At 47.3% G+C, this 72,089-nt stretch overlaps 1 protein-coding gene across 1 annotated transcript; it reads right to left on the bottom strand.

Annotated features, from left to right (window-relative positions):
- Positions 1-50,129: 50,129 nt before the first annotated feature.
- Positions 50,130-57,287, bottom strand: trib2 (tribbles pseudokinase 2). Its single transcript, XM_056581501.1, has 3 exons — positions 55,816-57,287; positions 53,854-54,146; positions 50,130-51,050 (listed from the first exon to the last, which is right to left on the bottom strand). Exons 1-3 carry the CDS (start codon positions 56,083-56,085, stop codon positions 50,552-50,554), a joined length of 1,062 nt encoding a protein of 353 aa, XP_056437476.1. The 5' UTR covers positions 56,086-57,287; the 3' UTR covers positions 50,130-50,551.
- Between the last annotated feature and the right edge of the window lie 14,802 nt (positions 57,288-72,089).

The following is a 72,089-nucleotide window of genomic DNA, read 5'->3' as shown; positions in this document are numbered from 1 at the left end:
TAAAAATAAATCGTGCTGGGCGCTCTTATTTTGAAACCGCGCACCGCGATCTCAATACGAGGCTGGGGGTTGCAACGATAAACAGATAGCACTCCAGCCCACAGACCGCTCCAGCCCTCCCAAACTCGAGGCAGACAGTCCATCTCAGCAGCAGTCAAGGCCGATCTAGGGTCGTTTTAGACGCAGAGACGTAAGCACGTAATTTACGCAAGGGACTCGTTTTAGACAAGTTTTGATTTACGGTTCCTTTAAGGTTCCTTAAGGATTGCGCGTGTTGCAAGGGGATTCTCTGCCAAAACAGTAGGGGGAGCAACGAACGAATCTGTGGGCGTGGAAGTGGAAATCGCTGGCCTATATATATATTTATAATTATCATAATTCGTTCTTGTGTTTTCTTCTTCTCCTTCTTCAAAATTCTTCATTCGCTTCTGTCACAGCCTTTTAAAAATGGCGCTATTATGCTGTAAAACCGGAAATGTGAGACTCCTGAAAGGATGTGGTTAGCTGGCCAATCACAGTCTTTGCGAGCTGCGTAGGGCCGTAGTGTTTTAGTCGCATAGTCAGGAATTTTGGCCGACGCACTTAAGCACGTAAGGGGGGATATTTTACCGCGCAAGGGGGGGTTATGTATCTTACGTGCTTACGCGTTACGTCTAAAACAGAGCATATATCGGCCTCAGTCACACGCATACCGACCGGCCCCTTGAGTCACTGAAAAAAAATGTGTGGCCCCTCATCATTTCTACTTGAGTACGCCTAGACTCTCCATAGCCTCCCCTCTTCCACCCCTCTTAACCCCCCACATCCCTCTTATGTGCTTATTGTATGTCGTACGTCCTGGCACTTAATGTATTGTTATATATGTTGTACGTGCTTCCTCCTAAAAAATAGTACTTTGCATTGTGTAGCATCTTATCCTAGCTAGCTTTGTTGTATACAGGGAAGGGGATGACCTTGCAATTGTTAGTGCTTGGCACTTTGTTCTATGAGCATCCTTACTGTTCCGACAGGGATATGTTCTTTCTCTGTCTTCTGAAAATGTACTTTCTGTCTGCTAAATGCCTTAAAGTAAACATTAATGCATGTATGTATGTATGTATGTATGTATGTATGTATGTATGTATGTATGTATGTATGTATGTATGTATTGTGGCAACCCGGCACGGTGAGCGAACCACCTCCTCCCAAACAGGACACCATTTCGCGGAAAAAAAACAAAAAGGCGTGTTTTATTCCAAATTCAAACATAAAGTCTCTTGCTGAAGAAACACAAAAGAACGTAAAAACCTTGGAGTATCAACGGTCGCATCCTTCGTGGGTGGAATCCCTTCACCCACGAGGACCGGTCTCTCCGTGCAGGAGCTCCAGGGCTGGGAGAGCCCTGAATGAGTGGAGAAGCGGGCTATTTAAGCCCTGCTTCTCCACCTGTTCCTCATATGAATGAACCAGTTACAAATCATAACAAGTAGAGCTTTAGCACGGCCAAAGTCTGTTCAGAAATAAACATGTTGTTCTTGTGAATCCATTACCGCATTTTACATAAAACAAAAATGGATGCCCATTCTCTTTAGACTGAAGGAACATAAGGCCATAAACTATTTATGGTGTTTTTTTAATGTTTCCCCATAAAAGGCCTTTTTTATGGATTCCGATTTTTTTTTTATGTCAATTGAGCTGGTGGCATTAAAATGTTATGGTTCGAATGACCTTCTGATCAATAGTAACAACATTGATCCAGCCCTTAGTACCTCTAATAATCAATACCTCTCCCGGAGAAAGACCTTGTCTGCTTGTGTCTGTCCAGGGTACTCTAGACCTCCACCCTTCTTCACACTGCCCATCCCAGCACCACCCGAAGGCTTCTTGGGCACTGGACATATAACATTCAGACGGCCAAATCAGTGAAGTGATGAATGAATTCAATACGCTTGTGGACTCAGCAAATGTTAAATATTCTCATTAGCCGCTTGAGGGATCACACACTCCCCAGCCCTGCATCCGCCCGCACCCATACAAGCCTAGAGCCGCATCAGACCTTCATCACACACACATACACACCCAGACATATAATTATGTCCGTTCTCGCAAACACACACACACACACACACACACACACACACACACACACACACACACACACACACACACACACACACACACACACACACACACACACACACACACACACACACACACACACACACATATATAGACTTATGGATGAACACACACACCCACACACTTATGGACGTACCTGCACACACACACACTTATCGATGTACACACACACACACACACACACACACACACACACACACACACACACACACGTATCCTGTCGCGCAAACGCTGGCACACACACAAACACCCCATCTCATCACACACACACACATCCCCTGTGACTTCCTCTCTGCCACCCCTCATCAGCCGTCTCCTGTTCTCAGGTGCGTCCATCGGCAATCAGATGTGTGCAGTGAGGGGGTTGGGGGGGGGGGGGGGGTAGAGGGCCCTAGGGAGCTGACACACACACACAAACACACACACACACAAAAATGTACACGTCGCTCGGAGCAGATGCGGCTGGGCAGCCGACCACAGGCAGACACCTGAGTCCCGTGTGTTAGCATTAGTGCTAGCGTCGGTAGCATGGGCAGCTCTGGCGGCAGCACTAACGGCGGGGGGGGTGGGGGGGGGGGGATGGAGGATCAGTGGAGCCAGCTGCCTCTCCCCTCTGAAAGCCGGCGCCAAACCCACCTGCCGCCGCCGCTCAGTGGGGCCAGCGCTCACTTAATAATCAGATAATTCAAAAGCAAAAACGAAAGCGAAAGTGAAAGTGAAAGTGAAAGTGAGAGCAAGAAGTGGCTTCGGCGGCTGGCAAGCTTTCATTTCTCATCCCCGGCTTTGGATGGCCTCTGCTTATTACCGCACCGAGGTTCCCCCGCTCTTAAAGAGGCCGCCGGTCTGGCGTTCCGGCTGAGATTGAGATGGACCGAGGGAAATAGGTGGAGATAGAGAAATAGAAAGAGAGACAACCTTAGATAGAGACGCAGTGAGACAGACCGATGAAGACATAGTAAGACAGACACGGAAAGAGGCGGACTGAGATAGAGCCATAGAAACAGGGGCAGACAGATAGAGACACGGCGAGACAGACCGATAAAGACGCACACAGAAAAGAGACTAAGATAGAGCCATAGAGAGAGGGACACACAAATAGAGACATAGAGAGAGACAGAAAAGAGGGAAGGAGGAGGAGGAGGAGGCGAGGGCCAGGCTTTGGGGCCGTCCATCTCTGGTTTCGTGATGCGGAGTGCTGACAGGTCTGTGTCCCCTGACCCGGGCCCCTTGGGTGTTACCATGGATACCCAGACAAACCGAGAGCCGTCACTCACGGCCCGCTCCCGGCTACACAGATAGGAGACGTGGAATCAGCCCAGACACACAAGCCCCCACACACACAAACACCGCGCTTGTTTATTTTTGCATGCTGTGTGTGTGTGTGTGTGTGCGTGCGCAGGCGGGACACGCAGATGGGGACAAAGGGGGAGGCTGGGGACGCACATGACTGTGGAGCCCGAACCAAAACTTCAGGCTACTAAGATTCGCTGTTGATATTTTTCTATCCACTTGTGTTCCACACACACACAAACAGACAGACACGCATACATAAACACACACACATACACAAACCGACAGAAACACACACACACACCCACTGACATAAAAAAAACACACACACACAGACATAAACACAAACACACACACCCACACACACACACACACACAGAGACTCTCACATAAACACGAAGACACACACACACAAACACTCTGACATACACACAGAAAAGGACACAAGAATTCCAGATACGGAAGAGAAAAATAAATCACAGTGCATACCGACATTGCAATAATGGCACGATACCACTTCACACATCGGGGAGTCGGAATCCCCTTGACATTTTTAAACAAGTGGCGAGTGCCCGTGACTTAAGGCGAGCTCCGGCGCCGTGCTCCGCGCGGCCGGCAGAGCATGAAGGGAAGTGTGCCTCGGAGCGCGGGGAGAGAGAGGCGAGATCTGGTTAATACGGGGGAGTGATTGTCTTGAGTTCAGCGTCAGGCCAGGGCGCCGCCATACAAATGGAAAGGGAAATGGAATTCCATACGGGGGGGCCGGCGTCACAAACGACCCAGTGGAACAAACCGGAACCGAGCGACTTGAACTTTGGATGGAGGGGAAGGCAGGGGGGGGGGGGGGGGGGGGGGGGGGGGCGAGTCGTGTGTGTGTGTGTGCGTTCCTTGATCGCCCTCCCTCCTCGGGCTCTCGTTCGTTTTCTCATCCCCTCGGAGGAACGAATGTAAGACAGACTAAACAAAATATTCAATATGGAAGGCTTCTGGTGAAGCTCTGGAGCACGTGCACGTGTGCGTGTGCGCGTGTGCCGAGATTGCCGTGTTACGTACACAACCGCCCCGACAATATGTAACGACGGCTCAACGCCGACTCAACCAATAAACAACTCGGTTGACCTTACTTTGCAAATCCAAGTATTATTCCACTCCAGATGTGTCAAACGGAGGAGTAACTGAATCCACGGCGTGCCTCTGCAGCCAGGACTGAACGACCGCCGGCGGTGTGCTCATATTGTTCGTATTGAGCGGTAAAATATCCACCAGGGCTAGCATAACAGATAAATTATTCACACCTCTACCTTGGATACCTCCTCGGTGCACGCGCGTGTGTGCGTGCGCGCGTGTGTGCGTGCGCGCGTGCGTGCGTGCGCGCGTGCGTGCGTGCGTAAGGGGAAGTGGGGGGTCTGCGTTCTACTCCTCAATGACAGTGATTTCTCAGAGTAGTGAGGAGGAGGCCTGGGGTTAGCTTCGCACCACGCAGATAAGAAGACCTGGGATTCCATTATTTCCCTTTTTTTAACAAAGCCATGATGTAACTCGGTTATGATCGTGCTGAATAATTCACTACTGAAGAGGTAAGTGTGCATGTGAGTTTTTTGTGTGCACACGCACACATATGTCTGTGTGCGCATGTCTGTATGCGCATTTGTGTGTGCGCGCGCGTGTGTGCGCATATGTGTGTGTGCGCGTGTGCAGGTGTGTACCCGTGTGTGTGTGTGTGAGTGTGTTCCTGTAAGTATGTGTTTTCATACTTATGAAATGTGCTTTCGGACACAATACAGCCCCCCCCATCCCCCTCCCCCCTCCCCCCCTCTCCTCCCCCTCCTCAGTCAGCAGTGAAACAACAACAACAACAACGACAGCATCAATAGCAGCAGCTAACGCCACAACGTAGGCTAACGTATGAACTGGCTGGGCGGCATGGGGCGCGGAAAATCAAGCCCCCCGAACGGATTCCCGGCCGCAGATCCTATCCAGAGACCCCCGTAATGTGATAATGTGTCCGCGACGCGTCGCGTTGTCTTCCAAGGCGCCTGGACCTGGCTGATGCTAGCTGCTTTTCAATTTGGCCACCCCGTGACCATCCAATTTCACACCGGGCCCTTGATGAGCACCAGCCACCGTGGGCGCCGGGAGCGGGATCGGTGAGATGGCCGTGCTCGGGTTTGTAGGATACCTGTGTGTACCTGCTGTGGACACACTGTGTGTGTGTGTGTGCGCGCGCGCGTGCGCGTGTGCGTGTGCGTGTGTGTGTGTGTGTGTTTGTGTGTGTGTGTTTGTAGTTGTGTGTGTGTGTCTGTGTGTATGTGCGTGTGTGTGTGTCTGTGTACCTGCTGTTGACAACACTGTGTGTACCTGCTGTTGACAAAGTGTGTTGGTGTGTGTGTGTCTGTGTCTGCATCTGTACGTGTTTGTGAATGCGTGCATGCGTGCGCATGTGTGTCCTCAGGGGTTTTGCAGCTCTGAGTGTTTTGTCACATGTCAATCTCACACAGAGCCTAATGACTTTCACAGACGTGTGTCTGATGGTTAGTGCATGGGAGTGCCTTCGACTGTGAAACAGGGAAGAAATGCTTGCATGTGTGTGTGTGTGGGGGGGGGAGTCTGTGTGTGTGAAGTGTGTCCCAGGTGTGTGACGGTCTGCCTGTGTGCTCTGTGTATGTTTGTGTGTGTGTGCACGTGTGACTCTGTGCATGGTTGCCTGCATATGTATGTCCTTGTGTCAGAGGTGCGTGCGTGTGTGCGTGCGTGCGCTTGCCCTCTACGTGCGTTATGATGCTAATGCCTAAACGTTCCTCCACCATCATCCCCCATGCCCCCTAGCTCCCCATCTCTCTCTCTCTCTCTCTCTCTCTCTCTCTCTCTCTCTCTCTCTCTCTCTCTCTCTCTCTCTCTCTCTCTCTCTCTCTCTCTCTCTCTCTCTCTCTCTCTCTCTCTCTCTCTCTCTCTCTCTCTCTCTCTCTCTCTCTCTCTCTCTCTCTCTCACCCCCTCCCCCCAATACCCAGCAGTGCTTCGGGGGGATTTATGGAACACAGGGCAGATTGGCCTGAGCAGCTTGGGAACATTTCCACCTAACAAACAGGGGCAAATCAATATGGTCTTGGTCCGGGGAGTCCCTCTCCACGGCAGAATAGTGCAGCCGATGACTCAGCAGTCCCGCCGCAGCAGGGGGAGTAGTAGAGGGCGACGACAACAACAACACAACCGCCACGACGACGACGACAACAACAACAAAGGGAGGGGGGGGGGGGGGGGGGGGAAGAGAAATGACTTGCTTCAGAAGCGGGGGTACTCGCGGCCATGTTGTCCCCCCTCCTTCCTCCCCCGCTTCTGTGGACAGCGCAATACACTCACTCAACTCACACACACATACAAACACAGCAATGCGCGGACACAACACACACACGCTTCTGTGCACACCTCAAAGTCGTGCACACAACACATACTGATGTGGACACCCGAACGCACAAACACAACTCACACACACACTTCCGTGGACACCTCAATACGCTCACATAACACACACACACACACACACACACACACTTCTGTGGACGCCACAGCGCGCGCCCGGTCCCTCACTCTGGTTCTGGAGGTACCTTTGCTCCCTCCAATTGGTTCCATCCTAATCTCTCCCCCTCTCCCTCTCCCTCTCTCTCTCCCTCATCAATGTACTCCGGAACACCCCAGCCTCCCGACAGCCTGCCGTAATGTAGGCCTGAATAAGTCAATCACGGCTCTCAGCGTTCACCAACCCGCTCCCCACGCCCCGCGATGGTCCATCAATACCCAATTTGCATCTCAGCAGTCTCTTAGCTGTTCCAGGGTAGCATTGTGATAATCACCCAAGGTTACAGTGGGCGGGGGGGGGGGGGGGGGGGGGGGGCAGGGTAGAGCGTGGTGGTGAAGAGGGGGGCCTGTTCTCGACGCCTGTCAGCCACAGTGGGGTGGGCCGGGGCGGGGGGGGGAGCCGGGGACTGTACCTTCGCTCATTAGGAACGAGGTGAGGAGGATAGATCCTCTCGCCGACCTATCGTGTGGCTCGTCATCATCATCATCATCATCATCATCATCATCATCATCATCGTCGCTTCCCATTTGTTTCGACCAATCGTGTCACCGGAGGCCGGGATCTGCAAGCGTTTAATTGCCTGGCGGAACGCAAACGTGGTCAGCACTCTGTAAAGACTTCCGAGTCACCCTGGGAATTAAGTTATTAAAAACTCCAGAAAGTGTCCGGTCACGTGAACACTTTTCTTTTTCGGTGGTATATCTCTGTAACGGAACCGGAAACGAGTCCACCCTCCTCACACTCTCACAGACGAGCATGAGTAGATGTTAGGCTGTGTAAATCTGTGTGTGTGTGTGTGTGTGTGTGTGTGTGTGTGTGTGTGTGTGTGTGTGTGTGTGTGTGTGTGTGTGTGTGTGTGTGTGTGTGTGTGTGTGTGTGTGTGTGTGTGTGTGTGTGGCCATCAAATCGGCCTGACCACATGAAACGTTTACATATCACATGAAACGTCAACAATCAAAAAGATGTTTGCGCCGGAAAACATCGGTTGAAAAGCGTCGGTTGGGCATCGAACCTTCTGCACGAACGGTGGCAACGGTGAGCAAACAGCCTGCGCTTGTTGCCGTGTCGGGGGGTGCGGCAGCGTGCCTAGCCAGGCAAGATCTGTGTTATTATTCCATTTTGTTTAGAAGAAGGAATGTTTTTGTGACTCGCTGCCGCGAGTGACGGCGCATCATATAAACGCGGTATTCCTGTCCATCGATTGGATAACGCAGGCACGCACGCCGCGCGCATGTTGAGCGAAATGACACAAGGTAATATCCAACTGACGTGTCTGCCACACATAAACCTGCGTGGCTTAGAGTTCGTTCTCTCTCTCTCTCTCTCTCTCTCTCTCTCTCTCTCTCTCTCTCTCTCTCTCTCTCTCTCTCTCTCTCTCTCTCTCTCTCTCTCTCTCTCTCTCTCTCTCTCTCTCTCTCTCTCTCTCTCTCTGGGAGATACAAAATAAGGGGGAAAGTAAGAAACTACAGGGGTGACAGGGGGTCAAAAAGCATCCCATAATACATTTCAGATAACAAATGATAAAATGATGTAGCTCCCGGTCGGGGTGGCAGGCAGCGGCTGTAAATAAACAATGCTCCCGTAACTCCGCCGCCACCTTGGACAACTCCATCCACCTCCACCAACCAACACCCATCTACACACACACACTCGGTGAGATCCGCCGCCGCAGTCACTCTGAGGCCGCTGACAGCGGGAACCATTACGCCGGTGATACTCGCTTTTTTTTATATTCGACGCCGTCGCACACCGTCCCGCTAATGGCTAAAATAAGCCGAAGATGGAGGTGTATATATTAGGGCGGACGCTCTGCTAGGCAATTTTGAGCGACTGTTGAATGTAAGAGGAGACAGGGCTTTTTCGGGGGAAAGGCGACGTGGAAAAGCACGGTGACACCTTCCGTGACACCGACGGCCCCGCCATCAGGAAGTGTGGCGCGGTGATGACGCGTCCGTCAAATGAAGTCTCCCCGCTGGAGGGAAAATAAAGGAAACAGAATCGATAAAGCCCAAATGAGAGGACCTGACGGCAGGGAGTGGATTTAAGAGTGGCAGGTTTTTGAAAGGATGAAAGACCACATTAAAAAGACACGCAATGAGGGAGAGAGAGAGACAGAGAAAGAGACAGAGAAAGAGAAAGAGAAAGAGAAAGAGAAAGAGAGAGAGAGAGAGAGAGAGAACGTTAGAAGAACAAAAGCAAACGGCACCCTTTGGTTCCGACATCATTCATATTAGTTTATTCCTCCCTCTAAACTAATCACAGATAATGTTGGCGGAGGAATCTTAGCGCTTCATTAGCATAAGCAAACATCAGAGTACGAGCGGTGCGATGAGGCAGGCAACCCCTCACGGGCTGGACGTCGTGCCCCCCCCCCCCCCCCCACCCCCTCCACGCCCCCCTTAGAGCTCAGAGCGCACTCTCTCTAGATCTAGAAGCCTTGTTTTTTATTTTTATCTCTCTCCCTAGTCCCTCTCAGCCTCGCTCTATCTCTCTCTCTCCCTCTATCTCACTCCCTCCCTCTATCTCTCTCACCCACTCCCTCTCCCTCCATCTCACTCCCTCCCACTATCTCCCTCCCTCCCTCTATCTCCCTCCCTCCCTCTAACTCTCTCTCTCCCTCTCTCTCCATCTCCAGTGAATATGGCGCAGTCAAGGTCATCCCAGTGGAGGCCGCTACTCTATTCATTCTGCTTTTAGTCGTTTCTATCATCAAAAGGGGAGATCAACCACTATTTTTATCCCAAACGATAAAAGTTCGGACCGCCATCATATATTTTATATATATATATATATATATATATATATATATATATATATATATATATATATATATATATAACTATATCTCATAGCAACAGCACAAAGTACCTCAGGAGATACTGTGACGGAGCCCGTGGATGAAAAGTCAAGGTCAAAGGTCGCAGAGGGGAATCGCGCGCATAAAAACATCAGCCTGCCGTCGTTTTATTGGGTTTCACGAAGCGGTTGCAAGGGAGGTAGACGGAGGAGCAGTTCGCTGATAAGTTACGCATCGTATCTCCCTCGATGTGGGACCCTTCATCGGAAATCCTCCCGCCGCAACTGGACAGGAGCTAAATTCCCATCACCCGCTATTGATTTTTGGGCTATTCTTTTATCTGCTGCATTAAAGTGTTAAGGAAATCTCTGCGCTGCACGTTTTGAGTGCAGGAAGGAAGGGAACTCCAAATATAGCACCGGAGTTGTCTTCAACCCACTTAAATCCACCTTAATTAACCTACATACCGTACGTGCCACATGTCAGCCGTCGTGTCATTCCGTTTAAAAAAGCGGTGCTAATATTTCGTTTCCTGAAACGACTTACACACGTGTATCCATTTTGGGATGTACAAACCAATTAAACACAGGTCGCTACCGCTAGTCAATGCTGGCAAGCTTGACACGAGCGATAACGATCAATACGAGGTAGAGACGGCGTCTTGTGTTGCGTCTCTCTGTCAGTGTGTGGGCTGGGTGTTTTTGATGCATTCGTCAAAAGCGGGAAAAATGTGTCTTTGAAGCCGCCACCAATAAGCGAGGCAACAAAAGACCAGAGAGAGTGAGTGAGAGCGCAAGACAGAAACTATTTCCAGCAATTGCTCGGCATCGAATACACAAGCCCTTGCGAGATCCTGGAAAATGTGCGTGTGCGTGTGCGTGTGCGTGTGTGTGTGTGTGTGCGTGTGTGTGGGGGAGGGGGGGAGGCGGGGGGGGGGGAGAGAGTATGTAGCATAGCAACTCCAGGCAAGGGCGCTCAGAGACGTCTTCGTCTTAAGGGGAATCTCGGGAGTAGATCAGAAAATACGCTTGACGCATGGTTACGGGCGAGCGAGGGGCGAGCGAGGGGCGAGCGAGGAGGCTGAGGGGGGCTGGGGGAGAGGGAGGGCGGAGTCGTGGGCGGAGGCGCAGACCGACCACAACGCTACATCATCCGGGGTCAGATGTAAGGCGAGGCGGGGTCGAAGGAGACCACCGGCTCTGACCTTTGGGCGGTGGAAAGGAGGGGACGGCGGCGGTGGGCCGAGGACAGGCGCCGGCTTATTGATCCTGGTCGGTCCATCAGGATCACAGACACACACACAAGCAGAAACGCGCACACAAACACACACACACACACCACACAGAAGCACACGCCACACACGCAGATGCGCACACACACAAGTAAATCCGCACACACACACAAACACACACACACACACACAGACACAAACACATGGCGTAAAGCACTTTAACCTGTCAGGATTAGCACTTCAAAAATCAATCCGACAGATACATGAGCAGCATAGAGTTAACAGGCGAACGGGGCGCTCTCACGTGCACACGCACAGGGGCGGGCGTCTGATGAAGGCCAAATTGCCGTCGCGTTCCACCACATGGATACAGATGACAGGCGAGATCAGAGCCAATGAAAAGCCCTGAGTGTTTGTACGCACGCACACGGTCAATACTATTAACATGTCCTCTGCATGTCTATCTTTGGGTAGCACCGGCGGCATGTTTCATAGCGATGGCGCTGCACGCGCTCAATGTAGATTTAATTCCCATTTTATAGACGTAGTCATTAATTACGGAAAATTTTCCAAGGCTATTGTTGGATTTTTCTGGCCGCCAATTTGTAACCCATTCTCACTCACAATATAAGCAAGGCATTTTATATTGATTACTTTGTTATTACTTCCACTGCGCCACTACATTATTCATCGACTCTGGGAATATAACTGTGGTGTGTGAGTGTGTGTTTATGTCAGAGAGTGAGCGTGCGTGCGTGCGTGCGTGCGTGCGTGCGTGCGTGCGTGCGTGCGTGCGTGTGTGTGTGTGTGTGTGTGTGTGTGCGTGTGTGTGTGTGCGCGCGCGCGCGGGGTACACAACCCCATCCATCAAAGTCAACAGCACCCTTTGCACATTTACCACATGAACCAGGGGTGAGCCAAGCAGGCGTCAGAGCATTCGCATCCGCCGGGCTCCAAAGCAACAATCTGGCCTCCCTCATCTCCGCTGCCCGCTCTCCGCCTCCTGAAAGGTTAGAAAACGGCGCCCGGGCCGAGTTCATGAAAGAATTAATGGACTGATGCGATTAAAAGACAAGACCGAGAGGAGCAAGGGGAGTTCGGCCCCTCCTTTCCCCCCCCCCCCACCAGCCCCGAGGCCAGTTAGCCCTGACGACCGTCATCAGACCTCCTCAATCTTTCAGTGGAAATTGGGTCCGGACCCCTCTCTGCGCTTGTTCTTCGCGGCTCGGGGTTCATCAAAGAACCTCCGACGATTAGCCCACGGTAGAGCAGAGTGGGGCAGCGGCAGCGCATCCTTACCAGCCGACAAGAAGACCCTGAGTCGGTCGTCACCGGTGATTCATGGACATTGGTTAATCTAATCAGGGACCGGGCCGGCCACAGCAGTAATAAACCCGAGATTGTCGAGTGAATCTCATATTACATCCGCACCATGGGAGACATGAACAGGGTTTCCTTGAAGCAGGCCGAGCGCCGAGTTTACTCAATTGTACCGGTGGCACTTTCACGTGCCCGTACTTTGAAAGTCGGTTGGTGGGCGAAGAAGTTTGGACCTCGGGTTGATGGTGACGTACGTGGCGACAGGGGAAAATGTTGGCGACATAAAAAAAAAAAAAAAAATGATATATATATTTTTTTGTATTTAAAAAAAATAAACTGCTAAAAAACTAATACCATCTCGAGGCTAGCTTGACTTTCATCAAGCCTGTATGATGTCATCGATAGGACATCTATGGGAATTGATATCTGGGGGAATGCAAGCCAAAAAACCGACAAGAGAGAGAGAGAGGAGAAGAGGCACCCTGAAGTAAACAATGCTTTTCATTCGGTTTCGCTTAATCACGTGACACAGGTGACGACCCTGAGACTAGCCACGAGCCGGTTAATGCAATAGCTGGGTCCTTCGGAGCTGCTCTTGTTGAAGCCCGGCGAGAGCTCGGAAAAGGCTAACCCAATCAGGGGGATGTTGTTGTGTCTGCCGGGCACTGAGGGAATCAGGTTAGGGCGAAAGTCTGGAGTTATGAGGGAAGCTCCATGTCCTTCTACCACATGACTCACTGTTTCTTCGGGGGGGGGGGAAAAGAAAAAATGAAAATGACTGAGTTACTGCAGTCATAAAAAGGAGGATTTAAGCAACTTGCTACTCCAATTAGCCGAGTCGTAAAAAAATATCCTTTGGGGGGGCTGGCGCAGTACGTTTGGCAGCAAAGCCTTCTCAAACGCTGCCCCACGACGGTGGAATATCTTACAGGTGTACATCAGGGACAGGGGTAGTGGGGATATTTTTAAAAATCTACTCCAGACACATCCGATTTTCAGCCTTGCTACTTCACCCCAACCATGATGCATGAGTTGCATCCAACAATATTTTTCATATTTTTCTCTTATAATAATTGAGTCGTACTTTTAACAGTTGAATAAAGTGAGCGCCCAGCTTAAACCATTATTCGTACTTTGTAAAGAAAGAAATTATATGAATTTCGCTGAAAAAAAGTTAAAGTCCCGAGAGCATGTTGCAATAGAAGCCCCATGGCTGAGATGCAGAAGATGTTCTAGAAAAAACAGCTACTGCCATGGGTTCAGGGCATCGAATATATATTTTGGAAAAAAAACTGAATTTCTGAATTATACAAAATCAAAATGTTTCCAAACCTTGGATCTCAGCAGAAGTTGAAATGCTGAAGTGCAGTATATTCACATCGAACATACTGTACACAGTGTACATAAAACCAAATCACAAAGAATCCCACATAGAAGTTAGGCCTGAAATAAATAAAACAGCGAAGAGAAATAATCTACCGGTATAACCTCAAAGATGTCACTCAAGGATTTCGGCCGTCTCTGAAGTAAGAAGTTCTCATTAAATAATATTGACATTTGAACTTATGCTAATAAAAAGTAAAGTACCTTTCTGGTTTACATTGCACCACCGAATGTGCTGGATATTATTCTACCGCATGTTGAAACAATGAATATTTATCCAAATGCTTACGAAAGATGCCTTCAAAAACCATGCAACTACATTGCGTCAAAACAAAGGAAAATCTCAACCGCCAGTGAAAATTCAATAAAGATTCAATGTGATAATACAAAAGGGGGTGGTGGGGAAACCGAGGGCTCAAAACAATCGCAAGCATCTTCCGTCCCGTGACACGCATAACAACCTGATCACATATCAATTGTGCAGCCGGCAGCCTCATTTTATCTGCGGTGATCGGCATGAATCTGCGCTCCGGACATTTGTTGGCACTGGGTTTCCCCCGGGCTGTGGTTCCATAAAACGCTGGAAATCTTTTAAAGCGGGTTGGATCACGGTTGTAATTCCGTCAGCGAAAAACAGTTCCCCAATCGGAGCATGATTCAGCCCGGGGACATGGAGTCGTCCACCTCGGGCACTCGTGTTTTTGTGTTTCGAATTATTCAGAAATAATGTTTGCTTTCTAGAAGGGTGTGGTTACAACCGCTGAGAGTCACCCCTGCCAGCATTACAATGACCCAGAGTTCTCTACCGCCTTTAACAAAATAACAAAAGATCACAAGAACAGAGTCTAAGCGGGCGTCTTCCAGCCTTCCAGCGTTCTGCACACCGTTTGTGTACAATCCTCGTGTATATTGTATATCGACAACTAAAGCAGTTCTCCTATGATCTTAGGATCTCTGGTGTTTCCCCTTTGCCGGTACAACGTTTAGCCTGATTATGATTAAAGTAGAAGGAAATGGCTTGAGCACAGGGCTTCGCTAGGCTTTGTCAGGGTTTTTTTTTGTTGGCTGCGAGTTTAGCATGCCTCTGCCGTCTCCCCTGCTTATAGACTGAGTGACTCCTCCTGTCTCGCAGAGTGATGACAGTGGATTGGCAATGTCAAACCCAACGCATGTCGACGCAGGGGCAAATTGGCCCTTACATTTACAAATATACTTGAAATCCAACACGCCAACAGTGAAGTGAATATAGATGAACGCATTTGAAAAAGTAATGCAAAAAGAAATTGCCCCTAATAGAAGCTTGTCATCATTTCCCATAATGCCATTTGATGGCTTTTTCTCCATTTCCTGGTATAAAAAATAAATAAGGGGGGGGAAGTGCGGTGGGAAAGAATTAGAAGAAGGAGAGGCAGACACTTGACATGCTCATCTCCCCGAAATCTGTTTACCCGGCTTGGGTGGTTGGGGGGTTGCGAGAGGGGAGAAATTTGACTAACAAATTCCACCTAGGAGCGCCCGTGTCAATGTCTCCCAATCTGGCTGCTATTGGCATTCACATCTGAATGGGATTTGGAGTGCGCCGCAAACACCGAGGTAGCTGAGGAGCAAATGAAGTCCCAGCGCCCAAGTGGCAAAAAAAACAAAAACACAAGCAGCCAGCCAGCCAGCGAGAGAGCGCGATAGAGTGAGCGAGGGCGCCTTCGACGCAGCATCATGAAAGACGGGCATCGGCTTGTGTTATTGCGCGCCGTGTATGTCCTGTGGGTAGACAGGGAAATGAGACATTGCTGCAGAAGCACCTGCGGAAATTTCTGGCGTCTTATTTGATTGCGATTGCCAGACAGCGGAATGCGGAAGAAGAGAAATATGCGGGAGATTAGGCGAGAAAAATGTCAAGTTGTTATCAGAGCTAACTGAGATGCATGCTGACAAATTTGTTTTCTTTTTTTTCTTTGATGGGGGGGGGGGGACGGAGACCAAAGCTCATTAGTACGAACACTGAATTAAGTTATGATAGCGACCACAGAAAAACTGTGAAATCCGGGCAGAGTTCCCATGAATAGTAATTCCACAACAACAGCACTCCCGTACAGCCCAAAGGCCCCGAATCTGTTCAGCTCCAGAGACCGGCCAATCAAAACAGACTTCTGGTGACAGCTGGACTTTCACTCTTTACCCGTGAACAGAAGCTCCGCTTGGATTGTCCTTGGAATTTGAAATGTTGGGCCAAAAGACACAGAAGTGAGGCCTGCCAAGGCGATGGGTGGATGTTCACAACCACACACACCCACACACACACACACAAACGCACACACACACAGGGAAAAAAAAAAAGCTGCTGCCTGGCCTCGCTGGGCTGGCTTACAGCAGTGTTAAAGCCAAGGCTCGTAAATTTAACGTCAAACCCACGCCTTGGGGCGGGTATTCAACATATAGACGGGGGTGAAGCCGGTCTCGGTGTCGGTCATTTCCGGGCTTCACACAACGCACAGAATCCGCAAAAACTCAAGAGAGGACACAGGGTTTTCTGCTCTTTTTTCCCCCATGTGAAACATCTACTGGACGGGCAGCATGTTCTCGTGTGACGGAAGGAAGGGAGTGGGGTTTCGGACGAGCGAGAGAGCGGCCCATTGGACGCTGGAAGGTCCACCTCTGCTCCACCAAGGGTTCACGGGCACAACGTCCTCTCCAGCTGGCCCACTTCGGGCCCCTTTATGGCCCCACCACAGCCCTCCCACAGACGGAACACGAGCGCGGTTACGAGCGGAGGCCTGGGCTGGGAACAGGACGGCCTGTCGTGGCCGGTCTGAGCGTGCTCCGCGACACTGGAAAGACGCGGTGGTGGTGGGGGTGGTGGGGGTGGTGGTCGTAGGGTTTCTGTCTCAGGGCGTTGTGCCGCCCCTCTCCCACCGCCAACACCCTTATCTACGGTCGCTGCTACGTGGTTTTAAACGGTGACCCGGAGCAACTGCTGTGGAAACAAACTGCAGCCTCAAGTGCATGCAGGCCACTGAATCCTGCAGCAACCAAAGGGAGGCTCCTTCATGGATCCAGCATGTCCTGGTTCCCCCACATGGGATCCATACATCCTCCGATAGATATATATATTTATATCTATATATGATGGCATTAGACATTGCATCGCTATGTTTTATATCGGTAAGATAGGACTTGTGTCGTATTAGCTGTCTGCGAGTGTTCGTTTACAAGGCCTGTATAAAAGGGATGATATGTGGCGTGCGGTATATTAAAGCAGACATGGCGTAGGCACTGGGTGAATGGAAAGTCTTATGTTAAAAGTGGTTTGCGTCTCAACCTTGCCCATAACCCAGTGCCTATGGTTCCCTTACTTGGCAGAGAAAAACGACACATCTGCCAGTTTTTCTCCTACATTCTGATAAAAAAAGAAATCGGCTTGTTACTTGTAAATGTGTTGCTATTCAAAAGAGTGATGGTCAGAAGACAAATCGCATTCATCCGCAGCGGAATAATACCCCGCTTTGGTTGAAAAAAATGACAGGGGAAGTCTAACTTCTCCTGACTTCGTTATAAAACTTTTCCAGACCTATTTTGGTTTTACAGGCGATGCTAGTTAAATCGATCTCTGCCACTCACAGGGATTTTTACGGTCAGGCCTGGTCTGGCCGTTAAGTGTTGTGCTTTGATTAGCCCCCTCGCCAGGTATTCAGATTAAATTGCTTTTTACAAGGTTCGGAGAAAACAAATGTGGAGGACAAATGCAATCCTAGCTTTCTTTCCACAAACATTCGCTGTGGGTTAAGTGATATCATTATGTGACTTGAAAAATGTTGTTAAAAGTTAAAGAACTAGAGGACAAATTGTATAATTAATACAAATATATAATATTAATTAAAATCAAAAAATGCCCAAGGGAGGATAATATCAGTAATAAAAAGATAGCCCAACGTTTTTGTTTTTTTTCCAAAAGGGTACGAAAATTTGTATAAAGAAATCCTCAGATTCCCGAGACTTGAAGAGTTTTAAAACATCCCAGAAATGTGTCTCACTTGAGTGGAGTTATTCAAGCCCAAGCCCCCTTGCTGTATCCAAAATAAATCAATGTCTCGTCCATTTCTCAACAGCTAGCAAGTAAAGGAGGAGGAGACGTCGTCGAAGAAATGGAGAGATCAGGGAGCAGGACGGCCCTCAGCCGTCCCCCTGTCGGCCCCCAGTCGTCACGGCGATGGGGGCCTGACTGACCTAGATGGGGGCTGGGTGTGGATGATATTAGCAAAGCAATTAAGTGAGATGACAGCCATCAGCCCGGGTCGAACTGACAGGGGTAGCAGTTTCTTCATCTGCCTCTCTCTCTCTCTCTCTCTCTCTCTCTCTCTCTCTCTCTCTCTCTCTCTCTCTCTCTCTCTCTCTCTCTCTCTCTCTCTCTCTCTCTCTCTCTCTCTCTCTCTCTCTCTCTCTCTCTCTCTCTCTCTCTCTCTCTCTCTCTCTCTCTCTCTCTCTCTCTCTCTCTCTCTCTCATGTAATGGCTATTGATTTTTTTTCCACAAGCAAAACACAAGAGTCTTTCAGGCCAGGAGTGGCGGAAGAATTGGTAAGAAATAAAAAAGGCAAATAAGAAGAGAAAGAAGGACTTTGTAAAGGAGGGAGGGAGGAGGTGAAGGGTGACGAGCAAGGTGTGAACAGTGTGGGTAGAGTGTCAGAAGAGTTGAAATATGCATGGGCATGGGTATAAGTGAAGCTGTCAGCAGAACAGAGAATCTGATTTTTTCTTTTTCCCTTTTTGACATTTCCACAGAAAGTTGAACCCAACAAAGCAGAACTGATAGGAGTGCTGGTTCTTTCCCCCAGTACAAAAGCAATTCTCCCCTTTTCCCACCGCACGATAGCGTTTGAGATAGGATACGCTTTATATTATCTATTAAAATAGATTATGCCGTGTGGTGCAACGGTACAAAGCGACGCATTGAAGGAAGTATGATATGCTAAGATGTGGAGATTTCAAATTTGTGTTTCAACGCATTTTGAATCCTTAACTTGATTTAATTGAATTACAAAAAAAAAAGTAATCCCTCAAGTTTGACAAAATATGTCAAATCTGAGTAAAAGAGAAAGTTATCCTCGGCAAAGAAGCATGTAGGAATGCAATTCTGATCTGAAACGATGGGGCAGGGAAAATGACTGATGTGCACCGGAAAGCCAAGCACAAACAAGATTATCTGAAATCTCATAAAAACGTATTACAGTATGTCGGTGTTAAAATAGCCCATGAGCCATACATCGGAATCAGATTATCAGGGGGGGGGGAGACCGATTCGCTTAAACTAACCGGGCCCCAAGTCAGCTGTCGCCGCACAGGGCATGTGTCTCTCCGTCCCAGCATGCATTGCTCAGGGCGTGCAATTCTCCAGCAGTTTCTCGGCTGCGTCCCCCTTAATCTGATCTCATTGGGTGGCCGTGAGATTGACACAAAATGAAAGGGAGGAAAACGTAACGAATTCTAGGGGCTAACGTGCTGCTGGGAAGAATCTCTTTGAGAGACGTGACGCGCGCTTTGAAGAAGATGGCTGGCATGCGGCTGGAAAAGTTTTACAGAGCAGGTAGTTAAAAAATATATGTTTTTTTGGGACAAAGTAGTTTCGGTTTTGGTTTTTTTTTTGGTTTTTTTTTTTGGTTTTTTTTCGGCCCCTCCACCCTCCGCCCACACAGAGGTCACGGCGCAGCATAAAAGCAGCTGAAATGGTTTTTTGTTCAAGTTTTCTTTAAAACCAGTAGCACCTGGCCATCTGAAAGCTGAAGAATACTTCAGGGAACGCTGCGTGCCTCGCGCCACACTCACGAGAATATTGCTTTGCTTTGGTACGCCGAGATTCGAAATGCTGCCGTCCTGTTCTTTTTTGGGATCAGCAAGCGAGATTCTACTCTCAATCTCTGCGTCAATTTCACGAGCAGCCCTGTTTTCTCTTCTTTCAATCTGGTAGAAAAAGATGGGTGCGTGTTGTAGCTGTGAGAAGATTGGGATTGTATTTTTTGGGATTTGTGTTTTATCTTTTTCTCAGGACAAAAAGGGAGAAAAGTAGTTTAGACTGGTATGTTAACACGTCTGAAGGGACATTACACTCTTTTTGAACTGCATATGGCGAAGGCATGCGCTTTGACTTTTATGTGATTTCCCCCTATGGAATCACTTTGACATCTGCACTACACATGGGATCCAGCCATTAAAAAAAATACAAGCATTACACAGGCAACGTTGTATTCATGTGATGCTACGTTTGAAGTAAAAGAGGATAAACCTGGATATCAAAAAGAGAGCGTTAATAAAAAAAAAAGGAGAGAAGGCGAAAAAAGAGCAGCAAACTGTCTTGGAATGTCTTAGAAGGTATAAGGACCTTTCAAGGCACCTGTAAACGTGTGAGTAATGGGATTCTTCGCAAGAGAGTAATCGCCGAGTTGCCAATGCCATCACTTCTTATTGAGTTGATCTTCAGGGGAAAACGTATATACCTTTTCATGATCATAAGTTGAAACCAGCAGTAAGTGTCTCGAAATAAGGCTGTGGAATTTTCCGGTCGGCTAAAGCCAGATGTATACATGGTGACCCTCACTATTGTCATCACAAAGCTTTCCGTCTTTGACCTCACCGCTGCGACTGCATTCGCTCTTCAACGTCAGTATAGGACCTCTTGTCCTCCCCTTCCTTTTTTGCTGCCTTTGGAAAACAGGAAAACATTATGATTGATGACACGGGGGCCTCATGGAGTCTGTGTTTTGAAGAATGCAGCTTGTTCCACCCACTGGCAACACCGCCGCGAAAACACGAGCCAAACAAGGTGCTCCGGTCACGCTGGTGAACAGCAAATAGGAACTACCGGGGAGACATACCGTGTGGAGAGGCAAGGATCACAGACCCTACTGTGGTCTGACTATCAGTATGAGGGAGAACATTAGAGAAAAAGACAAAAGAAACTAAAACAAATCAGACTGTCGCCGCTCGTCTGCGTTATCGTTGTCTTTGACGTAGAAAATGTGTTGATTTATGTTTTGTACATGTGCAAATGGACAAAACGTTAATGTGCTAATATATATTTATTAATACGGCATCAGTGGAGATTAACCTTGCATTTCTCTCTGTGCCCAAAATAATTAGTCCGGAAAGAACAATGTTCTTTTGTACTGTTGTCTTTGACTTCCAGTATGAGAGAGAACATTAGAGAGGCGGCCAAAAAACAAAGAAAAACACTAAAACAAACGGGACGATCGCCCTTCGTTTGCGTTATCGATCACTTAGACGCTGAAAATGTGAGCATTTCGATATCCTTATTTGACGCATGTTTTATAAATGTATTTAACATTTTGATTTCTAAAACACAATACGTTCAATTCAATGCGTTATAACAAACCTGTTACCTTTTACCGTAACCTTTTGGCCCCAGGCATTGGTTGGCCAGTGAACACCTACAGATTTGTTTTTAAACGTCGCAGCTGCAGCAGAGCCTGCTGGCGTGTAAAGGTCTCCCCAGACCCCAAGTCTCACAAATATGGGAACGCTTTAAATGAAAAAACAACAAAAGTCTGTTGGTTCGCTGTGAAAAATGTCAATGGCATTTCACAGCAGCATTTTTCAGCTGCAAATACCTAGAAATATCACATACAGGAAGGGTTTCCGGAAGGTCGACTGCCAGGAGAACACCGTGGTCCGATCCCACAGAGCGTTCTTTAAAACATGACTCTCACTTTACCATTGTTCTCTTATGTTACTGTGTGGCTCGGGCTGAGCGGCCGGTCTTTAGATTCACCTCGCCTTTTGACCGCTCATAAAAGTTACAATATTTCAACATCTGGCACTGGGCGCTCTCTGGGAAGGGGAGAGAAGTGTGATGTGTGTGATCGGGCCTTTAGAAGTGTAGCCTATTCATGTTCCATGGTACAAATGACCTCAGAGTGTTACCTTATGAGTGTTGATTAGAATGTGCTTAGGCGAGAATCTGGGCTTATTATAAACAGATTGATGGCGTTTGCGCGTGGGGAACATAAACCTCCTCTAATTCATTGATTTTATTCATAATGTAAAGGATATGGCTTTGTGTCGGGACTTTCATAACGTCTGAATAATTAAATAATTAAAGCTTTTAGTAAAAACAACATAGGGAATATAACTATTTCTCTCTCTATATATATATATATATATATATATATATATATAAGTATTCCATTAACGATTACATATTACAAACAATGATGTGTTCGTTTTTTGTGTGTCCTTTATCTCTTGCTCTCAGTCCAAGGAAAAGCCAAACATCACCAAAATAAAACAAAACTAATCCATCGATTGATGGATTGAAAAATATTCGTTAGCGGCAGCCAGAGAAACAAAACAAAACAAACAACAAACAGTCGTCTTAAGTCTTTGATGAAAACGAAACACCAATTTCAAACAACGGCAAGCTAACTGCCGTTTAGGACAGCCGGATATTCTTGAAGGAGGGTTCAAAGAATAAAAGCTCACAAACCAGCCGTGAAAATAATTTTCCTTTCAAAAGGCCTCCGTGAGGATCAGTCAGAGGTCTGCACGGAAGACTAGGGACGTTTTCTCCCCCACTGGACAGCAATGTATTATTGAGCTAATACACAACACTGAAAGGGACTGACAGCAGTTTAACAATATTTCTAGGGTCAGCTAAGGGTTGGGTAAACGCCCCCGCCGTTATTTATTTATGTGCTTATTGCCTTTTTCAAGCTACTTAAGCGTTTTCCCACCACCTTCTTGCTGACACCGCATGGTGAATTCACTGCATTTTAGACGATATTTGAATGTCCAATCCGTCCGTCACATTTGTTATGAGATTTGTTGTAGATTTTGTGAATGTTATCAGTATATTATGAATTGATATCATAAAATTATCCTACTACTACTGCTACTACTACTACTACAAAATATGTATTTTAATAACAAAATTATTAATAATAACAATATAGCTGTTCAGGCAAAAATACAATTTGTGTTAATGTTCTTCCCTTTGGCTCTATGAAAACAGCATCAGTGGAGATTAACCTCGCATTTCTCTCTGTCCCTAAAATAATTAGGCTGGAAAGAACAACATTCCAAGTCGACTAGTTACGAGAAATAAAATACAGATTTAATTCCTGTTATGTCTGGAATATCAAAGAGAGAAAGTCGAAAAGTGGAAGGTAATGAAATAAAACGCTATTGCTTGGCAAAAAAAGGGATTACACTGAGCTGTGTTCAGGGAGCATGAGCAGTTGACGGTGTTATTTCCAAGGCGAAGCAAAGCCTTGTTAATGGCATCGAATATGAACCGAAAGGAGAGGGCAACTCTCTTTTCGACGACAACCATCTCCTATCTTTTCATCATGTAAGTACGGCTGCTATAGCCCCACACGCCCTTCAACGGTCAGAACAAACACAGCCCGGCCACGAGGAAATCAATACTGCCTCACACGGGCCGGGCGCTTCGTGTTACAAGATCATATGGAGCAAATTTGTAAATAATGAAACTTGACAGGTTGACAGACGGACGGACGGGGCGAGCCCTGACGCATTAAGGCCGGCTCCTTCTGATGTTGTTGTTGCTGTTGTTGCGAGCTACGCAGGACATATGCGGGGAACGGTAGAGGCGTCAAATCCGGTAACAGAGGGCTCTTGCGAAACCGGGGCTGACAGGCGAGCTCGGACCGTTCAGACGGTCGGACGGACGGCTGTCCAAACGGTTTGCCGTCTTCCTCTTTTGCGTCGTGTCAAGGCCCCTCCTCTATACTTGGACTCACCCTGCGGTGTTCCAGCCGTACAACACACAGCTCCCACGCTTAAGAGGGGGAATCTAAGCACTGTGCCAGGCAGGCCTCTAATTCTGTAATTACTACGACTTCTAGAATTTATTATTTACGGGCCACGGCTGCGGACACTTGAGAACACTCGAGACGCACTTAATACTGGGAAAATTACATTCCCGCTTCAATATGAAAAAAAACTTTTTCCGATGTAGAATGTGAAAAAATAAAATCGATCTGGGATAATAACAGCACTGGCCTTTGCTGAGGCGAATAACCCTGAACGAAAACATACTTCATTCTTAATTTTTTCGGGCAATATGCACAGAGAGAGAGAACCACAGCATCCAATCCACCTTAACAGTCGATCAACATCTGATACTACATAAAGCTCTCATAGAAACCACTCTTCCACAGTCACCGTCCAACGTCAAGTCCCAGGTGCTTTGGCGGCTTCTATGGAACGTATAGAATCGTCGAATGCCTTCCATGCTGTGCTGACGTGCCTAATGGCTCCTTCTGCCAACGGCTACATCAACGCCGTTGCTGATTTCGTCCGCGTGCCACCCGGCCTATTCAAAGATATCAGGCTCAATAGGCCACGGGGGGTTTGGTGGATGGGGGGGGGGGGGGGGGGGGCATGTTGAGACCCCCTTACTGTGCGGCGGACCCATCGGGAGGGGGGGAAACATGAGATGTGTGCGTGTTAGTCTCAGTCCCTTAGGATTCTACGCTTCTTTAAACACTTGTCAGCCCCCCCGCGGTGCCCTATGTCTAAATCGTTGTGCGAGCCGCCCGGGAGATAATGCCTCACTTTTTACGAGACAGTTGCCATTACCGTTCCGGGCGTGACGCCGCTCCTTGTTTGGGGTGGTTTCGTGCCGTCTTTGCTTTGCCGGACATTTCTGCATTTCTCGGGGGGGGGGGGGGGGGCGGGGGCAATGGCAACGTTTGCGGGTACGCGAGGTACACGTCGCTTAATGCACTTGTTACTCTACCTACAAAGTTTTGCCAGGTCATCGGAAAAAACCTCTGCGCCGGAAGAGGTCAAAGGTCGGATCATTAGCATCATTACTTTTGTGCTAAGCACACACATTTGTGTGTTTGAGGGGAAGCGCGGCGGAGGGGTCGGAGCAGGTGGGAGATGGCCCACATCATTTTCTGTCGATACAGCCTCACTGAGCTGTGTCTTTTTAAGGGCCCTTCTCCAGGGAAGAGGAGCAAGCTCTCTATCCGTCAGCAGGTAAGGGGCGAACGGCCTTTTCTTCACCCCCTTCCTCCCCTGCCCCCCCTCCCCCCCTACGATCTCTTAATTGGAGCCTCTCCTCCCGAAGCTTACTCTCCCATGGACGGGTCCGTATTTTTTTTATTTTTTTTTTTTTTTTTAAAGGGAAGGTTATCGCATCCGAAGGTTATCTCCCGGCCTTATTTTGTGCTTTCTATGCACAAATGGAATACGAGACGACGGGAAGCCGGGAAGCAGCGGGTGGGAGAAGAGGAAAAAAGCGTGGGAATCGTGGGAAACGACTTACCGATCGTCATGAACAAAAACGAAAAAACTGAACGGCAAATAACAGCGTTGGAGTAAAGCAGTAGAGACAAGAGAGTGGAGAGCAAAGAGAAGTATCCTTCTCTCCCACTGTCGACAAGGACAAAAGCGGAGAGCTTGCACTCGGCGAGATTATTAGTATTCACGGACACAAGTGATTCACTCCATGCCGCCGCCGCCGCCGCCGCTATACTTAGCAGCCCCGCTCCAGAGGGGCCGGCCCGGCTTTTCCTTCTCGCCAGGAGATGTATGGGGGGGGGGTGGGGGGGGCGCTTCTGAAGAGGGTGGGGTCCCCTGCTGGTCGGCAAATCCACGGGAACCTTGACCCCTCTACTCTACCTACCACCCCCCCTTGGCCTTCTTCCCTACGTGACCATGGCGGGGGCCCTCGCGGGGGTCTGTGGCGGGGGGGGGCCCCCGGCTGCCCGATGGACCAGCTTGGACCGTTTCGTCTGCCACTGGGACAGCGGTTCTCCTCCTCGCTGGAAGCTTGTCATCCATCATTACGGGAAGCGACCGTGACGGTGATTTCAGCGGACAGCTCTGGCGTATCGTCTGAGGGGAAGGGGAGGGGTGGGGGACAGGATGGGGGAGGGAAGGGAGGGGGGGGGGGGGGAAGAGAGGAAGGGTGCCATGCACAGCCGGGCGAACATGGCCCTGTGACGACCGTAGGTGCACGGCGAAGGGGGAATAGAAATGTGCTTTACAGCTTGGATTCGACTAAGAAGGAAAACAGAGTGAATGTAAATATTGTATTCGGGCCAGGTCATGTTTTCTCCAATATCGGTATCCATATGTTGTTTTTCTGCAATAAGAACATTACTGTTTTTGCCAAGTGTTACACAACATGGATAGTAGTATTGCAATGCTCTTGATGGGAGATGCATCACGCAAAGTGTGACTCCGGCGAGTTAATTGACTGTGGGCTGTGAACGGACTGTGTGGCACAGCCAATCAGAAGCAACCATGAAAAAGGTGGGCGGGTGGGGGGGTTGCTTCTTTACACTTTGTACAGGGCCCCGGCACCTGAGAGCCCTGGGGGGGTAGACTTAACCATGGAAAACACCTCACATCATCAGCGTGTGATAATTAGGGCTGCTCTGACCCAGAACACAAAAGGCACGCACGCACGCGCGCACACGCACACGCGCGCCAGACACGCACGCACGCACACGCGCGCCAGACACGCACGCACGCACACGCGCCAGACACGCACACACACACACACACACACACACACACACACACACACACACACACACACACACACACACACACACACACACACACACACACACACACACACACACACACACACACAGGGGGGAAGGGCACCCGGTCAACTCACTCGGGGGGGCAGATCAAAGACGCTGTGTCTGTTTAATCAGCCGTCGCCGTGGGTAACCCCATTAATTCAATTCCACCTCATCAAGCGGTGTGAGGACGCGCCGGAAGCCACCGCCACCTTCCTGAGGTCCTTCAGCCCCACGGCGGCAATCCCCTCTCCTAATGACCCCAGCTGGGCCTCGAAGGAAGACCCCAACACACGCACACAAACACATACACACACGCATACACAAACACACACACACACACATGCACGCACACACATGCACACCCGCAAACACCCACCTGCACATGCACGTGCGCACACACACACACATGCACACCCGCACAGGCACTTTTTTGAGGATGTTGGTTTGGGTTTCTGTTGTTTTGTTTTGTTTTGTATTCGTTTGCAGACACAATCGCAACCTCTCAGTGGGTGAGGTGGAATAAGATACAAACGCAGGTCACTTTCCGGACACAGGCTGGGAAGCCGGCTGGAATAGATGTCACCCCCCTTCCCCCCCCCCCCCCCCCCCCCCCCCCCGCCATCACCAGCGCCAACCAGGGCAGCCGAATACAGAAAAACACGCCTGACACACACACACACACACACACACACCCGCCTCACACACCTACACACACCCCCGCCTCACACACCTATACAAACCCATATCACACACCTATACACACCGACTGAAGGGGCAATAGCCAGGGATGGTGTGCAGGACATTTAGCCTGATTGAAAAAGAAATCCCATATTTTAATCCATTGTATTAGAAAATATTCAGGACATACATCCTGGAAAAACCCAGTCGTTCCAATTTTCCCGCCAGTAATCTATGATTAAAATCTATGCGGGCTTCAACTGCTGTAGGAAAATAAGAATCAATCAAAAAAAAAGAAAGAAGACGAATACACTGCAGGAGAAAACCCCCCTAGCGGCCCCTCATTGGTCAGCCGTATCATCCTGTGAGGGAAGTTTCCCCCCACGTGGCGGTGCCATGAGATGTGGACAGAGACACGAGGTAATGAGCCTGATACCTTACCGTACCTTTGGTCTCTGGCGGACGAGGATGCTCATCACAGACCGATGAGATCGGTTGAGTGTCTCCGTGTGCACCTGGAACGGAAAAACAAAAAGGGAACACAATGAGAAAAAAACGCAACGGCACTGACAGCGGTGTTGGCGGATGACAGCGTGAATTTAGAGCCAGGCTGAAATCAAACAGAACGAACGGCTGCTTCTTATCAGCTGAGGCCGATACTCGAGCACACGGACATGCACCGGCGCCGTCTGTTCAACGATACAGATCAGCCGTCCTTTCACACGCACGCACGGGGAAATAAATAAATAAATGAGCCATTCAGGCAAGACATGATCTTCATCAAGAGATTTATTAGTGTAATCTTTGGCCTGCAGGAGAGACAAATGACTCCACAGACACACCGAGAGCGAAGGGGGAGAGGGAGAGACACACACACACACACATACACACACATACACCGAGAGAAAGAGAGCGAGAGAAAACGAGATCCGTGGCCTCTAGATCTATCAATAACACAACACTCCCCGTCTGTCCTTGACTTATCACGGAGGTCAACTGCAAACGAAGCTCCGCGATACGGAGCACTGTGGGTTGGGCACCAACGCACCAATCACGTGGCCCGTCGGGGACAGTGATGTAATGGGGGGCATGAGTAAACATTGATGGCCATTAATATTCTGTGGGGGTGGGAGTGTGTGTGTGTGTGTGTGTGTGTGTGTGTGTGTGTGTGTGTGTGTGTGTGTGTGTGTGTGTGTGTGTGTGTGTGTGTGTGTGTGTGTGTGTGATGACTTTGTGGTCCCTGCACACTTTGGATGTCGCCGAGGCAACAATCGCTAAGCAATGACATTGTTCCTCTTTGTTGCAATGTTCTTCTGTCAGTGGCTCCTACTGAGCTAAATAGATATATTCATGATATTCATTCAGTCTTTTTAGCACAAAACCAAGAAAGCACTGTAAAAAGATAATATTGAATAGCTCCTACCTAGTACCTCCTGAGTGACATCCAGATATTAGCCTTACAGAAAAGAACAGTTTATACAAATGTGAAATAAGGTTAACCACCACGCTAGGTTCAACCTACCCTGCAATACAATATATCCAATATCCCCTTCCGTTCCACACAATACAAACAGCAATTTAAAAAAAGGATGAAAAAATAACTCAGGAAGCAAATCATAACATTAAATATATCTTGGGCGTAACTCAAGGGTAACACTTAGGGGACACTAATTAACCATTTATCAACAATAGTTAATTCAGTAATAAGCATTATTAATAGAGCATTAGCATAGGAATTAGGGGTAGGTTTAGGGTTAATCTCAATCCCCTAACCCTATCAAATAATGTGTAATTTAACAGCTTAGTTAACATGAACACCATAAGTAAACATAAACAACATTAGTAAAGTATCGTATCGACAATTAGCTGTTATTCAACATAATGAATACATTTTTATCGCTGCATTGATTAATGTTTATTATTCCTTACTAATGTAAACTTATTTTAAAGTGTTATCAACCCATAGCTCTATGAACAGTAATCTTGTGGCCCGTTTTTCTCCCCTATCCAAATTCATCATGCTTACAGTCTCACAGCAACAAAGACAGGGAACGGATATGATGTGCCAAATACAGCCACATGTTCTGTGTAGCAGTCTGAGTTAAACATTTGTCAATGCAAATCAGGACAAAAAACAAATCACATAGATGGAACCCCTCTGAATTTTATTTTACCCTGCAAGGGAAATTAGTAATGTGTTGTTTTTTTTAATCACCCCCTGCACAATGCAGGAGACCATTAACTACCTCATCGACCTCTCCCTAAAGATTTTCTCAGTGTCTATCTTCTCAAAAACATCCATTTGCATATCTTTATTGCACAACATACACTTAGTGTCAAAAGTCACTAGTGGATAACATTTTATAATGAAAAACTGAGGCAATTATCGAGTTACAGAAAAAAAACACAGAAAGCTTTTACACCTGAAGATGTCAGTCTTCCATTTCACACAACTCTATTAGGGATCAAAAACTGAGAATTGTCGAACTCAGATGCAAACGCACGCAATAAATACTATATGAAACACGGCACAGAGTCAATCATTCTGTAATCAAATGCATTGTTGAACCCCTGCATGTATTAGCTTGTTCCGACAGCCCGCCAAAAGCTCCTGGATTCAAACACCAACGTCTGCCGTCTACCAGTAGACAGGTTGCCTCTCTGTCTCACCCCATCCTGCCCCATAATGGCATGCATCTGAATTCAGGTCACAATAGAAGAAGCGGATTGGCTTAATGACTACAGTAACAGTAAATAGCATTCACTGGTGGACGCAACGTTCGAACAGGCGGAGACAGCCATTCAAATGGCATTTCTTAATCACAATGCAGCTCCGCATTCACCAGAGACCAATTAGGCGGCAGGGAGAAGGGAGGCCAGGCATTTAGAATTCAACTGGGCCGGCACCAAGTTAACACCACTTGGAGGAAAGGCTGGCAAGGGCAAACTTTAATCAAGTGGACCATGAGAAATATACCACATATTCGTGCAGATAGTGCAGCAGACAAATGTATTGTTCCATCCAACGCATTGTTTCCATTGTTTATCACTCTCACTGCAGCACAATAACCACAGCAAGTTTCATTGTTTTTTTCCCGAAGGCCAATGAATTCCTGTTGTGAAAGACGACTGGATAGATCCATCTCAGGGATGCAGAGAAATAGAAATGTTCCCCCCGGGAATAGCTAAATAAGATTTGCACAGCAAAAGGCCAACAGGCACCTATCAAAAAAAAAATTAAGAAAGGGAAAAATGACGAAAGACATCTTAAACAACGACACTTTCGGCAGCCATCTTAACATGACAGCGACGTTAATCATAGCCGTTTGTCGGCACATCCCTTTTTGCGGGAATGTCAGGACGACCCGACAGCCAGATGAGAATACATTCCCTGTGTGAAAAAATACAAACTAAACCGAAATACTGGGCAGCCCAGAATGTTTTTTGGTTTACTTCCAGTTTCCAAACAGTAGTTTACCAACGTTCTCCAAGAATGATTTTTTTTTTTTTTCACTGTACTTTGCGTTTCCAAGGCTGCCAGAACCAAAAACAATAATTGCCAAGCTTTCATGTCCATACCAATTAACAAAGAGCAAAATTAGAGTTTTCTTACAGCATGAGGCAGAATCGATGTCCTTGTTAGTCTGTCCTCCCAAAAAGCGTGTGACAAACGGCAATGCCAATCATTTCCAGAGCAAGTCAACATGCACCTTAATTCTTTCAAGGTTGTATCTGTTGTTATTGTGCCGTGAAACACAGCAGCAACCATTAAAACAACTAGGCCTTATAACCCCGGATTGTACACTGAATGTACACCGTGCATTGACAATCGAATAGCGTGCACTGCAGCATTTAGAAGCTGAGCCAAGGGACAACAGTATTGTCGATGCAATTTCCAGTTCCAGGAGGGGAAAAAAGGCGAGATAAATACACAGAAGAGCCGACATGCCAATAAGCCATACACAGGAAGCCTGTTATAGACTCCCCATTATAGATTCACATCACATACAGCGACGGCTGCATGATTTATGCAATCTCTTAACTCAAGAGGCACCTTTCAACTTCTACTGTTGGAGTATGCAAATCACAGCGCTGCAAGTATCTGTTATGTATACTTCGATTAACTGTGAACTATTTACATATTCATTTGAAATCGGTACAGATCCGTGATTTAGTGCTCCGGCGAGCTCCCTGGACCGCCGGTGCCCTCCGGAACGGAAAGCCACTCTGCGATAGAAAAAGTGACGGCGTTCCATCACTGACCACAGAATCATAACTCGCTTTTCTCCACCTTTCAAAGTGCCAGGAGTTGACCCTGGCTCTGTAATGATCGGGGGTGGTTGGGGAGTAGATTACCGCATGAGATTGTCAAAATCATTAATTGGTGTGCTTGACACAACAAACCAAAGAGCTGTGGCTAAAGTTTCAGTCTAACTTCTTCTGCCAATCCACTCGTCACCTGTAATCGAATAGAGAATAGAGTCGACGCTGTATTGCGTAGGGATGAACCGTCGATACGTCATGTTGTTCTATACATTAGCTAATAGAACGAGAATGTGTGGTGTGATTTGATTTTCCTTGTGCTTTTCTTCGAGACGCATGTAAGCGACAACTTTAGTGGTTCCAAATGGGTCCTTCTTGTCCTCGTCGCAGAACCAGAGCTGCCGTTAAGGCAGGGAAAGCGGTCTCTCGGTATGTCACCGCATCAGTTCTCGAGGCACATCTCAAACATAATGCACCCTTACCCTTAAAAAAAAGCCAAGGACACACAAAAACTAAAACAAAAAAAAAAAAGCATGAGGCATATTCACTCTTACACAGAAAGAGTCTGCACGACCCACAGCTGAAATAATTCATGACACGCATTATGTTCATTCCAAAAAACTGGAGATAAGCTAATAAAATACGTCCTATTAAACCGCTCGTGGTCTATAAAAGGGGACGCCAGGGGAGCCGCGGCGCGGGCTTTAGCACGAGGGGAGCAGACTCACCACAGCCTGGCAGGCTGCATAAACAGCCCAACATGGGGCTGGGTGGGGGGGGGGGGCCGGGGGCTGATAGAGCTACCAGAGGGGGAATCGCCTTGCGTTGCCCATCTCAATTCCACCCCACCCCAACCCCCCTCCTACGTGGAGCGAAACTGCACTGTCATCATCAATAGGGGGGCTGGGGGGCCGGTGAACTAGGGGGTGTGGGGGGGGGGGGGGGGGGGGGGTGGCTAACAGGCTTAACCTGCTTCTTATGGGGCTGCTCAGAGCACAGCGGGGTCAACGCTGGCAGGGGGCCCTGAGATGAAGGTTACCCCCCCCCCCCCCCCGACCATCCCTCATATTCAAAGCCACCACCCCCCCTCCCCTGCAGAGCATGTCAAGTGCATCTGCGCGGCTGTCTCCTGTCTCTTGTGCGCATTAGGAATATGGTAATCAGACGGGGGTTTTGCTGCGTGAAATATCCCTCAGTATGTTGACGTGTATACGTGTGCATGAAGTTGTGCGGCAGACGTTTTTATCCAGAGCGACTTACCGCCTCGGCGGAGAACGATCAAAAGGTATACATCGACAATAGTGCAGCCTTTTTTTACCCCTGCACAAGCAATTTAACTCTCACCGAAAATAAACGACGAGCAACTATAGGTATCAGAAACAAAAAGGGGTCTGTAAACATCGGGAGGTATGATTGTATACAACAACGGTGCAACGAAAATGTATCTCCCCACCACACTAAACAGGAAATAGGTTAAAGCTAGATGCTACAACGGTTGACTTGGCAGTCCTTAGCGTCAGCTGGCTAGCTCGAGGCCTAATAAGGGCCACCATATTGGGGCAGGGTAGGCTTGGCTTGATGGGGGAAGCAGGAAAGGAATAGCCAAGTCTGCACATTAGATATGAATGGTTCAGCACTAGCACCAGAACAAAGATCTAGAGCATATTTGTGGAATATACGTTAGGTCGTGAGGATGGATGGACATAAAAAAGGTATGCCCTCTACTCTCTACTCACTACTCTGCTCTACTCTATTCTACCCACACACCTTTTGACATCAACTCGTTGGGGTTCATCACTGCTCTCTTCATTTAAATCACATCCATGATTCCTGTTTTTATAACCCTTTTGGAGAAGTTATGAGTTGAACTCAAAAAATGGAGTTGTGACATCGTTATATATTTAATGTTGGAATAAAGATATTTTTTTTGTATGAAATAAGCTAATATTTTGACCCAAATAGACATTGAACAATGTTAACTTCTTGAAGAACAATTCATGTAAAATAACACACATGTAGTTGTAGTAAAGTAGTCAAACCTGAATTTTGTAAAAAAAATAATAATTTAAGAACATAATAGGCATTAAAAGCCATTATTTTGTATTTTCTACTATTATTATGAAAGATTTTAGAAGGGAGGGTAGCATTGGGACGCGGTCGTATAGTTCTCCGTTTAATGGTTGTCAGGGGCTCAGTATCTGGCTCCACAGCGTGCAGTCTACACAGTGTGCTTCGAGGCCACTCGGGTCTCAAAACACTCAAAAGAACCAGAGAGCTCACAAGCTTTTAACGACATGACACCAGTGTCGCTGCACAGCCCCAGAGCGACTGCGTTCTACGGGGCACCAGCAACGCATCAGCATTTCATAGTTCACCGATTTCTAAAGAGATGGGTAAAGAAATATATGGGTCATCATCATGCTTTTTTCTTTCTTCTTTTTTTTTTTTTCACTCCAGCCACACCAGTGAGGATATTACCGCTATTGTAGACATTTAAAGGAATATTAATCCAAAGTTGTGTAGCCACTCAGAATGGAATACAAAGGGTGAACAAAGGCAGGGGATTGCAGGTTGAGCGATGGCTTTAAACTTTATTTTCAAGAGCTTTCTCTCATAGCTTTTAATATGAGATGTATCGATGAAGATGCCAGTGGGACTATCAATGTTTATAACCAGATTTGATATTAACACGACAGGTGATGAGCTATTGGCCTCCAACCTTTTGATGAAGTGTATGCGATGAGTCCTGTATTTAGAGAAAGAGTACTGTGCAGAAATACTCATAATGCAATGTCACGCTGAAGAAATTGGCGTGAATCCTTAAGATATTGAAGCCAAGTATTCTGAACGCGAACTCCACACAAAATAGTCTGACCTCAACGGCGTGATGAATCGGCAGCCATCTTTTAAACTGTATGAAAGGTCAGGCACGGAGGTCGGCGCTAATTAAAATCCATTGACTAATGATAATACGTGCAATGCCTAGAACATGCGCGCGCTTTGAAGATCTTAGCAGCTGACCAGAGGCATCAATGGAAGGAGGAGGAACGACTCGGATCTCTGAAGCTGGTGTACATCAATAGTGATGGCCTTCCGGTTCATTCTCCACATCAGATTGATGATCCTGTATCATGCATATTGGCAAAAGGGAAAATGAAAACTATGATAAGCTTTCTGAAATCCGAATATATATTACTTTATATAATTAAATTAAACATATATCATATATATAAAATAATATTATTGGATTGATAAGACGGAGAATCCATTCGCACATGAACATACAACCACAAACGTATGCTGAACATGGTCAAAGAACCAAGAAGATACTTAAAAACAAATCAATGTCGTCATTTCAATGTCCATCCATTTTATCAACCGAAACACAACAAATACGTTGCCAAATAAATGACAAGGAGTAATGCTGTTGATTGTTGCGTTCGTTGTGTTGTGGTTGCCCATAGCAATCCGATGCACTCAACATCAACTGTGGCTACCTTTAGGGAAATCCAACAAACAAAACACAAGGTCAAGCCTCACCTGATGTTGGTTTACGGTGTTTTTATTTATTCATGCCTGGATACATTTGTATAAAAAAACACTTGTACGCATGGTTACGGATTAATTTGAAAACCAACCAACCTAACCCTTTTTATATAATTCTTTTGTAGAAAAATGGAATAGCTTAAATTGAGTTTCAAGCCAAATTATTTTGCAGAGAACATATTACTGAGAACAGAATGAATACATTAACAAGGAAACTAAATTAGACTTTATCTAAGTAGTTGCTTTATGATTAACGTTTTGGCAAAATTAGATCAAACATTGATGATGACATAAAAAATTAACCATTCTCTTAATGCAAGTTTATTATCACCTGCCTAAAAATACGAATGGCTGCAGAAAGTGATCCGTCCACTAAGGCTTGGAAGCCAAAAATATCTACTTTAGGAAGGCAGCTGGGAAGTGTCTCTTCTCCAGCACTTCTAGACAGTGTCTATTCGATCTCTACTTTAATTAAATCCAATAGCATACATATGCTATAATAACAAATTGGAAAGATAAATATGTGTTAAAAGTCATGGGCGTCAGGGTGTATGGGGACATCTGTTTAAAGCCCCAAAGATCCTGGTTCTTCCTTTGGATTCTCACACCACTTATTACGATAACAGCTATTTCCTTGGTGCTATACCATCTTTACAATGTGATACTTCGGAGACCCAAGCTAACCTCTGCAATTCCCATTATTTTAGAATACCTTAAACCTCTCCGGGTGAATATGTGGATAGCTGCTGAAGAAAATAGTATATATTATGTATATATATATATATATGCTTACTTCAGCCCAACACTCAAACTCTTGCGCGGTTGCTATGCTTTAATATAAAAATGTCCACAAATAATTTATTGATTCACAGCACCAAACGTACCAATTTGTTTCCTGCTGATTGTAACAGGAATAAAAAATGTCTTTCTGGGGTTTTTCCGAAACTGTAAAAGGTAAATGTCACGAGTCATTTCTAAATTCATTTGTCAGGCTTTCGACACATCTGCAGGCCACTTTAAAATGCTGTTGGAAACGCGGTGGGATTATGCAGGTCGGGTTTATCTCTCCGAGGCCTGGGACAGACCAAATGAACAGACCAGATGAACAGACCAGATGCTGTCCCATGGATGTCTATACGTCCAGAAGTTCTGCTGTAGGATATACACAGGCACACACATGCACGAGCGTGCACATAAACACTGTAATACTTTTACTGACGACACACTTGCGCTGGTTAAATAAAGGTTAAATAAAATAAAATAAACATGCACCAACACACACACACTTAGGCACAACAAATGCGCGCACACGCACGCATACACACACACACACACACACCTAGTGCTGTTAAACTCATCCACCTGACGATATAATGAAAGCTCCCCTTTAGATACCACTCTGCTAAGAGAAGGACCTGCTGAATCAAACGTTAAAGCAGCATGTGATATATCAGCCCAAGCGGTTCCAGACCGCCGCAAATGTTCGGGAGGGGAATGAAGAAAAAAAAAAAAACACTGAAAATATAACCTCTAAAACAGTCTTCTATAATAAAAAATAAAAGGTTCTCTCTTGCTCTCTTTCCCGAGCCAATATTTGCAGGTAGCCGGTAGTACCGACGTGTAAACATGGTGTGTGTGTGTGTGTGTGTGTGTGTGTGTGTGTGTGTGTGTGTGTGTGTGTGTGTGTGTGTGTGTGTGTGTGTGTGTGTGTGTGTGTGTGTGTGTGTGTGTGTGTGTGTTGGGGGGGGGGGGGGGGGGGGTCTGCCTCTAAATAGAACCACATTGGCAGAGGGCGATGCTGAACAAACGTCCCTAAATATTAACAGATGTTCACGTAGAGCGCTCATAAACACAATCAGGGGTATATCGTGCATTGTTGTTGTTGTTGTTGCTGCGCCCACCACTGCTGTGCCTTCCACTGACAGACATGCGGCAACGACTGCTATGGAAAACTGTTCAAACTATACACATATATATATATATATATATAGGAGGTGATGCAGTACATTTTACAAGGATAGGAAATACCTCGGTATATATATAGAGAAAATTACTGGTCTTTATGGACCAATCAATCTCCTGTACACATCCATTTTTAAATATAACTCCACACACACACACACACACACACACACACACACACACACACACACACACACACACACACACACACACACACACACACACACACACACACACACACACACACACTTGACAGTAGGCCTGGTGCTGACTGTTATTACACTTTGGTAAGTATGGCATGAGTATGTACATGTAGGCCTACAATGTGTCACAGTGGTGTATAATAACTTACAATTTGCACTCTGCAGACGACAGGGTTACATGACCATTAAACTCAATATGCAGTCCAAGGATAAACCCAATCGATTTCAAATTAGATAACATAATAACTGCCAGGCTAATTTAGATGACTAATTGATTGCAGTCATAATTTAGCCAGCCTGTTTACGGGGCCGTATTAGTATTGCTCAGCTATTAAGTCCCCATAATAACAATGTCACTGTCACAAAGATGTAAACTGAGTGCCTTTCCCTTTTTTTCACTCTCAGAGAAGGAGCGCTTGCGCACAACGTGAGAACCTTTCACTACATTAGGTAGGCTATGGTCCTCCGACGAGGGGTGGCTCTGACTGGGTGCCTATGAGCCTTCCCTCTCTCATTCATTCACGATAGGACAGGTGCGAACTCTTCTCAAGATCATTGCACGCCAAAAAACACCGCGTCCGCTCAGCCTCACTCACTGTAGTACAGTGCACTCACCTCCCTGGTCGTTGTTTCAGTGTGTCCCCCGGCGTGTGTCCTTGTTTCCCTGCGACGCTTATGTATGAATTCTGTCTTCTTTATCCCGCAAAGACCAGTGTTGCATTTTAGAGCAAAATGTACAACATTCTCTAATGGCACAAGCTGTGCGCGTATGGTTAGGTGTCCGGTCTCTGCTAAACTCTGCGCCTCGCGAACTGCCAACGGAGTGGACGGGACTTGGCAGACGCCACGGTACCCTTCTTTATCTGATCGTTGCACGGCTTCGGCTCTAAGATGTAAGCGAATGCTTAGCCGAACTGGCTGGCGCACGGTGGCTACTTTACTCTCGACGCGGCTCCTCCCCTTTTACTTCGTATTTCGAGCTGGCCCTGGCGGCCCTTCAGCGCCTCTCACAGGCCACTGGGCGCAATTGCATGTGCCTCACAGAAATCTTGCTTGGGGCGTCCACAGACCCCAACCATAGCCCCCTACCCCCCAACTCTGCTTCTTACAGTAAAGTTCGAACTATTCTGTCGTTTTTTATTTTGTTTTGTTATTCTGTTGGCCAACCTCAAAAAAACTTTTTTTTTTGTTTTGCTGCTGAGAAGCTGTTTTCAGCTTTGTTGTCCTACCTCAAGACTGGTTCGTTTTCGTTTGGCAACCGTTTTAAACAAGTGGCCACGGTTCAAGGATCACGGTTTGTTATCTATAAATATAAAATAAATCGGTGGTGACAGTATAATAACAAACAGTGTAATAGAGTAATAGGGTTTATTTATCACTGCTGGTGAGAGCGTCATGATGGCGCTTTGTAGGGCATGGCGTTAGTATTGTTGGCTAATAACCTAAGCCGTATAACGATGGTGTTATTCCACCGCTGCATGGTTGAACCGTTACGGGGATTTTTATGGTGGCCATTAGGGAAAAACATGTCCACACATTCAGATTAATTTGTGTCGACCCTGCTCCAATGAAGGCAATGATCCATAACGTTTCACTTCTTAGGTTTACACAGATTGTGTATGCAGGCATCTGCAGGGATGTTATTGGGAGGATATGCACACATTTAGCATTTTGTTTCACACTGGTACGTTTAAAAATGTATGCCCTTTTTTTAACTGCCTTTTTTTTTTTTAAAAACATGATGATGGTTAAACCGTCAACATAAAAACATTAATGCATATCCTAGAAAGAGGGGAAAAGGTATTAGGATTAAGTCCAATGCCTTCATAAAAAACGTAATCTGTGTTGTAGGCCCTGGCTACAAAGTAGCCCTCGTGTTAATACGATTATTAGGTGTCCACTTCTCTGTGATGGAATTGAATACTTGCCAGTCTTTTGGCTGCAGTCTACAGCAGCACAACCGGAGGTTACTGCTGTGATGAAATCAAACACATGGGCCGAGAAACACTTTTAATCTGGACACCATTTCTTATGTAATAAAGAATATATATTAATAATCCCTATGAAAGATGAATATCACGTTGAGGCTCTACCGCCGGACAACAAATCTCTCTGCAGACCATATTATGGCATTCTTATAAACATTGCATTTAATAACGCAGAGAGATACGGAGACAGAGAGCAGACAGTGAATTAATAGCATTCTGTCAGCCTTGATAAAAACGAATAAACCATCTACTGCGCCTAGATGAAAACTTTGTTTGCATTTGTCAGCCAGGGCGTTAATATTAATATGACATCTGATTATGATCTAAAAAATCCAGTGATTTCTAATGGAAGATTTTCCCTCTAAATTAAAAAGTTAGGGTAGCCCTTAAAGCCTGACGAGTTAATATATACAGACACTTAAAATGCAAGTCGCACAGAGAACGTTTAATTTAGTCGGAGGGATGAGGCATGTTTCACGGACTCACACTAAAATTAGGGCTGTTAATTTATGCACTGTACCTACCTTATCACCGATCGCAGCGCTTCTGGCTCGCGCATCGCTGTGTAGCACTAGTTTGTTAATTTGCCTCCGCCGTCGCCGGGGTCACCGTCAGGTTATGGGCCAATCAGTGTTGTTTATCTCTGCACCACGTGGTTTCACGCTTCTTGTGCTAAGTGAGTCAGTTCAATATACTTCTGCCGAGCGGTGCCCTTGGCTCCTTGTAGCGAAGTAGTGTGTGTGTGTGTGTGTGTGTGTGTGTGTGTGTGTGTGTGTGTGTGTGTGTGTGTGTGTGTGTGTGTGTGTGTGTGTGTGTGTGTGTGTGTGTGTGTGTGTGTGTGTGTGTGTGTGTGTGTGTGTGTGTGTGTTTGTGTACGTGCAGTGGTGCGTGTGTGTGCGCGTGTCTGTGTGAGACCATGTCAGGGTGGCTGTAAACACCAGTAATTGGGCTCGAGAGGAAGAGGACGAAAAAACAACGTCTCTGACTGTGAAGCCCATGGGCTACCTTCATCTTTTAGTCTTCCTGCAAATGGACTCTCTGTGTGTCCACTGCAGTGCCACTGAATGGAAAGCGAGAGCGATGTTGCCCACTCTTGTGGGCCCAAAGTAATAGGATCTCATCCACTGGTAATATACAAGATTACAAGGAAGAGATATAAAAATGAAAATAAACAAAAGATATCAGTATCATTTTGTCTATGAACAACCTCAAGCCATTGAAATGTGCTATGAAAGTGGTTTGATATTTTCATTTTTGCATCTCCTGCTGCCATACGTCTGTATGGTTGTCGTTATCGTTTGCTCGCATCGATGTTGATGGTCTAATTCAGCCTTCGGCTTATGGACTATATTTGGCTATTACACATATATATGTTGAATTTAGAGTCAACTTTTTTATAATGCAACCAGGACAGCAATTGTCGCTGTTTGAATTCTCTGAAACCCAGACAAAACGTGTGTGTGCAGACTAGCCTTCGCTATACAAATGGATAGTGCAGCCATTTACATATAATTTATCGTTTATCCACTATGTAGGAAAATCCTTGTGGATTACATACAATTCAATAGAGAAGACATGAAAGAAAAACACAGCCGCACGCGCTCACACACACACAGAAACACACACACGCACAAACTCACATGCACTGGCACACACATGCACACATTGTCATTCAGCACTGACAACTCCAACCGCCAAAACCTGCATCTCACTGGAGGTTCATTGAACATGAAACATGACATTTTTTAGCCAATAGCAGTTTTTAAATTGTCTTAAAAACATTGGAATAGCCGTGGTCTGACTTCCAGAATTGTGTGGTGAGATTGTGTTCTGACCTTTGACTTTGAAAGTTGGTGGCTAATAACGTCAAATTCGTCACGTTGCACAGAACTAATTTTAGGGATTTTCAAGCCTGACAGGTTCATTGTTTTCATATTTAAAATCGTCACCTTTAACAAACTTTGTATTTATCACCCAAATATGTATCACAGTGTGTCATTTCTTAAAGATGGTTTCAATCTTCCTAAAAAAATGTTTTTTTGTCAAAACAGACCTGTTAGAATGCACCCAATTAGCCCCGGGGTCATCCATCCCAAAATGAAAACACAAAACTAGATTGTTTTTGTGTTTAACGTTATTGAGACGCCAACACTAATACAAAGCGACAGCGTCACAAGGTCGGGCCAATAATGGAGCTTAAGAGACAAAAAGGAAGAAGACAGATTGGATTGTTACAATTGTGGTTCCTATCCACTCCAGCCGGGGAAACAAAATCAATTACCCCTGACGATTTCCGGAGCTCCGACCACAAAAGCCTGCTCTCTGAGCTTCCACAGGTGGCGCCTTCTTTACCAATTAACAGCTGTGATTGCTCCACGGCGCTGCAAATATGTTTTTGCATTCACAACTTGTGGGTTCCCACATGTGTCTGATCACGCCTGCCTGAATCCCTTATTCTGACTTGACAAATTGGTCCCAGTAATTTGGGTGTTTTTTTTGCTTCTCTACGTTGTTGTTTTGCAAAGCAAAGAATATGATAAGGAAAACCACAGTCGCCATTAGTTCCAGTTGAGTTTTTACCCACATAAACATGTCACGGTTGATATCATTGCACTATGAGATCTTTTCCACAACATAAGTCTGCTGTTGTTCATGTCATCTCAGAAACGCATCACGACAGACTTCTTTCCCACAGGGCTCTGAGTCAAGCAATTGGGCCCAGTCAAAAATGATGTGGAACCCGTGGAACCACCAGACACTGCAGTCCCACTGTTTATCAGGCTTTTAATCAGCAACACTTTGAGCCCTAAGCTGCTTATCCAACCACCATGTCAACACAGACGCCGGGTTTGGTAACCCAGTTTCACCCCGCAGTGACTTCAGCTACGGGTCATAATGACATGACACACACAAACACGCACTAACAAATACCCCAATATGGGGGTCTTGGGGGGAACCCTAGGATGATTTCATTCCTGTAATCGGGAGCTATTTAGTAGAATTAGCATTGACAGAGGCATGAGTCTCACCTGACCTAAGGCCTTTGCCTTATGTGAAACCACCGGTCGCTGGGTGGGACGTCAGGCCATCCAGTCTAAACAACAGTACAGAGCTACTGAAACGAACACAATCAACACAGCCCTGATGTTCATGGGCATGGTAAGTGGCATGTATCACTCGACAGCAACAGAACGTATGACTGAACACAGACGGATTCTACTAACGTGCGGGAGGGAAATTGAGTCGTGATCAACCAAAGACGGCCTTCAGATAGATCTAATGAGTCTGATGACGAGTCTCTCTAAGTGCGCGTCTCGCCAGTGCATCAAGGCAGGAGAAGGGTGAGGGCCGTCCTTGGCTAACACCATTTAGTAAATATCACGAAACATCAGACGCCCTCCAGACACGAAGGGATGGCCTCTCTGAGATCGCTGCGTTTTTGTAATTACTGTATCGGGGTTTATATCGCCAAGACAACAAATAACCATTCATTGCCGATTCCACGTCCGCGGTTATCACCAAGCGCCATGTTTCGTAACAAACAGCCTCCACGCCGGGATACCAGGGGAACTCTGTAGGGCATCATCGTTTCAAGCCTTTTTCACACCACGAAAATAAATGACAACCCGGGCGGAAATCTGGCCTCGGACAAATTGATCCTGGAAGGTCGGGGGGCAGGGTGTGAGTGTGTGTACCGATGTGTAGCCTTTCTTCGGCTCAAGTCAACCTTGCCTCCATACACTATTTAAAAACCTCTAATGTTTTATCACAGTGTCAAGGGACACTGGATAGCTGGAATTAGAAACAATGCTCTGAAAGCTATTTTAAGTTGCACGCTATCAGGAGGGGCGGGCAATCGGGAGGATAATTGGGTATTGACAAAATGGTGAGAGAGGCAGAGACTCCAATTTGCTGCCATCTTGAGACTGATTATGTTGTTTACTGACCGGTTATCTGGGCCAATGGGTACTGGAAGGAGAGAAAAAAAAGGATGCTATATTTTATGCATGAAGTACAAATATACAAAAGGAACCTCATTGCCTTGAATTGAAATTGTCGTGCCACTTCGACTTTGAAGAATAGTTACGATCAGATAGATGGCTATTTTAAGGGTTTTCTTTCTGACCCAGTCCCATTCATTTCTTCCGTTCATTAGGTTGTGTGAGCTTCGTGCCTCTGTTAATTACAGGACTTAAATAATCCTAGGGTTCCCCCAAGACACATATATGGAAGCATATATATGAGGGTATGTGTGTGTGTGTGTGTGTGTGTGTGTGTGTGTGTGTGTGTGTGTGTGTGTGTGTGCATGTGCATATGCGTGTGTGCTTCTCCATTGCCATGATTCAAGAGTGGTGACCATTGTGTTGTAAAACATACCTTGAAATGATGAGTAAATTAACATCAACTGAGACCAATTATCGTTAAATTGAGAAATAAATGCAAATTAATACACATTGGGAAGTAAGTGTCTGGCGCTGGCGTCGATACTGCACACAGCTGAAGACAAATTCTTCGCTGTGACCTTATTTAACCATGTGTGTGTGTGTGTGTGTGTGTGTGTGTGTGTGTGTGTGTGTGTGTGTGCGTGTGTGTGCGTACGCGCGTGTGCGTGTGTGTTCGCGATGCGAATGTGTAATGCATCACTCCAGAAAACTAATAGGTTCTTCTAACAAGATACTAAATTAATAAATGAACCAAGATAGATGAATTTCTGCCGACAGTGACTCTGACAAGGGTGTATTTTCCTCATATTACGCCATCTAGTGGTCAAAACACTATGGATTTATAGATCATCTAAATTTCAAACAATATGTTGGAGTTGCTATTTGATTTTCATTTCATTTAAATAAATACATATCTAATATTTTATTTCCAAAACTGACAACCGAATAAGGCTATTTAAAAACGTAATAATTTCAGTCTTTTTACTATCCAAGCGTCAAGTATTATAGCAGTTTAGATTGCATAATGTTTGTATGTTACAATGTTAATTAATGTTTCAAACTTTCCCTAATTATCGTAATTGATGTGAAAAATTCAAATAATAATAACTTTCATTAAAGAAACATTTATGGAAAACATAAACTTTGAGATGTGTGTGTGTGTGTGTGCGTGTGTGTGTGTGTGTGTGTGTGTGTGTGTGTGTGTGTGTGTGTGTGTGTGTGTGTGTGTGTGTGTGTGTGTGTGTGTGTGTGTGTGTGTGTGTGTGTGTGTGTTTGGCGAGGGGCGGGGGGTGCACAAATATACAACCCTGCTCAATATTTAAAGCTTTCCTACTTCCCCTCTCCTTCTCTCTTTCTCCCTCCCTCTCCCTTTCTCGCTCACATACTGTCTCCCCTCTCCTCTCTCTTCCCCTCCCCTCTCTCGACCCCCCCCCCCCCCCCCCCCCCATGTGCTCTCCTCGTCACCCAGTCCCTAACTGAGAGCCAGTGGCTCCTAGGATGGCTGGAACACAACAGAGTCCATCTGTTGTCTGCGTGTTTGCCTTGGTGCCCTGCCACGGAGCTCTGGTAGGGGAACACGAGGGACTGGTACACACACACACACACACACACACACACACACACACACACACACACACACACACACACACACACCAACAAACAAACACACTTGCATACACACAGAAGCATGCACACACACAAACACACACACACACACACACATGCACAGTATCCTAAACCAACAAACAAACACACATTCATACACACAGAAGCATGCACACACACACACACACACACACACACACACAGACACACACACACACACACCGCCCGTGCCAGGGGACATGCTCAGTAGAAGCCATCTTTACAGCCCACTGCCTCTCCATCGGGAGATTACACTCCTCCACCTCCACCTCCACCTCCATCACCATAATGCTCTCTTTCAAAGAGGCCAAGAGAGAGAGATAGGGAGGGAGGGGGGGGAGGTAGAGGTGGAGAAAGAGAAGGTTGGATATGGTGAGGAGAGAGAGGGAGATGGATCGGTGATGGGGTAAAGGTGAGACTCTGGCGAGGGACGGAAGAGATAGAGAGAGACAGGGAGGATGCCGACGGATAAACAGGTATAAAGGGAGGGAGGGGGAGACAGGGCGGGGGAGGGGGTGAGGGAGAGGGGGAGAGGGATAGGAGGGAGCTATAAAGGTGGATGAAAGGGCATACACAAAGGGAGGGAAAGAGAGGGTCGGGGGGGGGGGGGTAGGGAGAGGAAGAAAAGAGGGATCAAGGTGGATGAAGAGATAAAAAGAGAGCGAGGGCGGGGAGGGGTACAGGTGGCAAGGGCGTGGGCGGGTGAGGCAGGGGGAGAGAGAGAGAGAGAAAGGACAAGGGTGGATGAAAAGGTAGAGCCGGAGAGAGGGAGGTAGTTTGCAAGGCTTGGCCGAGGTTGCATGGCAGGGCGGATTAGAGGGGGATGAGGATTCACAGGTGCTGGCGCTGTTGTACCTTCGTTCATTTACTTGGAGGGGCTTTTGGAGACAGAACAGTCGAGTGTTTCCTCAGGGACTGCTGTAGCCTGCAGTGGGACTGCACCTCTCTCTGTGTATCGCTATGACCTCTGCATGGATTCAACCCAAACAAAGCAAAAGAAACGCATTACAATGACATCAGACGACCAGAGTCCGGGCTCTCTCTCATCTTGGTTTGGCTGAAACGCGAATCGTAGGACTACTACAAATTACTCGATTTCGTGTTCTTGCGATTGCTTGACGAACGGCGACAGCTTTTGTTCGCCTGTATTTGTGTCATTGCGTGGTTGAATGATGGCAGCATGATGCAAAAGATGCAAACATGAAATGATCCACGCAAGTCGGTCACCATGTGGTTGTAGCCATGTAAGGAGTCGTACCCTAAAACGTTCCTCAGCTTAGTTAGGAAAGCTTTTTTATTCATGATTACAATTATGTATTTTAGTTATATAGCACTTTTGTGAGTACTCAAACACACTTTACATTATAGATAAAATACATAAAATACAAAAGTAAAAGCAAGGATAAACAGTGCTAATCAGAATAATACTCAAAAGTCCTAATCAAAACAGCATTGTGTAATCATCATGCAGCTGTGATGATTGGGTGCCTCAGATCTGCTAATATTAGCTTCCAGGTTGGATGAGATCAAAGCCAAACGAAGTAGGTAGTTTGCATATCGGAGGACTGATGTTTACCCACGCTGGCCTTTATGCTAGCTAGCTAGAGTGTGTTCTCTGTAGGAGGCTCCTCTAATTAGTAGGGGACCGCTAATTGTACAGTGTGTGAAAACTCAGCGCTATACCAAACTGGAGTAAGAGGCGTATGATCATAGAGGTGGGAAAGATATTCTTGAGGAGTGATTTAAATAATAACCTGTGTCCAGGCAGTATGCGCATCCGGTGGACTGGTAACTCACTTTGGATTGGACAGCTCCAGGATATATGTTTGGGACGTGCTTGGCCACTAGAGGTCAGTATGGTGATTTAAGAGAATCCTAATGCTAAGACGTTCACAAACAAACTGACCTTTATAGTTTATGCGCACCCCCTATCCCCCTGCCCGTCTCTGCCCCCCCCCCCCCACACACACACACACACACACACACACACACACACACACACACACACACAAAGTCAACATGATTAACTACAAAGTAATTTCAATAATTTTTTTTCAATATATAATGATATTTTCATCGATGTTTCCATAAAAAAAGCCTGTATATAAACCAGGAAATCAACAACTGGCTTAAGTGTTTCCAGAATCCATTCCAATAATAATTTATATTTCCCCTATTTCTCTCTTGGGAACGAGGAACTATGTCACACATTAGGAAGGTATTTTTCCTGGCATTCACGTTGTCCGTCAGTACTTTTTAATCCAACGAAGGGCATTGGTATAGAAAACAATGTCCGGCCTGATAATAATTAAGGCCATTTACTGCTGCTTACCTTTCAAACAGTTTTCAAATTCTCCTTCCCCCTCATAAGGTCAGCTTCATTACTTTACTGCCATAGCAGCCTAGACGTTATAAATAATAATAAAGGTAGGACAATAAGCACTGTGCGTGCGTGTGTGTGTGCGCGCGCACATATGTTCAAGAGTGTATGTGTGTGTGTGTGTGTGTGGGGGGGGGTCTTTGTGTGAATGGTTTGTTTGAACGCTTGTGTTTAAGTGCAGGTGTCCGTGTGTGTGTGTGTGTGTGTGTGTGTGTGTGTGTGTGTGTGTTGGTGTGAGTGAGCACATGTTTTGTTTGTGTGTCTGTGTGCATGGTTTGTTTGAATGCTTGTTTAAGTGCAGGTGTCCAAGTGTCTCTGTGTGTGTGTGTGTATACGTTTGTGCACATGCCACCGCGTGCATGTGTCAAATGGAGCTCATTCACCCATTTAACCTTTATTTAAACAAGGGCAGTGAACAAACATTACGGCAGCTGCCCGTCTTAATCAGGATTTGCCAGCGTGCTCCTGGCAGGTGAAAGAACATCAAAGCCCAAGCCATGAATGAGCAAGACCCAGCACAGGCACATACATGAATATTGCACTTTCATTTCCCTAGTGTTTTGATTGAATTACGCAGAGCACTTTGAGAGGCTGGAGTGTAACATTTATTATAAAACCTATATACAGTTAGACCTGAATGGCATACTCAAACAAACACACATAGTGTAGTATGGAGTGTTTGTGTGAGTGTGTGTAAAATAAAAGTAATTGATTTTCATCTGAAATCAGAGACAGGAAGAGGCCAAGAAGCCAACCAAGGTGATTTCAGTCTTGGCATACGGTAAACCCAACACTTGACTCATCCCATTTCCTGAGAGGGGGAAGTGAAAAAAGGGTTGAGACCGGGGCAAAAAGACTTCCTGATGAGCAAGTGGAAAGTGCTCTGAGGATAGAAAAACAAGCCTAAAGTGCTATCGGAAGAAGAAGATGGCTCTATTAATAGGACTCAAACATCTCCGCATCGCAGAAGTGGAATGGCCCAGAGTCATTCAGGGCCAGTGCAGGGCAATGGTCGCTGATGTCCCCGTCCGATATCCTTTCCAATGGGCTATCTTTTGAATTACAGTCCCCAGGCAGATTCTTTAATGGGCCATTGAGATGGTCCTGGAGTTTAAGCCTTTGGGCTAGGGTCGGTGGTGTTTTAAGATGGAAGGGAATATACTGCTGTGTAAATGTTTCAATAAAGTTTATACAAAAAATATGCTTTGCATTGTCAGTAGAACTATAATGCACCGCAGACAACTCAAAATACTCTTTTGTTAATGAATAGGCTGGCCATATGGTCGAGCAACATACCATTTAGATGCCAAATACTTGGTTTATGAATGGTAAAATAAACCTTAAATCAATTAATTTCCTAAGAATTCAGTTCTTAGCCTTAAGAAGAGGAAGAAAACGCAGGAATAACAATGAGAACGACAAACGGATAGCGGATCACAATTTATTTACCGAATAAATTTGGACAAAAACACCAGAATCTGTTTACGATACAATCTGAACATCTGCGGCAGACATCCCACCATGCACCAACCCCTCCATGAAACTAAAAAGGACTTTTAACGTTAGCACCAACTGAAATACGGGCAGCTCATCTCGCCAAACAAAACCAAAAAAAAAAAATATCAGTTGTCGGTTTGAAAAGCAAAAAGATAAGAACAAACGAAAACAAGAGTAGCAAATCAAGAAGTATTTTTTTGTTTTTACTTTTTGTTTAAGAACAAAAAAAACATCCCTCCCCACCCCTTTTCACTGCTAGGCAAGCTATAGCATTCATAGGGCACATGCCAATCACTATATAAAAAAAAAAAAGAAAGAATTCAAGTAACATTGAGATACGACAATACATTGTCCACTGGTACCCATTCAGAACGTGACCATTTTGCAGAAGAAAAACCTACGCAGGCAGTAGAAAACTAACAAAATGAGGCCCTTGGAGAGACCATGTCAAAGTCATAATAGTTACCGTCGAAGAATCCCGTGTGGAGTTACAATAGAAATGGGGGGAGGGCGGGGCGGGCAGGGGGGGGGGGGGGAGGCGGGGGTGGGAGGTGGCCGTGAGCGGGTCAGGTACAGAAACACTGGCACGAAATATACACGGGTTTATTCTTTAAACGTCTTTGGACAGGCAGTCACCCCCCTGCACGCGTCCTGCCATTCCTGTGTCAAAGATATTGCCTACATTGTACATGAAAAAAAATGAACAAAAAGAAAATGACTCGGAATTAAGAAAAACCCCTGCAATGTGTCTTTAAATATATATTTATATTTATATATAGTTGTTTAAATAAATGTTAAGTTCTTCCTTTCTACAAATGAAGTATGAATTTAAATAAGAGGAAGCTAGTATTTTTTACTTTTTTTTTGTCTTTTCGACCCTTCCACCCAATCGTAACCCATCGAGTGCGTGACACCATATTTTTGGGGCATTACCATGGGAACAGATGCAACTGAAGGCCTAGTGGAGAGTAGGAGGACAAAGCAGCAGTGACAATGGAACATAGAATAGCTTAGAAAACAACAAAGGTGGGGAAACCACCTGAAAAACAAAAGATAAAATGGTTGGGCTGGGGGGGGGGGGGGGGGGGGGAGACACATAGAATGGACCACCACAACGGTAGTAGTGGTATATGGGCTTGAGGAGGAAATTGAAACACAATGCCTGAATACTGCAAGTACATGTCTGAACTGCTGACAGGAAAACAAAAACATAAAGCAGCGAAAAACCAATGAGAAATTATACAAAAACTAACAAAAAGCTTATAGGTGAGGTCACCCTCTGAAACCGACAGCCGCGTGACGCGGTCCAGACATTTCTGCCTTCTTAGAAACAAACAACTTTAATGCGATTTACATCCAAACCCACCCGCCGTCTTGTAGTTAAGAACCAACACCATCATGCTACGAGGCGCAAAAACAAAAACCTAAAATGATATTGTGAAGGAGTGGTGTTGCGGTTGACTTGGTTGACTTGTCAGTTAACTTAAAAAAGAAAAAAAGAAAAAAAAAGGGAAAAATAAACGCTTCTCTGGTTCTCGTCCTCGGTGCTCAAGTTCTCTCGTTCCTCCGCGTTGTTGCGTAGTGTCAGCTTGTGACGGCGTGTGCGTCTGAGGAACTCTTTAAGGGACACAGCCAGAAACCAGGACGGAGCAGCCTATAGAACCATGTTGCTACATCGTTTGCGTGGTTGCATTTCTGGTGATGACACCGTCCCTGGGGGGCGGGGTCTCATGGGTTTGGGGGGGGGGGGGGGTTGGGTGTTGAAGGGTGAGGGGTTTGCGGCTGCAGTTGACAAGATGACTAACCTGTCAGATGCCATCTGGCGTGCCCGGGGGGAAGGCAGGCTCAAAGAAATGATGGAAAAAAAAAAGAAACGTGATCGAAACACCTTTTTTTTTTTAATCCATACATAGATCTACATCTATATATAGATATACATATGTATATATATTGTGAGTGACAAAAAATGTCCATCCAGCAAATCTCCACCAACCACTGTTGCGGTGCAGCGACCAAACATGGCCGTTATTGTTGTGGTTTGAGTTGTCCCTTCTTCTTCCTCCCTTCGTCGTTGTTATTGTTGTGCTTGGGCTGTTCTTTAAGAGGGGAGCGATATCATCTTCCTCCCCCCACCCCCCCTCATCTTCACTCCGGGCCTCTCAGCTGAAGAACGTCTCCAGCTCCTCCTCCATATTCACCTCAGGCACCAGCTGCTCCTGGTCGCGCTCCGCCCGACCCTGGGGGCCCCCGGCGCCGCCGCCGCCGCCGCCGTTCCCGGGGAGCCCCGACGCCGCCGCGAACCACGGGTGCTCCAGGATCTCGCGGGAGGTGAGGCGCTCGCCGGGCTCCCGCCGCAGCACCGAGCGGATCAGGCACTTGGCCTTGGGCGTCAGCGTGTCGGGCACGCTGAAGTGGCCCCGGCGGATCTTGCTGAAGAGCGAGCCGGGCTCCACGTCGTGGAAGGGGTAGCGGCCCACCAGGATGGTGTACAGCATGACGCCCAGGCTCCACACGTCCGCCGCCTTGCCCGAGTAGCTGCCGCTGGCGTTGAGGATCTCCGGGCTGACGTAGGCGGGGCAGCCGTGCTTGTCCGACAGCGAGTCGTCGTGGCCCGCCAGGATGTAGGTGTCCTCCAGGCTCTCCAGCTTCACGAGGCTCCTGCAGGGACACGGACGTGAAGAAATACATTTAAAAATAGGGTGGAAATCCACCGGTGGTCATTACAGTGGGAGCAGAGACACCTCAGTGCAGGGCAACGCAGCATCACACGCAGGGCTTATAAAACGGGAGAGTTTCACGGGTATTGCTACAATTGCCGTCACTTTTACAACAGAGCTTCACCCCCCCAGGCACACACAACCCCCCCCTCCTCCCTCCTCAATGTCCTGGCTGTAGACGTTCCAACTTTGCGCCGGAAAGGGGCTTAAGTGGAACAATTTATCGGGAGCGTTATCTCCAGTGCTCCACATTCCCGGCCGTCTGAGGGAAATGGGAGCACGTCGGGCTGGTGCGCCTCACAGCTTTGACAGGCTCCTCCGCTCGCGCGCGCGTAGAAGAAACGTTAAACCGCGCAGCCAGTCGGAGACAGGTCCCTGGGCACAGGCTTTGAGGAAGGATCAGCGCGGTAGGCCTCCTCCACCCAACGCCGTCCCCGTGTGAAACCACGTTTCAAATCAGACGTGCGGGGTTCAAATTTGAACCCCTGCACGAGTCACTTGGAAAGTGAAAACGCGACTTCTTTTGTGCGAGTTTCACAGGTGGAGACACCCCGGTGATCTTAAGCGGTGGCACGCGGCGGGCGGTGACTGGCTAGACACTCGGTTGGACACCTGGGCCTACCGCACTTGAGACAGGAGGGTGCGAGGCAGACTGCCGGAGCTGCGCGAGTGCAGGCGTCTGTGGGGGAGAGACTATAAATAAAATGGAGAGGGAGTACTGTAGCCAACGTCTTTTTTTTTTTTCATAGAGGCTTACCACTTGGTTGCAATGTGAACGAGGAGTGCAACACACACACACACACACACACACACACACACACACACACACACACACACACAGTACTTAAAGTGTTTTGTCACCGTGGAACGTGTTCATGTAATGACATGTAAGGCCATTCAGTGGCTTGGCAACACACTGCTATCTGTGGTCGCCTGCTTTTGTTTGGCGTTAGGCTGGGTATATAGGATACCATTATCCCGATGCACTGTATAGGGTTACAGCCGTCACCCGTGTAGGAAAATTCCACGAGCTCTGTGTCCGGAGGACTTCAGTCCCTTTGGTTGGCGAAGGAGACGCGGGGACAAGTGCACAAGAACGGCGCAACTCGGATGCGTCGCGTGTCGAGCCCCGACGCGAGAAGTTAAAACATTTCAGAAAGACGGCGACAATTTTATTGCAGAAACTCAGCCGGCGTAATTAAATAAATGCAATGTCCATTGGCAAAACGGGTGACGAGGTCTCATCTTTTATTTCTCTGCGCGAGCGTCACACAGGTCTCCTAAAATAGCAGAAGGGGTTCGCCTCCCGGGGACTTGATCAGCAGGGGGGGGGGGGGGGGGGAGGTAGACGCCCGCCAGGCCTTTTACAGGCCGGCTTTGCACCGCTATTGAATTCCATCGGTGGCTGACCCTTGACCCCCCCCCGCCACCGACGACGTTACATAGCGCGACATCTGCAGGGTGACATCACCAGCTGAGAGGGGGGGGGGGGGGGGGTGTTAAGGGAATCCACATATGCGGTGAGGACCGGTTTTGATTAAAAAAAAATCATCCTTTCACTCTTTTCCCGTTACTCCACTGCGGCGACATCACGGTTGTCACTGCAGATTGAGCCGTCTCAATAACACTCAACCTTCAACCCCCCCAGGATTAGAACAATAACGCCAATAATAATCCTGGACAGGTGAGAACGATAAACGCTGGCCCCGCTGCCGAAACATTAAATCATTTACAAAGACGCCGGCGGGGGGGGGGGGGGGTCAGCCCCTGGGCCCTGGGGCCGGCCTGGCAGCAAGGGGTCCAGAGGGCCGTTGTTGAATACATTCAACGGCTCCGCTTCCCTTTTCCACTGGCCCATGCCAGGGAATGATGCCTCCGCCGCCGCCGCCGCCGCCAGGCAGAGGGCGGGCAAGCGGTCGGTAAGCGATGGGAGGGCTGAGCGACGTCTGCTACGGTCGCAACTCTGGGTGGAGGAGGGGGGGGGGGAAATAGCACCATAAAAGGGACCCTCTGACGATGCATAATGCATCGCCTTCCAAGGGCTCCCTCTGCCAAAGCCTTTGGGAGCGGGGGGGGGCATACCGCAGGGTGCTTTGAGCACACCGGTTGCTGTGGAAACAAGGGGAAGGAAGGAAAAAAAATGATCGCAAAGACACAACTCCCATAAGCCGCCACCAGGTGGCAGCACACCCACGTGTGTCGCTCGCGCGATTTCAAAAGCTACTCTAGCTTATCGGCCCGGAGGTAGCTTAATTGAACATCTGTCTTGCAAAAAAAAATAAAAAAGTCAGGCTTCTACTTTGTCCGTGGCTTATCGGGTTAAAGAGAGGCCCCCCCATCCACCCATCCATCCTATGACGGATTGGGGGGGGGGGTGCCTGTTATCCAACACCTGACGTGACCCAGCTCATACATACATTTGTTCTACCAATCCTACACTCATCCAACATCTCACATCCGCTGGAAAATCAGAAGAGAACCTCAACCAGCAATTAATGAAGACTTCTAGCATTTTTTTGCTTTGTATTATAAAGTGAGATAGAGGGGAAGATATGGGAGAGAAAGGGGAGGACTTGCAGCGAATGGCCGCGGGCAGGATTCGAACCCGTGGTCGCTGCGTTCAGGACTGAGCCTATATGGTACGCGCTCTATATGCGGCACCCCAGCACTTCAAAACAACCCAATGAAAACCACAAGCTACGAGCGACACCGCGGCGGCGGCGGCGGGGATGGGGCCTCCTCACCTGTCCTCGTTCTTGAACACAAACTTCCTCAGCTTGAGGTCGCGGAGCACCAGGCCGTTGTCGTGGCAGTGCGCCACGGCCGAGGCGATCTGGTGGAAGAGGCGCGCCGCCTCGTCCTCGCGGAGCTTCTTGCACGTGCGCACGAACGAGTGCATGTCGCCATGGCTGCGCTCGAAGAACACGTAGGCCCGGGTCTCCCCCAGCAGGATCTCCAGGATCTGGTTGATGTGCTGGTGCTGCCCCAGGGCGAAGTACGCCGCGAGGGACTCCTGGTAGCGGCCGATCTCAAACACCTGGGGGGGGGGGGGGGAGGGAGGTGGGAGAAGGGGGAGACAGGTACGGCCTGGTTAGAGGGTCGTCGCGTCAGGGGCCCTGTGACACAACCTATAGGCCCTCCAAACCATGGCCTGTAAACGTTTAAAGGGGCCCTCTCTGGTCATACATACTGGGAGGGCACTAGGGACGGGGCCTGTGGTCACACTGTTCAATTATGGGTAATGCATGAAGCATAAAAGTCCGTTAAAAAAAGAAAGAAAAAAAAAAAAAGTTTATTTGGGCCTTTTTTTCCTACTGTTAACCCGCCCAAACAATGGCTTCATTGCACGCCACAGTTCCACATCCCCTGCCCTACTAAACCCCTGTTTGCTTGGGGCCGGAGTGTCGAGGCACAACGCAGCCCGTGGCGATATTTAGCAGCAGCAGCAGCAGGAAGCTGGTGAAGGGAAACGCACGACGGCCAGGGATCACGCCCGGTGTCTTGTTCCGTTTCTATAGTAACCCAGCCCGTGGGCTTTCAGCAGAGCGTGTTCAGGTGAGGAAGGGGGGGGGGCCCCCCCCCCTCAGCCCCTCGGTCAATACATGCACTTTCCACGGCACTCGAAGGTCTGAAAGTTATGACCCAGGGCTTCCAGCTTGGTAGTAGCCATCAATCCCGCGTGCGGTAAATGGATCTTGGGGGCGGCTTTGAGGCTGGACATACAATGAAACTGTGTTCCAAGTCGCAAATAGGTAGGCCTGCTGTACTGGAGGCTCTGTCAAAAGCCACAAATTCATTATCGCCATGGTGACAAGTTACCTCAGGAAAGAGCTATGGGGGGGGGGGGGGGGGGCAGGGTATGGGGGGGTATTGGGCAATCTGCCTTCCACGGGTCCAGCAGTGCATTATAACGATTATTTTGACTCGTTGAGACTCTTTAGCCAGCTTTAGGGCTCTAATGTTGAATGCACTCCTGGGGAGATCCTGCACTTTTAATTGCAAATTCGCTGCTGAAGTCAATAAAAGCTGCTTGTGGTGATGAAAAAAAGGCCATGTCCTTTCTCCCGGGGGAGCAGAGCTCTAATTCCTAATGCTAAATGGTCGATGCCACAGCCAACACGACCGCAGTTGCTTAACCTGTTATTATTCTCACGGTTATGTGCGTGTGTCCAATACATCATACCCGTAGTTTATAAGACGTCTATGGGCAAGAAAAAGAAAGGGAAAAAAGGGTTTCCAAGGGACAAATAATCCCATTACATTTTTGCACAATGGTTAACAATGGTGCGTGTAAAGGGCAGGACTTTGAAATGAATGTGTGCGTGGTTACCCGCTCCTTTGTCAATGTTACATCATGCAACTCACTCCACACGGCTCTGGAGACACGCGTCTGGCTTCACATTCACTTTTTTCACCTAGGTAGCTCCTGTTTCTCCATTTAGCATTGCAGGTGTGTGAAGTCAGTTTCAAAAGTCGATCTATTCTTACTCTTGTTGAGGTCTGTCATTTAATTTTAGCAAAAGAGGGGGGGGGGGGCTCGTTTGGGGGCATGTTGCAACACAAAGAAAACTAAATGCGAAACGTCAACTCAACAAACATTAAAGGGGTTCGCTGGCGTTTCTCTGCACATAACGACAATAACCGGCATCGGCACTAACTAGGGCAGTAACGTTAGCCTTTTATGCAACATTTGCACGATCACTCACCTTGCAGACGAGCTCTTCCCCGCTGTGCAGGTGGGCGGCTCTAAAAACGTGGTCTCCCTCGAGCGGCTCGAGCAGGAGGTAGTCCCCGATACGGGAGATACAGTGCGAGGAGTCCGGGGTCTCGGGCGGGCTGGGGGAGCCGAGGTTGGGACTGAAACTCTGGCTCGATTCTGTAGTCCGCAGGCAAGACAACTCTTCAAAATCGTGCGATTTGTGCCGTGATCTCCCATAACGTGAAATGTTAATGGGATTTGACCTCTGTATGTTCATTAGGAATGATGTAATAACTCCACAAAACCCCGGGGCCTTCCTCCTCGTCGTCCTATTGCTACTTTGGTTTCCGTGTGTGAATCAGTGCAACGGTTAGGCTATTGCAATGATGTAATACTTTCGAGAAAAGGTTTTTTTTTAATCAAATATAAAAAATGTAACCCTCGATTCAAATGTATGCTGTTGCTTGCTACTTATTGAGGTAAATTCGGGCAATCGTGCATGATCGAGTAAACGGGTGTGAGCTCCACACACTTCCGAAAGGGTTCAGTTATATATATATATATTTAGATATATATTTATTCGATTTTTACAAAGTTAAGCTACTATTTGGCCACTGTTGCGTTATGATCAACAGACACAGCCTTGGTACAAAAATCATCTTTAAGTTTTCTCAACTGCAAACCTTTGAACATATAGTCAATAGATGTTGCAGGAATTGGCAGTAAAAAGAAGGGGGGAAAACTGCAACAAAGGCAACGTATCCAACATCGGCTTTGCAATGAATGAAGATGGGACTAGACGAGCCTCCAACCTATTTTCTGTAGCTTATATTGCCGGTTCAACGTATGGCACGTTGCATTGAAGAAAAAAAATACATACACACAACTTGCAGGCACAAATCAGGAAAACCCTGCGATCGAGTCGTGTTGCAGACGACTGACTTCAACTACCAAATGAAGCTTTGCAAAAAAAAAAAACACGCTTGATTTGCAAGCAGGTGCAGGTGCTAATCGAGTTAGCTTTTATCGCTAACTACAAGCAGGTCAGTGTTACGGCCTTGTCCACCCCCCCAGATAACATCCATACACGGGCGATTGTCATCTACCAAAATATGGAGAGAAAAAAAAAAAAAAGCGTCCGGAACCGCGGAGTCTTTGTGCTGTGGCTGGGGGAGCGGTGTCGTGCCTTTCCTCTCTTTATTGTCCTCCGCGACGAATTCCTTCTGATCCAGCACGAATGGGTTTTTGCTTTTTTTTAGCTGCTGAAAAGGTGGAAGGGACGGCCGGCCGACTTTCCCAGGCCCTATCCCTTGATTCAGCAACACATCCTCTCCCGTGGTGCTGTTGTAACTTACGTGGCTGGGGGGAAATCTAGTCCATTCAGTGCGGAGGTCAGCCGAGCAACACACACACAGCCGCTCAGTGTAGCCGACTACTTGGTTGGTGGCGTTGGAGGGGTTTCCACACACACGCACACGAAAAATCGAGCACCCCACCCCCCCTGACGTAGTTCACAAGGCACGTTCTCATTGGCTTTCACCCTGACAAATGATATGCAGTCATGTGACGGCCATGTAGAGTGGCTACACCCCCAACCTCCCCCCCACCCTACGCGTGCATCTAAATGTATCCCATGCTGGTAAATTAGATGGGAAGGAGGGGGGATGGGAGTGCGCGAGTGTAGCTACTGTACAGCAGTGTGTTACAAATGTGTTTCCTCCTGAAATGTCATTCATGGGGACGGCGAGGGAAATTTCGTTGCGAGGTTTTCCTCCAGGGAGCCGTCGTTCAGAACGTCGGTGCAACATTTGAGTCGTTTTTAGCGCGTCTTTTTAACGATTGTTTCGTCGTCCTCGTGTATATAGATTTGTCTCTTCCTTATTTTTTTTTCTCAACGCAATGTACTTGATTGTATTCGGTCCATTGTTTCTTGCAATAGCAGGGGGTGTGAGAACAGCATTGTGAAATTCCATGTTGGAATCTGGGGCGGTTGGAGGAATGCTTGCAGCTGGACCCGGGACACTGAGATACGTGTTCGTTTTTAACCTTTCTTTATTTGCTTGAAGGCTGAGGCAATGCGCCCACTTGCAAACGAGCACGCATATCGCACACACACACACACACACACACACACACACACACACACACACACACACACACACACACACACACACACACTTTTATTCACTGTCTGAATAAGCCCCCGCAACATGGTAATGCATTTTTCACACAATCCCCTCATTTCAGAATGACAGTACACAGTTGTGGTTTGCCCACTCACTATTATAATCCAGCTGAGTGTATTTGTGTTTGTGGGTGTATGTGCGTGTGCGTGTGTGTGTGTACTTGATCTAATCTACCACATGTGACCTAGCTACCTGCGCCTTTGCAATAAACCTGCAGAGTGCATCTGCTGCCCTTATTTAATAAAAACCTTACATTCGAAAATGTGCAAAGAGCTCCAAAAAGAATACCCGACATAATGCATCGCTGTGCTACATACATACAGTACTCTTTACACCGTGTTTTTCTAACAGGGCCATGCGCATTCGCGGTGCTAAATTCAGTCCCTATTCTGCCACACTTTACCACCAAACAGATCGGCCTTCTTTGCTGGATCCCTTTAAGCCCGGAACACAGCTGTGGGTGAATCAGGATATTAATCCCCAAAGACTCCCCTCCTTTGCCCCTGTTCTGCGCCGGTCTGGGTGACTCACTTCCAGTAGAGGAGCTCTTCTCCCTCTCTCTGTGTCTCTGTCTCTCCTTCACTCTCTGTATCTCGCTCTCACTCTCTGTATCTCCCTCCCTCTGTTTGTGTGTGATTCTCTCTCTCTCTCTCTCTCTCTCTCTCTCTCTCTCTCTCTCTCTCTCTCTCTCTCTCTCTCTCTCTCTCTCTCTCTCTCTCGCTATCAGCTCTCCAGACACGTCCGTGGACGTCAGGACAGCCCCAGCGCAGTGGTGCCTCAAGCAAAAACCAAATGTGTCTTGTGTGTGTGCATGTGCGGGCAGTGATTATCATTGTGTATATGCATGCAAGGGTATGTTTTTTCATGCATGCATGAATGTGTGTGTGTGTGTGTGTGTGTCTGGATTTGATTGGTGTTTTTAAGTGTGTGTGCATGTAGTGTGTGTGTGTGTGTGTGTGTGTGTGTGTGTGTGTGTTTGTGTGTGTGGTTGTCTGCAGTGTGAGTGTGTGTGTGTCAGCAGTGTGTATGTGCGAACATGTGTATTTGTGCAGCGTGTGTATGTGACTGCAATGTGTGTGTGTGTGGGTCTCCACTAATATGTGTGTGTGTCTGTGTGCGTGCAGTGTATGTCTGTCTGCAGTGTGTGTGTATGTGGGAACGTGTCTATGTGAGAACGGTGAAACTGAGATGTTTCCTGGAAGACTCCAAAGGTCAGTGAGGACGCGTGAGCATCTCTGGAAGCCCTCCCTTGAGCGGAGTTACTCATCTGCCTCCTCTTCCGCTCACCCCCTCCCCCACCCCGGCCCTCACCCCTCCTCCCCACCCCCACAGACTGGTCCTTGGTCAGTCTGATGTGGCAAAGTCCCCGCTGGTCTGGTGAAAAGCTCCTCAAACAAACCGTGGTCATTTGGTGGAGTCCATTTGTAAGTATGCAGTGTGAAACAGTAATTCACCTTTGTAACTAGCCACAGTTTACCCCTGGAATTAGTTAGACGCGACGAGACACACATTAAATAGACAACGATACTACCGGCCAACCACGTCAAGATACACCCAACGCAGCAAATGCTACAATCACTGAGAGGGTAGGATGTGGTCGAAAAATCCCAAAATCACAATTTCACAATCATACTAGTACATGGATGATACAATTGTGGTTTACTCATCCTCAGCACTCAAGGAACATTCATCATCGTTAATGAAGTACGTTCATCTTGGTGGAAAAAACACCTCATTGTGCATTATTTTGGAAGATGTCACGGCGCTAACAATGCTAGCTAACATCGCTAGCCTCCGATCAGCTATTTTCTTATTATCGTTTCAGCCAATAGGGAAGCTTTCCCAGAACCAGGTTGCAATTGGGCTTTGGCAGCTGCAATAACCCTTCAATTTTAGAAGTGAAGGAAAAGCAGAAATGAAAACAAGTTATTTTGGGGTGTTTGGGTCCGTGCGGCTTAGTCTTCACCGCCTAGAACTCTTGGGCCCCAACATAGCGCTGCTTTTAAAGGGGAGTGCGACAAGACGGAACAGAGTCAATCAGAGGATCAGAGGGAGAGAGTGAAACATGCTGGGAGGAAGATGATCTTTCACTGATGAGCCGCAGTATGCTAGCTCACAGCTTTGGTCTTCGGGGGATCATGGTCTAATCAGGCTAGCGCTGCCAAACTGCAGACAGATCTCCCCCGCTGGAAATAAATACATCAAAGTATGTGCGAGTCATAAAGAGAGATTATTGTTTGAGGTGTTAGTATTATTAGCAGTGTGAACATCAAACCGTTCTTCTGGGTTCTGTGGGACAGTGGTATCATGTTTTGTGTGCAGAAATACAAACAGTGTGATTGGTCAGCTCTTTTGAACACATCCAGATATATTTCAGAACGAATAATAACCAAATACTGAGCCATCTCCTTGTTTTATATGTAATAAAACACATAGAAGCAGATGAAGGCCCTGTTTCAACCCTGCATTTGACTCAAATTAAGAGAATTAAACAAACGGCATACGGTAATTTAAGCTAAACAGATGGTGGCTCTCCCAGGTAAGGAAAAGAACATTCTGGCATGTGGTGTGTATAAATTACATTAACAAGGTTATGGAGAGTAGAAACTCGCCTAACAACCCCCACACACAGAAAGATACATTGGAAAAGTTCAACTCTTTTTTTTCCTTCTTTGCTGCAGCACTAAATCAGTAACTTTTTGGTATTCGGTTCGCTGAAGAAATCGCTAGCAGCCCATTGGAAAGCGATACCGGCCAACGAAGCATTAGGACAAACCCTCCCTCCCAGTGGGACGCTTAATAAACACGAGCACCAGCATGGAAACACTATTCCAGATATTTTCAGAGTATACAGGATGTCATGGACGGGTTCCCTCCCTCCTGCCCCTTCCCTCCTCCACCCTTTCCTCCTGCGCCTTTTTTTTTTTTCACTCTTCCTCGACGACTCTCCTGCAGGAGGAAATGTCTGTGGGGGGGGGGGGGGGGCAGGATTGGCGTCATCCGATGGCTCTGGACGGGGGCTCTCATACAGGCCGACAGCTGAGGGGCGGCCTGAGGCGGTGGCTCCAGTGGATGCACAGGGTGACTCACCCCCTCATAAAGAGGGTAATAATAGTTGCTCTTTGGAGGCGGGCGGTGGCGGCTGGGAACCCAGCCATGCGGCCCCAGGTTTGGAGGGCGGCCAGGGGCGAGCGGGGCCCAGGTGACGCCTCACTCATGTAAACGTCGCGCTTCTTGGGAGACGTTTTTTTTAGTGTAAACCCTCGGGTGACTCGGCGGTCGGAGCGTGGCGGTTCGTTTGCACAGGGCTCTCAGGGCTAAAGCGGGTCTGAGTAAACGTACAGTGAACCGAAGGAGGGCATGTTTGCGGAAGCCGAAAGCCCCGTTGAACCCTTTTGCACTTGTGCGTTTATTCCCCCTTCTGCCTTGTTTGTTTGTTTATCTGTCCGATGCGGAGCTCTGTCATTTGCGTTTACGCTCGGTGGTTGCAGGGGGCACCGACCGATTAGAAGCAAGCGTCTGTGCTACGGCGACTATGTTTGTGTTGAGTAAAGTGCCTGAGCCCATTGGCTTTTGTCATTCTACCAATTTTAGGCAAGTATTTATGGCTTTCCGTTTCCGTTGGCGTGCAGTGAGTCATGTTCCGACTCCTCGCAGTGAAACTGTTGAGTGAGAACGGTGACACGTAGTCATTGGTAGACGAGTGGTGTTAAGCTATTCGTGTATATTGTCCACATAACCCCCCCCCCCCCCCCCACCCGACGTGGTTGGACAGGTGCTGACTTTCCAAATTCATAGCAGGATGATGGCTCACTTTAACCGGTTGCGGTCATTGTTACCAGAATCTAACCTAACACATATCATGGCCAAGACCAATGTGATTTTGAGTAATGTCCAACATCACACTCACACAATGGAGAGTGAAACCATGTATTATTCAAGGACCAAAGATAACAAGGTCTTATTGAAGATAGCGGGCTGTCTCTCGGGGGTTTGGGTGGGTGGGAGGTGGAGTCTTATTGGGATCTATGTGGAACAGACTCATCCGAGTCTACCAATGAACACGTCCAATTTCCTGCATGCAAATCCTTTACAAGTGGTAATCTTGGGGATGGCAGCGAGAGATAAGGCAGCACCGTTGTTCGAAAATACGCGTGGACGTTATTTGTTTTAACCTACAAGGGATACAACCAAATAGTGTAAGGGCGGGATTGCGGAAGGTCAGTTAAAATAGTTTTTTCCTGTATTCATAGCATGTATTAGTAGATCAAAAAGGTTGTGCTGGGTCTGGCGTCCACATCAAAAAGACCCCAGCTTCAATGGCACCTGCATGGCTTAGTCTAACACACACACACCAAACACACACACGCGCACACACACACAATGCTGCAATACTGCAACATCCAAGCTGCTGCCATGGCAACCTATCTGCATCCCCTAGGGAACCCGGGATGACTGCAAACAAAAACAAAAAAACACACACAAGAAAGTAAAGACACTTACACACTCGTTCTCACACACACACACACAAAAAAACAAACTCATTCACTCACACGCACACTCACCCACTCGCGCGCGCACGCACGCACGCACGCACGCGCACGCGCACACACACACACACACACACACACACACACACACACACACACACACACACACACAAACACACACACACAAACAAACACGCAGACGCGCACGCATGAATGCTGGGGTTCGGGTTCGGGATAGTGTTAGGTTCCCTTACCCTAACCCTAACCCTAACACTAACCCTACCCACACACACACAATGGTATACACAGTTGACACTCTATCCCTTGGGAAATAACACTCAAACAATCCTCCACTCAAATCCAAAATGTACTCCCCATGCCTGCCCTGAGACTCCCACATGCTATCATAATGATCTGTAAGCTTAGACCGCGCGACTGACGCTATGTATATCTAACACTGTGTGCCATGATCACATGACATATTTAGATTCTTGTAAACCAGGGGGGTAACGAGAACAACCTTTTGGGGTATTTTCGTGCATACACGCTGAAAGAACACACCCTGATTCCACTGATACCCGACGGATGTGTTGCGTGGGACACTGTGTCACACAGTTTCAGTTCTTTGGAACAACAGTTATAGTGGCAACATACACGGAAAGCAGTGGTGACTCAGATGTGTCACCTCAGTTGTAAATGACACAAACTCATTCCTCATAGCTCCTGCTTCCTGATGACTTTGGTGAGCTGGTATGTGTGGTCACCAGACAGTGGGAGATGCTAAACGCACACACACACACACACACACACACACACACACACACACACACACACACACACACACACACACACACACACAGTCACACACACAGTCACAGGAACACATAGTCACAGAACTCGACACACATTCAAAGAAACAGACACACACTCACAGAAACTAACACACACACACACACAGTCACAGGAACACACATAGTCACAGAAACACACACACATCCACAGAAACAAACCCTCACACAAACACACAGTCACAGAAACAAACGTACACAAAAACACACCATCACAGAAACACACGTACACAAAGTCATTCAAACAAACATACACAAAAACTAACAGTCACAGAAACACACATACAAACACACACATTCAAAGAAACACACGCTCACATAGTTGCTTTGATCCCCCCCCCCCCCCCCCCTGCCTCCTGTGTAACCCGTCACAATGTGGTGGGTTTCAGATGAGGCGCGCGGCAGATGACGGGAATATCCTCCAGCTTCCAGCTGAAACAAACAGACCTTTGTCTCTGTATACGTCTGAAGGCGGATGACCCCAAATCTGGGTGAACAGGCGTTGGACTGGATTTTGCTTCATATTTGCTCCGACCTATCACGTCGCCAGAGGCAGGGATCTGTGAGCGTGTAATTGGCTAACAGCGAACACAAACTCTGTCAATCTAAACCATCCGGTCTAGCCACCACCAACGTTTTTTTTAGAAAAAGGGTCTGTGAGGGTTTCAAATCGTCAATGTCCGGACCACTCTAGAATTGCAGTCCTTAAAATCCCCTCAGCTTCATTGGCTCAGCCGATTGAGTTTCTTCTCAGTAGAAAATCTCAGTGTCAAAACAAGAAACAATGCCTAACTCCGCCCCTTTTGATGGTTGATTTCATGCCCAGGCTATGCGCAGTCTCCCCCAAGAAGGTTTGCTTAACATGGCAGGACTGCTGGATCAGAGACAACTGTTCACGAATAAGGGGAGGGAAGGACAATTTCAAGTGTGTCAGATTGAAGACGAACACTTCAATCAAATTATTTTAAGATGCAAATATGCAAAATAATAGAGCGGATCAGACTCCATGCCACACTGAGGCAGTCAAATATTACACACGCAAAGGAATTCCTTTAACATGGCGAAGTAATCTCGTGTGAAACTAATGAAACCTTAATGGATGATCGACAGAGTTAAGGTCATAGCTGCCCTAGATGAGAAGATAGAGACAAGCATTGAGCGAACAATGGGCTGAAAGTGACAAGCATGCAATGCAAGCCTGTGAATCCGGGCCACCAGAGTGACAACGTTATCAGCGATAAGCTGTTACTTTGTAGTGTTACTACTATGACTCATACATCAGCCTGACAGGCGAGCTGGAGTTCAGCTTGTCTGGGGCTTTTACTCTGGAATCCCAAGTCAAAAAAGTGTCAGTAGCTTTAGATGTGTTTTGGCTCGAGCTAATCTTTGTGCAGACATAAAATGAGCATGACTCTCGTATTGTTTGAATAAAATGTCCTGGGCAAGAACACGTTTCTTTAACGCTGGGCTGTGACCAATTGTGCAAAGTGCCGCCCGTCCCATGCTGCCATGTGAATTCAAATGGCCTTCATCGGGGACCAGAGTTCAGCACCGTCTTGACACCTTGTGAGTCAGGTCAGTGGCCAGAAATAGTGCCGTAACTGATCTGGGGCGGGATTCAAGATTCAGTTTCAGATGGTGGCGCATGCACACAACTCTGTGACAGCTGGGGGTCAGTTCGGGGGCGAGGAGGGGAGGGGAGGGGAGGGGAGGGGGTGAGGCATTATATCTTTTCATGTTTTGATCCTCTTTCTCTCTCTGAGTAGGACAAAGCCCTTGTTGCGAGCGGCGATGAGAGGGATAAGGCCATGTTTTGGGAACAGCTTGGACGGTGGTTTCTCAGTATAGCTCCGCCCCGGCCTGCTGTTTACTGCTGACGGCTCGAATGCTGTCCTCACATGTGTGCGTGTGTGTGTGTGTGTGTGTGTGTGTGTGTGTGTGTGTGTGTGTGTGTGTGTGTGTGTGTGTGTGTGTGTGTGTGTGTGTGTGTGTGTGTGTGTGTGTGTGTGTGTGTGTGTGTGTGTGTGTGTGTGTGTGCGTGTGTGCATGTGTGTGCATGTGTACGTGTTTGTGTGTGTATGTGTGTGAACAGGAGAGATAAAGAAGGGAGAAATGGCCAGTTGCATCACTGGCTTTGTTTTATAAGGTCATCAAATGACCGTCGTGGAAAAGCTAATCCTTATAATAATCCATATAAATAACTTGTTTGCATTGTTACTAGTCAATTTAGATGTTTTTCGGATCAATTCTCTGCACCTCGAGAAGGCTCCCTTCCTGTCTCCCATTCGAAGGTGTTAGGTCTGTTAGCATTTGCATCGCCATTATAACCACCAAGTCTGATACCGAGAGCATGTCAACCTTCTGACTTCTTTATTGTGTAGCTTTAGTCGTCTTGTATCCTTGCAGACATGTCCACTACCCCACCATAGTGTATTGTAAATACACTTGGCCTCTCCCGCCTTGACTGACTTTAGCTCTGGCCAATCCTCACCCCTCCACGATGGTCACTCCCAACCACCTTTGTTCCCTTTGTTGCTACTGGCTGTGATGCAAACGTTTCCCTTTAAGAATCCCGTACACCCATTCTCTCATTGAAGACCCTTGGTTAATCACTATCTGTGTCTTCCCATGGTCATGCTCTATTTAATCAAATACGATGCTGTGATAAAGTGTCCTAAAATAAATAATTTCTCCTCATGACCTTTTAGGGAACAAAAAGGTTCCAGGTTAAAGAAGAGTATCTTGAGCACAGAATGGATTCTGTGAGTTCTTGTCCACTGGGCGATAATTAAGTTTCCCCAAGACACAAGTGGTCTGACCCCAATATAACTTGATTAAAATGATGAAGAACAAAAAAGATTAATACGATTAATAAATAAATAACAAACAGACACACACATACACACGCGCGCACACGCACACACAAACACACAAACACACACACAAACAAAATCTTGCACAAAACCCACAGCTAAAAACAATTTTAAAGGTGATGAAATGATTGCAGTGTTTCCTGCCAGGCGCTGTCCGGCGTTTGATTCATGCTAATGAGCTAAAGTACACAACAAGCTCGGAGCATATGTTGTGTTGCATTCTGGGATCATTAAGCACAATGTGCAAATAAAAAGAAGCTTGACGGCGATCCCCCGGCACTGGACTGAACTGTATGATCTGTTTGTGTACCCATATATATTTGTCTGACCCCGTATTTGTGTGTGTGTGTGTGTGTGTGCGTGTGTGTGTGTGTGTGTGTGTATCTACGTGTGTTTGTGTGTGTCTGTGTGTGGGTGTGGGTGGGTGTTCACTCATTAGACTAAACAGATACAATTTACTCACCTCGTCTGAGAATAATTAGCTTTCCACCTCTGTTGTAAAACCTACACCTTCAGCAATGTCAAATACATGCATTTTCTACTGTTTGAAAGACCACAGTGCGTTCTGTTTTTTACTGCAACGTAAGAGCCAAACGGCCACTATAAACAGTATACTGTCCGCACATAATGCCAACATCGCACCGCGACCACTCTAAATCACAAGAACCCTCATTTGTTATCCTTTTGGGTCTTTCATCCAAATCGAACGCCACACCCTATCTCAGCGTACGAGAAGAGCGGGTATAGCTGCCCGGCCCGCATGGCCTGGCAGATATCTGCTGAATATTGTCTGGCAACAACACAGCATCACGACACCTTCAGCATACAGGCCTGGGAAAGACGCACGCAACACGATGTGCAACACCTTGTTCCATGGCAGGTGCCTCCGCGATACGGCACGCACCTCTTCCTCTCAACGGTGTGTATCCCCCTTCCTGTTTCGATGCATTGTCTCACGCATTAAACAGGGGGGGGGGGGGGGGAGTCGGCCAAGGGAGTGGGTTTTGGTATCTATTTTTTTCGTGCAGACACATTATTGCTTTGAAATTGGCTATAAGTGTCCGTGCGAGCGCCAGGAATAGAGCGTAGACAAGGCTCGCTGACAGATGGTACACTGGAAGCCTTTCTCCCCCCTTTCACGCCTCACAATATGCTGAGGTGACCTCCGTGGCGTTTGGTTGTAATAACCCAATAACGGCGCTCCGAGAAAATAAGCTAGGAGGCAATCTCCAGTGACATGATAGCATTGCATGCAGGCCCCCTCCACAGCCCCCAGCACACCGGAACCCTGATTAGAGGATTGCACTCACACAGCAACAACAACAACAACAGCAGCAAAACAACAACAATGGAGGTGCAGGTGTACAGCATCAATGGAATGAGTGTATCACTTAGTATCGATTGCAGCCGCTGAGATGAACACAATATATATCGCACAGGGCAGGTCTCCTCGTAGACGGAGGGGGAGGTAATAGCTGGAAACCGGTCCGGGGAATTCATCGTTGTTTTGGGGGATTTTAACTTCATGTTGTTATTGTTTGTCGTATTTCTGCCGAAGAAGTGATGGAAAGTGAGGGATCTGCTGACTGTAGGGCTACCAACGTTTTGGGAAAAACAAAAAGCTGCCGGTTGCACAGGCAAACCACCAAGCGATTTACTGACACACACAGCACACGCAGAGACAAACTATAAGGTGAAATATATTCCACGCAAAATAGTGTATTTTCCGTTCACACACTCCCAGGGAATCGCTGCATATTTTGCTGATGTTACAGTGATCAAAAAAAAGTGAAGATCAGTCTTTTTTCATCATCTTTTTCCTGGATTTCGGCAAGAGGTGCCATCTCTTGCATCTCTTACGGCACTTTCAGCAGTGAGCAATCTGTGCTGAATTCCATTAAGTTTGCTCTCGAAAGCAATAACAAACTAGTTAGCTAACTACAGACTGTCTGCACGCAACACAGGATCCTCGCTTTCCCTTCCTTTCACTCTCACTCACTCTCTCTCTCTCCCCCTCTCTCCCTCCCTCCCTCCCTCCCTCCCTCCCTCTCCCTCTTGCCTCATATCTGAATCAGGCTTCCAGGGTAAATGAATGGCTGTTGCTTCTGCTCTGATAGGCTGAGCCAGTCCCCCCTCTCCCTCCCACCCCTACCACCCACATGGCCGGCTGCCAGTGCTCTAATATAGGCTCAAGGCCTTCTACTGGTGGTGGTGGTGGTGGTGGAGAGAGGGGGGGAGGAAGTGCCTAGCCCAGGCAGAAGTGCTGTGGTCGGGGTGGTGGTGGAGGAGAGACGGGCTGAGTGGGGGTGGGGGGGGGGGGGTACCAGGCCCCTCTCTCTGGAGTGGAATATGTGGCTGTTAAACTCATCAATGGCGGTGAGTCATCGGAGATGGCCAGCCCTCCTCAGACTCCCTCTCTCTGTCTCCCTCCGGTCTCCCTTCTCCTCCCCCATCTCATGTGTTTTGCTGGCGTGGAGGGGAGCCAGGATACCAGCTCTCTCTCTCTCTCTCTCTCTCTCTCTCTCTCTCTCTCTCTCTCTCTCTCTCTCTCTCTCTCTCTCTCTCTCTCTCTCTCTCTCTCTCTCTCTCTCTCTCTCTCTCTCTCTCTCTCTCTCTCTCTCTCTCTCTCTCTCTCATTCTTTTGTCTTTTTTGTACTTCCTAATTTCATTTTTTTCCCTTTTTTCTTGCTTCCTTCCTTTCTATCTTTTATCGGCTCATTCTTTCTTTCTGTCTCTCCATCCATCTCTGTCCTTTTGTTATTTCATTCTTTTCTTCTTTTCTTCATCTTTGCATTTGTTCTTTTGTTCCGTCTTTCTTCTGCTGGATTTAAACGTCGCAGGCGGACGTTGGCAGTGCTTCCTCTAGAGAAGAAACGCGCTAAACACTCCAATCCTTCTCAGCCACAGTGTCATGTGGAATCTGCTCATCATCAAATGCCTTAAACCTCATTTATATGGCGCTTTGCACGTGCAAAAAAGGCAAAACAAAACAGCGTCTGATCACCTAATGATTCGTGGTTTGACGGCTGTGTCATTGGAAGAACTGGAGCTGGCTGTGTTTGCACTAGAGCTGGCTGTGGGGGGGGGGGGGATTGCGTGTGTATATGTTTACACGTGTGTGTGGGTGTGTGGGTGTGTCTGTGTGTGCGTGTGTATGGGCGTGCGTGCGTGTGGGTGCGAAATTTCTCATCTGAAATAATTTCCACATCTGGCTAATGTTGTAAAGGTCAGAGTGAGTTGCGCTTGCAGCTATAGGCGGACACGGTATGGGTTGGAAACACACAATGTGCTCCCACCAGGGCTAGTTTCACTTTCAGGAGGCCTGCGCTTCCTCCCCTTTGATAGCGACCTTCATAAACCTTTGATTTCAACCGGCAGATCACGCTGATTCGTCCTGTGCAGTGCGAGACTCTCGCTCATGTGCAAAAGCATGCACGATTTTTAGAGTGAAAAGTCGTTCGCAGTGATAAAAAAACACCGGGCTGCCAGAGATGTTTGAGGTGACCGCCTCATTCCACACGATCCTATTTGATTGCAGAAAACCGTTAAAGATTTCAAGAAATACTAAAACCTGGCTCCAGAGCTGTAATAATTTCCCCTTTCTTCTAGCCGAATTTAACAGCTCCCCCGGCCAACAAACATCCATATATCTTGCTGGTGACGGCTCTATAAATGCTATATTTGAATGCTAGCACGCTACCACGACCGCTGAGAGGCTGCCAACCGCTGGGAAATGACGGGCGGCCGAGTGTGACCGAATTTAACCAATCAGAACCACGTGTGGAGCGAGGCGTGAGGGGGGGGGGGTCAACACCTTATCACAGAGCCCTTTCACGTGCACTATCGTGTAGGCATCGCTCTTATCATGCCACCGCTGCAGTAAAAAAACAATTCAGTGTTGATGCAGGACGCTGTGCCCGCAATGGGTGCGAATGTGAGTGAGATTGTGCGTGTGTGAGTGTGTGTGTGGGAAGTCGTTTTTGTGTGCATGTGTGTCTGTGTGCGTGTCTGCGCGTGCCTCTGTGTGTGTGGGCTGTAATATTTGTGTGTGTGTTTTTGTGCGTTTGTGTGGCGTACGTGCGGTTCGTGTGAGTGTTTGTGCAGCGTGTGTGTAATTCTTGTTTGTGTACTTGTGTGTTAGCCTGTTTGTGCTTTCTGTGCATGTCTTTGCATGTGAGTAAGTGTTTGTGTGCGGGTGTGCGCGCGTGTGTGGGTTGTTATATTTGTGTGTGCTTGTTTTTTTGTTTGTGTGCATGTAAGTGTATATGTTTGTGTGTGAGTCAGTGTTTCTGCATGCGTGTGTTGCCATGTGTGTTTGCATGTGAGTAAGTGTGTTTGCGTGTGAGTACGTGTTTGTGGGCATGTGTGTTGGCGTGTGTGTTGGCGTGTATGCATGTGTCTGCGATCGAGTAAGTGTGTGTGTGTGATGGTATGGTGGCGCTTTGAATGTTCACCCACAGATCAGAGGATGTGATTCTTCCCCAATAGATGGAATGACGTGTCCCCAGCATTGCAGAGCAGGGTGTTACAGAAGTCAAGCGAGCGTCGTTCGTAACGATGAGACAGACACAGTGTTTCGCAAGACTGTTCCTCAGAGATAACATCACTCTGTGCCCAATTACAGAATCCCTGACTGCCCACAAGAATAATCTGCCCACAAGACACATTCAGGATGAGAGAGCGACAGCCACGCAATAGCTTCCCTCTCCTTACCCAACACTTCTGTCTTCACTTTTCATTTTTCTTTTGTTTGTTCGCCTCTTCGCTCTTCTGCGGTGTGACTGACAGGCTCGGTAAACGCATCAAGAAAGTCTAGACTCTTTGAACGGGATACACTCAATCTCCACACAACATGGAGATTCCTAGAGCATATGTTTCTATTATCAATCCTTGCACGATTCACATTGCATTGGATTTGTATGCATTAACACACGTTTTTCTACATGGATAGAGTGTACAGTACATACACACAGGACAGACATAGAACTGCATTCCTATGCAAACGCGCACATACAAATCTCACCAAGCCCTGTGAGACAATGTGTCTGTAGGAGACTGAGTGTGTGTGGGTGTGTGTGTGTGTGTGTGTGTGTTTTTGTGTGTCTGTTTTTGTGTGTGTGGGGGTGTGTTCATGTGTGTGTGTGTGTGTGTGTGCGTGGGTGTGTGTATGCCTGTTAGTGTTTGTGTGTGTGTACGTGTACGTGTAAGTCTGCGTATGTATGTGTGTGTGTGTGTGTGTGTGTCTGTGTGTGTGTGTGTGTGTGTGTGCGTGTGTGTGTGTGTGCGTGTGTGTGTGTACGTGTCAGTCCGTGTGTGTGTGTGTGTGTGTGTGTGTGTTCATGCCTGTGTGTGTGTGGGGGGGGTGTCTACTTGTCAGACCGTGTGTGCGCCTGTGTGTGTGAGTAAGTGCTTGTGTACTGGCGTGCGTTTGTGTGTGGGCAGGAAGTCATACATGAAAATGTTCACATGACAACTTGCTGTTGGTGAAATGAATGAGTGGGACTAAAGAGTGGGATGTCCTTTCTTCTCCTTCACTGTTTCACTGTCTCACACCTTCCTCTTTTTTCAATCTCCTATGAATAACTGAACAGACTTACTGCCACTGAATGTGCTGCGAAGCTAGCAAGATGGATAGATAGGTGGTGGATAGATGGATGGATACACGCATTCATACACACACACGCAATCATGCAAGCAACACCAAACATCCACACATCCACACACATATACCCCGCAGTAAAACATCTGTTGTTACTGGAGCATAAAAAGCCAAGCAACCGAATGTCAAAGTCAAACGTAACACACAAAATCTTCTCGAAACACGTACACGTCCGTAAATAAATAACCGATAAAACGTCACCGGCGTTCTTCCTGGGTACATGCA

This window comes from Gadus chalcogrammus, chromosome 21 (assembly GCF_026213295.1).
Source record: "Gadus chalcogrammus isolate NIFS_2021 chromosome 21, NIFS_Gcha_1.0, whole genome shotgun sequence".
Taxonomy (NCBI): Eukaryota; Metazoa; Chordata; class Actinopteri; order Gadiformes; family Gadidae; genus Gadus; species Gadus chalcogrammus.
Note: the sequence above shows the minus strand (reverse complement) of the source record. Positions and strands in the feature narration are given on the sequence as shown.

Bases quoted from the DNA above. Each gene is read 5' to 3' on its own strand.
- trib2 (XM_056581501.1), bottom strand. From the start codon at position 56,085: ATGAACATACAGAGGTCAAATCCCATTAACATTTCACGTTATGGGAGA. The intron at 54,147-55,815 runs GTGAGTGATCGT...CCCCCCCCCCAG, and splicing joins GGGAAGAGCTCGTCTGCAAG to GTGTTTGAGATCGGCCGCTA. The intron at 51,051-53,853 runs GTGAGGAGGCCC...GTGTCCCTGCAG, and splicing joins GTGTTCAAGAACGAGGACAG to GAGCCTCGTGAAGCTGGAGA.